This window comes from Schistocerca serialis, chromosome 1 (genome assembly GCF_023864345.2).
Source record: "Schistocerca serialis cubense isolate TAMUIC-IGC-003099 chromosome 1, iqSchSeri2.2, whole genome shotgun sequence".
Taxonomy (NCBI): domain Eukaryota; kingdom Metazoa; phylum Arthropoda; class Insecta; order Orthoptera; family Acrididae; genus Schistocerca; species Schistocerca serialis.
In genome coordinates, this window is record NC_064638.1 from 959,170,200 (window position 1) to 959,242,288 (window position 72,089).

Consider the following 72,089-nt stretch of genomic DNA (forward strand, 5'->3'; position numbering starts at 1 on the left):
TTTCTGGGTCTCATGAACAAATAAAGCGAGTTGGGTCTCACACGATCGCTGTTTCCGGAATCCATGTTGATTCCTACATAGTAGATTCTGGGTTTCCAGAAATGACATGATACGCGAGCAAAAAACATGTTCTAAAATTCTACAAGAGATCGACGTAAGAGATATAGGTCTATAGTTTTGCGCATCTGCTCGACTACCCTTCTTGAAGACTGGGACTATCTGTGCTCTTTTCCAATCATTTGGAACCCTCCGTTCCTCTAGAGACTTGCGGTATACGGCTGTTAGAAGGGGGGCAAGTTCTTTCGCGTACTCTGTGTAGAATCGAATTGGTATCCCGTCAGGTCCAGTGGACTTTCCTCTATTGAGTGATTCCAGTTGCTTTTCTATTCCTTGGACACTTATTTCGATGTCAGCCATTTTTTCGTTTGTGCGAGGATTTAGAGAAGGAACTGCAGTGCGGTCTCCCTCTGTGAAACAGCTTTGGAAAAAGGTGTTTAGTATTTCAGCTTTACGCGTGTCATCCTCTGTTTCAATGCCATCATCATCCCGTAGTGTCTGGATATGCTGTTTCGAGCCACTTACTGATTTAACGTAAGACCAGAACTTCCTAGGATTTTCTGTCAAGTCGGTACATAGAACCTACTATGTTTCCTTCTCTCCCTTTTCCTACTCTCGAATTCCAGTCACCCATGACTATTAAATTTTCGTCTCCCTTCACAACCTGCATAATTTCTTTTATCTCATCATACATTTCATCAATTTCTTCATCATCTGCAGAGCTGGTTGGCATATAAACTTGTACTACTGTAGTAGGCATGGGCTTCGTGTCTATCTTGGCCACAATAATGCGTTCACTATGCTGTTTGTAGCAGCTTACCCGCACTCCTAGTTTTTATATTCATTATTAAACCTACTCCTACATTACCCCTATTTGATTTTGTATTTATAACCCTGTATTCACCTGATCGAAAGTCTTGTTCCTCCTGCTACCGAACTTCACTAATTACCACTATATCTAACTTTAACCTATCCATTTCCCTTTTCAAATTTTCTAACCTACTTGCCCGATTAAGGGATCTGACATTCCACGCTCCGATCCGTAGAACCCTAGTTCTTTTTCTCCTGATAATGACGTCCTCTTCAGTAGTCCCCGCCTGGAGATTCGAATGGGGGACTATTTTACCTCCGGAATATTTTACCCAAGACGACGCCATTATCATCTAACCATACAGTAAAGCTGCATGCCCTCGGGAAAAATTACGGCTGTAGTTTCCCCTTGCTTTCAGCTGTTCGCAGTACCAGCACAGCAAGGCCATTTTGGTTAGTGTTTCAAGGTCAGATTAGTGAATCATCCAGGCTGTTGCCCCTTTAACTACTGAAAAGGCTGCTGCCCCTCTTCAGGAATCACACTTTTGTCTGGCCTCTCAACAGATACCCCTGCGTTGTGGTTGCACCTACGGTACGGCTATCTGTATCGCTGAGGCACGCAAACCTCCCCACCAACGGCAAGATCCATGGTTCATGGGGGGTGGGGGGGAGGGGGCGTAGTAGCGTAGTGAAATGCTTCTGGCTGTGGCTACGACTTGACGCTCATTTTTCAATGCGGCTTGCAGGCGACAGTCTTTCCTTGTGATTGCGTTGCATGGTACCAACTATGCTTTGGCGCCTGTCTCATCGGAAGCACTAAATTTCTTCCCCCCAAGCCTCCACGTTGTCCTCTGCTGGGTCGTGGCACGTGATAACGTCTGCGGATGCAGATGACGAGAAAGGGATTGTGTCTGCAGCTGATGTCAGCTCCCTGCCGGCACACAGGTATCCACCTTGTGCGTTACCAGGAACACCAGCCAAAAAATCGGTTGCATACCAACATTCAGAGGTCCAGATGCTGTAGTTTTGTGAACAGAAAGAGGATATTACGGGTGCAGTGTGTTGACCATGTGGGGGTGACACGTTCATAGACATCAGTTATGGCTGCAGGATTGACAGGGACATTGGTGTCAGTGCTGATGGCAGGAGGGGCACAACAGCAATGGATGTGGCGACATCACAGTGGAGGTGCCAACCATGGCCGACGGGGAGGACGAGATGACTGCTTGTGTACACTCCATCAGTGAGGTGGATCTGTGGGCAAACGTTATGCAGCAGAATCACTGACATACTTGGAAGCACACCAGAGCTGGTTCTGGTGACGCAGATGCAGCCCAGCAGAACCGTGTACAACACAACAAGGATGCTCAATGGCTTTTGTAATGAGCTTTTCTCTCAAAGCTACTTCCTGCAGAGAACTTTAAAAAAGATTTCATCTCGAAGCTGAAATTTTTTTGTCGAGGAAGAACGAAAATTTTCCACGGTGGGTGCAGAAGATGCAACAGGGTATGGTGTCTATGACTGTTTAATAATTCTGCTGGCGACTTTCCATCACTTGGCAAGGAGTGTAGGAGGGCAGAATAGTCTTTAGCACTTGCTCCCATATGTGGAAGGAACAGAGTTTCTCCTTGTGACTTCTGAACAATCGATCCAACAGTTCGGCTTCACGGTTAAACTATGGGTGGAATCGTGCAGGAGTCACATGCAGGATGTCGATGGTGACACAAAAGCATTGAAAATCTCTGACGTGAATTGTGGTCCACTGTCAAAGACAGGAAAACCTTCAAGACAAAATATAAAAGGCAATGCAGATACCACACTCGCAGTTGTGGTGGATGTCATGGAGACAGCAAACGAAAAATTGCTGTACTCGCCTACCGCCAAAAACCATTGTGTGCTCCAGAATGGACTTGCAAAATCAGTATGGATGTGTTACCGTAATCCTGACAGACGTGGCCACTTAAAAGACCTTTGCTGTGGAGCAGATTGGTATTACACATAAACAATGTAATGAGAAGTCATTTGCTCAATCTGAGCGTCCATGCCCTGCCAAGCACAATGACATCTGGAGAGTTGCTATGTGCCAACTATGCCGCAATGTCCTTGGTCCAATGAAGACAAAACGTTCTGCTGCAGGGAGAGAAGAATTACAAAACGCACATTGTCGTTCTCCGTATAACAGGAGAACGTCTGACCATGTGGAGAGTGCGTTACAATGTGAAAAATAGCGATGAGCCACTGGGTGGGGAATGTCTTTCAAACTGTGTGTCCACAGATCGCGAAGGTACTGCAAAACAACCTGCAGAGCTGAGTCAGAAGCAGTCGCTGCGGCAATACGCCGAAAACCGAGAGGAAACTTTTGAAGACCTCGAATTTCCTGTATATCGCTATGAAAACTTGGTTCCTCAGAAGAATCAAGCACTGTGTCAGTACCGACCAGTAATTAAGACAACTCAGCATTAATTGCTGAAATGTGTCCTGATATTTTTGGAATCACACAAAAGGAACGTTTTTCTGGATTAGCCGTTTCAGCAGTGCAGTAATAACATCCAAGTAATTTATACGGGACGGGACTTTTGCTGTTAACTGTTTCAGGACGCACTGAAGAATAGCAGGAGCCGAAACTCTTCTGAACGGAAGCCTTTGAAACTGAAACAAACCTAGGTGAGTGTCTATCACAAATATTGATTGGACTCCTCGTCCAGCAGAAACCGTAAGTATGCCTCACATACACTGATCAGCCAAAATATTACAGCCACTGTCCACTGTGACGTTGGATACCGCCTGGTGATGGTGCGGGCACGTGACGCTGTAACAAAAGTACGGAAGCGAAGCACACACGGCCGATGGATCACTCTAGCGAAGGTATGTGTTGAAAATGGGGAAATATAGTGAGATAAGCGACTTTGGCAAAGGGCAGATTATTATTACGCAGAGCCTGTCATCGAGTATCTCGAAACAGGCGTAGCTGGTCGAATGTTCACATGCTAACAAGTGTTTCAGAGCACACTGTTCATCATGCATCGTTGAACATGGAGCTTCACAGCAGTTTACCCCCATGGTTGATATGTTGAACCATCAACATTGACAACTACGAATGTAGTGGGCACGGGACCATCGGGATTCGATTGTCAACCAATGGAAACGTGTCGGCTCTTCGGATGAATCATATTTTTGCTACACTAGTCCGATGGCCGTCTCCACAAACACCATCAAGATGAACGGCGGCTCGAAACATGCAGGCTGGTGGGAGTAGTATTATGCTATGGATGACATTCTCCTGCTCTTGCATGGGATCTGTGGTAGTACTCGAAGACACACTGACAGTTGCCAACCACCTGTATCCCTTCATGCTTGATGACTTCCCCGACAGCGATGTCATCTTTCAGCAGTATAATTGTTTTTGCCTCGGAGCCAAACAGCGCTACAGTGGTTTGGAGACCATTAATGTGAATTCACGTTATCTTGGTGACCAAATTCGCCTGATGTAAAACCTATGGAATCCACCTGGAACGCTATGGCGCGCCATCACCACACACGCAAATAAGCGGCTCGTTATTTACGCTAATTACGTGACGTGTGCGTAGACATCTAATTCCACATACCTCCACAAACCTACCAACGACATGTTGTATCCCTCATACGCAGTATAAGTGATGTATTTAATGCCAAAAGTGGACAAACAAGCTATTAAGCAGGTGGTCATATTGTTTGGCTCATCAGTGTAAATCAGTCTGCGAAAAGAATTTCCGTGTCTCAGAGTATCCATTAATTCCTCTGTTCGAGAGAGAGGAAACGAATCCATGACGATTTGTGTGTTTTCTGTTGCCTTAAAGTCAGCCACAAATGTAAACCTCCTGATGGCTTTTGGAGAATTACCAAAGGCGACGTCCATTTACTTGCAGAAATAGGTTGGACAACCCCAGTGTCTTTCCATCTTTGCAGTTTCTGAGGAACTTGCTCACATATTGAACGGGGGACAGGCCATATGCGATAAAATCGCGGCTGTGCATTGTCTTTAACAGTATCATGTGCTTCAAAAGCATTAGCCCTTCCCAAACCTAGTTCAAACTACACACGCTAGAAACACTAGTGTGAGCCACTGAAACACTGATTTGTAACACATCGTCTTGTATGCATAGGCTGAATTAATTAAAGAATTTTGAACAAAATAAAATTTAAATTGTTCCTAGAATGAGCACACGAAACGATACACGTTTCATAGCTCCACGGAAAGTTCCTGGAAAACTGCACTAGAATTTCGTGTCCGTTGCATGCAGACAGAAGAGAAGCAGACTGCTGTAGCTGTGGGCTACCGATCCTGACATGTATGTCTTTATTAATAAGACAAAAAGATGCACCAGCGTCTAACTGCAATTTGACTGTCCTTTGAGCCACTCTTAATTCAACAAAAATTTGTTTTTTTGCCTGCGTATAGCAGCAGAAGAGTTCCGCGAAGCGGAAGCGCAAGCCGTTTCTTGCGCCGGCTTAAATAGCTACACCGATACAGGACGCACTTATTGATATCTCTGCTGCGGCCTTGCACTCATACGGCGTCTGCTGTTGCTCGAGTCTGGGTTACCCTTTAGACACATTGTTTGAAAATGACCTTGCTTTCAACACTGGAAACATTCTGTATCAGACAAGAAAACTCTTTTTGGTGATGATTCGAAAAGCACTTAGGACAAGATTTCTTCACAGTATGCTGTATTACATGTCGCGTACCATGAGACAAAGTTTTCACCTCTACGTTTATCGTTTGTCAGAGACCCATTTTAAATCACTTTAACATTAGCATTAACTTTAGTCGAAGTGTCGTGTCCACTTTAAGCAACAGCAATACACGGAGCTTCAAAATTTACATCGGTTGTGTCCGAAGTAGTTTGAGATTCTACAAGAGGCAGAACTATTTTAAGATCAGGATTCAGAAATTTGAGAATAACAACCTGAATATATTTGTATGAAACATTCTACATGAAACGACGGAGTGAAAAATCTCATTCTGGAAATATTCTACATGATTGCATTACGTAATGAATCCCTGTAACTGAGTCCACAAGAGCAATTAAACCGACATTTTCTTGTTAGCCCTCTGATTTCGTCAATCCACTGTTTGAAAGTTTGTGATGGCTGCTGCTTGAGTCACAAAAATTTAAACCTTGCTGCTGCGACATCTGCCAGGCTGTCATATGTTCAGTCATCAGCCAAACAGTAGCCTCTGATTGAGAGTCAAGACAGAGTTTTAAACACAGACAGTAGATGTCAGCTCACGATCGTCGGAAGAAGTAACTGTACTTAGAACAACTGTCTAGACTCTTTCTTTAAGTACATTAGATTCGATTCGATTAGTACTTGTTCCATAGATCATGAATACGACACTTCGTAATGATGTGGAACGTGTCAGATTAATAAAAGGTGTCTATACAAGATATTACATTTGGCAAAATATTACATGACACTCATTATTATTATTATTATTATTATTATTATTATTATTATTATTTTGAGATTGGGAAATTACCCACTTACTATATCCAAAAATTCATCTAATGAGTAGAAGGAGTTGCCATTAAGAAATTCTTTTAATTTCCTTTTAAATGCTATATGGCTATCTGGCAGACTTTTGATGCTATTAGGTAAGTGGCCAAAGACTTTTGTGGCAGCATAATTTACCCCCTTCTGAGCCAAAGTTAGATTTAACCTTGAGTAGTGAAGATCATCCTTTCTCCTAGCGTTGTAGCCATGTACACTGCTATTACTTTTGAATTCGTTCGGATTGTTAATAACAAATTTCATAAGTGAATTTTTTTGTGAAATTCGATCGCTGTCTTTCCATAAATGTTTTCGAAAATATATGAAAGAAAAAATCCTTTGTGTACCATAACGATAATGTTGTATGCACTGAAGATGGCCTCCAACTGCGTCCGATGGTCTGACCATCCCTCTTCTACACTACTGAATGGGCAAAATGCGAGTGCAGCAAACGGTAGTAGTGTTGCTTGCTGGGAGAGGAAGATGGTCATTTGTGGAACACAGCAGCAGGCGCTCAATCTGTTGCACCTGAAATTGAACAACTTTATTTAGAGACATTTTCTATGGCGGCTCTGGCATAGTTAAACACTTGATATAGACAAAATGCAAGTCTCTCACTCTGAGTAGATTTAACAACTACTTTCACTTTGTGTTCCGCCTAATTCATTAATGACACAGTTGTCTTACCGGAGAGCAATGCTGTCATCTTAACTGATGGTCATGGACTGGGTACTGTGCTCGGCCGTAAGCAGAAGAGCGTACAGTAGCGAAACGTTTCTGGGTATGGCCAGGCCATTTTCGTGTGGCTGCGTTGTGAGGTCCTAACTCTGACTTGACACGTCGCTCTTCGGACGAAAGCACAAGTAGTGGGCCTCACATCAACGCCTCTATGATCGGCTTCAGTTTTTGACATTGCTGTCACCTTGCAGTCATTCGCACCTTACAGGGCGGTGAGTGCGAAGGATTTTGTTTAGCTTGTAACTGGCCGTTTTCATTGTGTAATTCTTTGGGCATAGTGGATCACAGGGACGTTCAGTTTAATCTGAAGGTAATCTTGACAACAGTGTGAACGTCCTGACTTGCCTGCTTTAAGGGAACTGCCGTGGGTCATATTTAACATCTGTCACGAGTGCGTTTCTTAATGTTTCTGGCCACGACGTACCTTGCACGAAGGTTGTGCTGGCCATATGTTGCCCTTGTCCGTGTTGGTGTCATTTGGCACGAGACTGAGTAGATGTAGATGGGCTATGATAGGCTGTAAGAACTAAGGTAACTCTCACTGTCTATTGTGTGCGCTTTTGCGTGAACTTGGTGTCATTCTCCTTTTAGGTGTATATTTCTTTATTGATTGCTTGGGCAGTAGTAAAATACTCAAGATGTTGGTAGAAACTTGCACTGCTAGCACGGGTGATTCAGTTGCCACTATGGTGGAAAAGATAGATAGGTTACAAGCAGTGCTTGAACAAAAGGCTGGAACATAACAGGAACCAGGCAGAGGTGCTTCTAGCGGAGAAGCAACAAGTACTAGGACAATTGAGGAAGTTAAGGCTATACTGAGTGTACCCATTTTTTTCTGGCAAGAGAAAAGAGGACATAACGGCATTGCTCAAATACGTCTCAGCTGCAGCCGAGTTGGGTTGATGGCCTGGCGAAATTTGCCTTCATGTGACCAATCTGCGGTTGACTGGAGAGGCTAAGGCATATGTTACTTTCCACGAGACCTTGCAGCGTGCTCAAACTTTCATACAGCTACTCGAGGCGTAATGACAATGTTATTGTAAACAAAACAGAACTCGCCTTTTCATGAATAAGTTGAGTACGTTGACACAGAAGCACGAGTCAGTTGAATGCTTTTCGGGTAGGATCCGAAAGATCTATGTCATACGTACGAGCTAGCATACAACGAGGAAGTCAGTATAGTGCTACACTGTGAAACCGACAATAGGGCTGTCGACATATTTTTCAGCGGCATTCCCACTGAAATGTCACGTAAGGTTAGTATAGTGAATTCATCTGATTTGGTGCAGCTAAATCGACTGGCATACAGTTTGAAGATATAGATGTAGCTACTAGTGGGCGTGGAGACCGCCGAGTGTTTTCTGGAGAAAAAAATTTCGCAGGTGTCAGCTTGAGGATCCCGTTCAATAACATTGTTTTCAGCCGTAAAGCTACAAGTGTGGATGGGTAGTTCACAAAGCATGGGAGCGCAGGAGTAGGAAATGAGAAAATCAGTAGCAACAAAAGCGTTCGTTAAATGCAAACAGTAATGCATCAGCTGTCGGAAAGAGTTCCCCATACAGTATTGTTGTACTCACGACTGTATGTAGTGATGAAATGCTGCTTGTGGAGTTTTGTTGGTGGCAAGGAAATTAGATTTTTGTAGATACAGGGACACATGTATCGGTCGTCGCACTAGCATACTTACAGTAGTTGAGCTTGAAGAGTGTTGTTTCCTACTGGGTGATACCGCCACTGACGGGGCAATGTCACAAGGTGCACTGAACATGAAGGTGTTGCCACTTGCTTCGCATACAACACGGTAAAGATGGACTTCCAAAATAATGTACTGTTAGGTACAGGGAAATTAGTTTGGTCTCTTTGATACAGACTTACCACAGGAGATGTTATAATTATGTGAACAGAGCTGCACGAAGACAATGGACATTTCGATACAATGCACTATTTCATACACAGAAGCGTAGTGTGCATAACTTACGTGAACAGTGAATGTATAGTTCTGGTTATCCTAGAAAATTCCGTTGTGGTTGGTGAGGGTCTAGAGAAGTTCTTGGTTATCGTTAACATTAGATAGTTCGGATGATGAGGATTCAGATGAGTCATTTACTGACCACAACCATATGCATAACATAAATGATCCTGCATTACACAATAAAGCGTGTCATCTGCAGGGCAGTGACCAGAAAGCTATGGCAGCACTACTATTACAATTTGAGTATCTGTTTAGTGCATAGGGTTCATTACTCGTGAGCCCATTTACCCAACACCATATAGTGACAGGGAATAATATTCCAGTTTATAGTAAACCATGTAGTACAGCAAACCAGCTGCAACCTCTCATGGAAGAGATCATTGAATGACAGCTGGTAGAAGGCCTCATAGCACCTAGTGATAGTCCCTGATTCTCGTCCCGAAGAAATAGGTGGTTGGTACCAAGAAATATCGCTTTTGTTGTGACTATAGATACTTGAACGCTCAAACCACCCCAGCATATGTATGATACAATCACGGAAACGCTTGATAACTTCGACAGATTCAAGTACTTGTCCACAGTGGAGTTGTGGAGTGGCTACTATCAGATGAATATAAGGCCAGAGGACAGACCTAAAACAGCTTTCACAGTCCCATGTGTGCATTTTCAGTATCACAGGATACCATTTGCGCTTAAGAATGCACCTGAAACAGTCCAAAGATTGCTGCATTTGGTTTTGCATGGCATAAAACCTAGAAAACGCATGGTGTATCTCGATGAGTTTGTAGATTTTTCAGACAGTATGAATGAACATGTTAAACAGTTGTAGGAAGTATTCAGTAGACTGAGGGCAGCATGTCTCATGCTGAGTATTGAAAAATGTAGCTGGCCAGAGTGGCCAAGCGGTTCTAGGCACTACAGTCTGGAACTGCGTGACCACTATGGTCGCAGGTTCGGATCCTGCCTCGGGCATCGATGTGTGTGATGTCCTTTGGTTAGTTAGGTTTAAGTAGTTCTAAGTTCTAGGGACTGATGACCTCAGCAGTTCATAGTGCTCAGCGCCATTTGAACCAGTTTTTGAAAAGTGTAATTTTGCACAGACTCAGGTCAAGTACTTGGGCTACTTTATTAGTGAAGAGAGTGTATGAACCGATCGTTGTGTGGTATCAGCAGTTTCTGAATTTTCAGCACCTCAACCAGCGAAACAGTTACCATCTTTTCTGGGCCTCTACAATCATTACCAGAAATTTGCTAAAACTTTGCACAAATTGCTTATCAATTAAACCATTTGTTGAAAAAAGTATTTATTTTGTATGGTCACCAATATGTGAGTGTGCATTCCAGGCACTGAATAAAGCATTAACCAAAGACCAGGTGCTGGTGTTTCCTACTTTTGCCAAGTCATTTATTATTTACTGTGATGCAAACGATAGTGCTCTTGGTTACATTCTCAGTCAGAATATAAATGGTAAAGAGAATCCTGTAGTGTATGCAGTGGAATGCAATTACTCAACTACAGACAAGGAAATGTTGACAGTGATTTATTGGTTCCCTTACTTTCGATGATACCTCTATAGGCAGAAATTCGAAACTGTAAGACAGCACACTTCAGTGAAATGGGTATTGGATTTGAAGGATCCTTTTAGCAGGTAGACAAGGTGGGCTCTTAGCTGAGTTACTGGCAGAGAGCGCAGGCACATAGACTGTCAGGAATTTAAGTCACAGCCACAGTTCATAATGTTCAAGGGTTTACTAAGGAAGTCAATAAAACGTAGACCACACATAGTGGTTATGCTGTCATTGTGGAGAAAATTACTGAAACAAGCACAAGACCATCTGTTATCAGGCCATGTTAGTCAGAAATGGAAAAGTGATGCATAGAAGTGTAGACAACAATTTTTGGTAACAGACAAGAAAAAGTTACATCAACAATATGTACAATGAGCCGCTCTCAGTCATAAAAAATCGTCTTCAAAGATTGTCTGAGGCATGAAAACCCTTTCAAATAACAGGGCTTGATATTTTGGATCCATTTAACAGAAGCCCATTTTGTAATACACACATATTGGCGATTTTTTTTCTCAGTTTGTATCTATGATGGCAAATCCTGACCAGCTGGCTACTATGGTTGCTTAGCATTACTGAATAATTGGAATCTTAAGTTTTACATGCCAGAACTTTACTGATTGATCAGGGTATGAATTTCTTATCTGATTTGATGAAAAACCTGTGCCATATACTTCATATTCACAAGTTACAGACATGTCCCTTCCATCTGCAAGCAAACAGGTGAACGAAATGCGTTCATAGAACAATCTTGAAGAGACGTATCTCCAATTTGTGATAGGCACTTGCAATTCTAAGGTCTATACCAGTATTGATCTCTCACTGTACAAGAAAAATGCCTTCTGCCTTCAACATGTACAGTCTAAGCTAGATTCCAACGTTGAATCAGCAGAGGAGTTTGACGAAGAGTCAGATTATTAAAAAGACAAGAATGTATGGGACAGCTTGTAAGTCAGCTTTGACATTTTAAGAGTCAGCCAGTGGTTGTTGGTCATCAGTCTTTACACACCAGAAGAGAAATCGAAAAAAATTATAATGAAATACAACAGTCCATATCAAGTCCTTAAAATGATCTCCCTGGTCAGTAATAAGATCCGGTTACCATCTATAACTTCCACTGCGTATATCAGTAGAGTGAGCCCCTTTGATGGCGCAGTTGACACCTTTCCACAAATTCTGGTAACAGTGCACATCAGAGCAGAAAACCAAGGAGGGTTATGAGGAATGAAAAACCCAATACTTGTGCAGCACCTAAGGCAGTATACGGACTGAGGTCACAAAACTAATATTTCTTAATTACATATTGTTGCAGTGTACTTTCCATATTATACTAATTTTTTCATTTGTTGTGTACTACTACACTTATACTATGTGTTACGAGTAGGATGACATTTATGAAAGCCATTCACCCATTTAGATTACTGAGTTGGCAATCTTTCTTGAAGTAGGTATGGGAAGTTAGGAACGGGATTCGTAGGTTACAAGACAGATTCAGCGGATTCTGTGAGTAGGTGTGGAAAGAGACCATTTCCTCCAACAATAGTAATGAGTATTAAGAATTGCAAATGTCTTATAGAAGCTAAGAGCACAGCTGTTGCAGACAGCAGACATAGTGCTGCAGTCAACGATAGGGAGAAAAAGGGAATGGATCGCTGCAGGAGGGAGGTTGTTAAAAATCTTTTTTGAGTCAGCGGAGAAGGAAATGTGCGGGAACTGAACACAATGGTAGAGGAAGTATTGAGGCCACAGTCAACTTTACGAATTTGGAAAAAAAATGTGTTGAACAATATTGAAGTAATACGGGAGATTGCTAGGGAACTCACGGAGTTTGTATGTAAAACAGCGGCAATATCGAGTAGCAACCTGTAATGATTGAGGAACGATTAAGTGCGTTGGATGAAAGGATGACCGTCGCTAGACTATTTGATTACCGGCAGACACCATTAACAATGCAAGAGTTTACGTAGCAGTAATGCAAGAAGCGGTATTACCGCAAAAATCTTGACTGCTTGGTACTCCGCAGCTTTCAGATGCCACTGATAAAACGTAATAAACCCGGCAAACGGTTTTGGCAAATAAACATTTCTAGTATAGCACATGGTGTATAGAATATGTCCTTTAATAAGACACATCATTCATTATGTGAACAGTTAAGTTCAATATTGATGCCACCACAGCATTTTTTGGAAGGCCTGCGCTGAGCACAGAAGGATTTCCCAGCATAGCTTCAGCATGAAGCTGAATTAACACAAGACAATCTAGCATTCTTCTGCAATGTACAACTGTTGGAATAAAGATGGGTAAAGCAAGACTGCTTACATAAATCCGATATCTGGTAGGAGGTAGAAGCACACATTATCAGTTTTACACCATCCATCCATATCCAATGACATGGAAAACCATCAGTAAGTGGGTGCAACTAAAGATTAAGAAAGTGCTGGTGATCTTGAGCTAAGGGATGCACTTACTCTTATGACACCAGATGAACTTGCGAGGGAGTAGAACAGGGGCATTACCCATTTGTCCGACCAGAACAATTCAAACAGACGCTTAGCCATGTGAAGTTCAGTTGCTAAGAGCTGAACTTAATGCAGTACAGTGACACAGGAAAGTGCTGGAACCTCAATCACATTTTCAAAAAGGCAGTTTGTACTGGGTTTACTCAGTCTTTACATCGCAGGCGGTAATCATCAACTGCTACAAACATGGGAAACCTTGGAGCATGGAAAGAATGGAACTTCAGATCAATGGAATGACGTGTGATATAGTCCGGTAGCCCAGAACTGTTACTGGCGGCATTACCATGAACAGGATATTGAGACCAATGTTGTGCTGACCAGAGAAGCTTTTAATATCCTACTTACCCAAAATCTAAGCTTACTTAATGACGCTTTGAATCCAGAAGTCCTACACTCAATATATGACCTAAGTTTGGCTCAGAAAAGGGGCGTGTTACTACAGAACAAATGTTCGAACATATAAAACATTTCCGACAAAAATAGCTTAGACGATCATCGCTATAATTTCTTTTTACCACTGGCATAGCCGTGTTTCTTATAGCAATATGCATATTCTACTTACACTTTGAGGTGTAACGTTACCAATCCTCCGGACACACTTTTGTCTTAACGACATAACTAAGAAGTAAGAACTGAAACTAACTGTACCAGTACCTGTAGTTAAATTATAGATAATAGAGTTACACAGATCTCGACCGTATTAGAGAGTTAAACCTATGTTTAAATGGGAACAAGTGACGAACTCACTCTTGTGAGATATTAACCAGAATTGCACGGCATAAATTAATGTCAATCTAATCTATGTAAATTGCAGTTGTTCTGGGTAAAGCAAAGAAAAATTCGAGACAAATTCCTTGGAGAAAGGAGTGTTGTTGCATGGCTATTGCAATTCCCAGGTGCGCTTGTAAATTTTTAAACTTATTACTCGACGTAGGCGGCAATCTAGCCCAGCTCATACCGTGTGTCACAACCGGTATCTGGGCCACGCAAAGACTACAGTGTTGCAGAAGGCAGGGCGCCCACTGAGCCGAACTGTTATCAGGAAGAGCAAATGGTCCAGTATCACAGCACCTAATGCGGAATTTTGCTCGCCTCTACTGGGCGATAACAAGCAGCCTCCGAGCTCAGCCGCGCCACGGCGTCCTAGCGCCGACATAAAGTATGAAAGCTAGAGGAACTAACAATAACTGAGAAACTACAATGGGGACAAATCCACTGTCACCTCCGGATATTGAGAGCAAGTGACCAGATCGGCGGCCATGATGATGTTATGTCCAGCTTAAATATGACCATTTCCGATGCCTCAGTCTCAGTGTCTGGTCACCCCGCCTGCATCTCTGATTCCGACAGAGATGACAGTCTCGCTAGTCGTGGACAAGCTTGGAGGCGTTACCCTAGTGTAGGCCCATACTAAGTGACTGCAAACTACCGCCGACAAACCTGTTGGGCGAGACACATGACTACCGCCTCCCTGGCTATACATAATGTGGTGTCACCGCCAGACACCACACTTGCTAGGTGGTAGGTTTAAATCGGCCGCGGTCCATTAGTACATGTCGGACCCGCGTGTCGCCACTGTGTGATCGCAGACCGAGCGCCACCACAATGCAGGTCTCGAGATCCGGACGAGCACTCGCCCCAGTTGTACGACGACTTTGCTAGCGACTACACTGACGAAGCCTTTCTCTCATTTGCCGAGAGACAGTTAGACTAGCCTTCAGCTAAGTCAATGGCTACGACCTAGCAAGGCGCCATTAACCATTTTAAGATAGAGTCTCACTTGTATCATCAAGGAATGCTGTATACAAATCATGGATTAAAAGTTAAGTATTATAGCAGCTACGTACTTTTCTTGCTACCATTCATTACGTATCCTGTTTCAGACCTCTATCTAGCCTACGTGAGATTACGCGTGCCTTTCGGCTACTTCAGTGTGGCGTAGCTGTCTTGTTACGCCACAACACATAATGTAGCACCTCCCTGGTTGTATGCTGTGTTACTGACTTGGGCTGGGCTTCCACCGTCATGACACGCGCATCAGAGATAAGCTACTGGCAGCCGCTAAAGCACACATCGATCTTCGAGAGCAGTAGGTCAGGCAGCACTAGCCGCTGGTGAGCCGCGCTAGGTTTGGCCCTACAGACTCCGGTCTAGACCACCTGTACGACACAGCCGCTTCATCCTGACCTGCATAACGGATATAACTGATGAAGCGCTGTTTCCACATTCCTTGTCGCACGTGAGTGTGAAAATCAGTGCGCTTTCCGACGAGCTGGAGAAGAGAATCCATATTGTAAATTACAAGCAGTAAATATGATTCCAGGCAATGCTGTTTCACTGACGCCTTACAGTTCATGACAGCCACCCACACCTGTTCCTGAACTCAGCGTCCTGAGCCAGTGGCGTCACCTCATCTTCTCAGCTTCCACGCCTACTACAAGTTATGGCCCAGGGGTGACTGCTGCAGTAATCATAAATATTAAGAAAAAGATTACATAACAGTATCCTGAAAATGATGAAACAGAAATACGGAACATCTGTCCCAACTCAAAACAGAGAGCTAAGCTATAGGAGATTCTAATAACCGGAGATTGTGTATACTGAGACATTGCATTCTACATCTACATAATTACTCTGCAATTCACTACTCAGTTCCTGGTATAGGCTTCATCGAACCATCTTCAAGCTATTTCTCTGCCGTTCCACTTTCTAACTGTGCGCGGGAAAACGAACATTTAAATCTGACCGTGTGAGCTCTGAATGCTCTTTTTTTATTGTGCTGATCATTCCTCCCTGTGTAGGTGGCCGCCAACGAAATATTTTCGCATTCTGACGAGAAAGTTGGTGATTAAAATTTGATGAGAAGATCCTGCCGCAGCGAAAAATGCCTCTGTTTTAATGATTCGCGCCTCAATTCAAGTATCATATCCCTGGCAGCCTCTCCCCTATTTACCAATAGCTCAGAACGAACTGACATTCATTGAATATTTTGGAAGTCCTCCGAGGATCCTGTCTGATGTGAATCCCACACCACACCACATAGCAATATTCCAGAAGAGGGCAGACAAGTGTAGTGTAAGCAATCTCTTTAGTTGTACTGTTGTACTTACTAAGTATTCCGCCAATAAATCGCTGTCTTTGCTTCGCTCTCCCCACAAAAGTATCTAAGTGATCATTCCAACTGAAATTATTCCTAATAGCAATCTCTAAGTATTTGTTGAATTTACAGCCTTTAGATATGTGTGATTTATCGTGAAACTGAAACTTAGCGGATTCCTTTTAGTACTAATGTGGATGACTTCACACTTGTCATTATTTAGAGTCAATCGTATCATACAGATAACTTGTCTAAATCGTTTTGCAATTTGTTTTCATCGTCTGATGACTTTATAAGACGGTAAATACCAGATCATCTCTAAACCATTTGAGAGGGCTACTCACTGTGTCTCCTAAATCGTCATTGTAGATCAGGAACAGAGGACTTATAACACTTCCTTGGGGAACGCCAGATATTACTTCTGCTTCTGTCAATGACTTTCCGTTAGTTACTACGAACTGTAACCATTCTGCCAACATCACAGATCCTGTCCCACAACTGAGACGATACTCAACAGGTACGCAGTTCAATTAGAAGTCACTTGTGAGGAAAGATTTCAAAAGCAATAAGGGATCAGCTTGACATCCCCTGTCAATAGCACTAATTATTTCGTGAGAATAAAGAAGTAGTTGTGTTCCGTAGGAACGATACTTTCTGAGTCTGTGTAGGTTGTACGTCAATAAACCGTTTTGTTCGAGATAAAAAGAACTTGTTAATATTGTCCAGCTCAGCTGTGCTCATTTCACGCCAGTCATGCATGCTTATATTTCAGGAACACGTATTTGAGAATAAGATTCTCGAGATTAGGTCCTATGATGTTTGTCAGGTAACTTCCAGAGATCAACACGAAACGCTTCATGCATCATATACTGCACGACCTTGGACAGTTGATTGCCATTACTATTTATGAGTAATAATCAAGAAGTAAAGGAAATTTTCGAGATATTACGGGTATGTACATGGTTTTTCTAAATTTGGGTCTGTATCTACTCAGTATGGCAAAGGATAAAATTGTGGTCTTCAGTCTCAAAACTCTCCATGCAAGTCTGTCCTGTGAAGTAAATCCCTGCAAGTTCTCGGACATGCATAAAACGGTTTCTCATATTTGCCGCAAAAAATTCAGCGCACTAATGAGTAGCATGGTGTTCACTAATGCAACGCATGTTCTGTAGAACAAACAACCAATGACGACTAGACAACGACGTGCCCTAGATGCCCACGTACGGCTCTAGTTCCAGCTACTGCATTGTGTCGCAAGTGTGGAAGTTCAAAAATAGCTTGCCACGAGACAAATTACTATTCCGCTTTGGGATTCCTGTGCCCCAGTGCCATTTATACTAACGTGGATCAAAAGAACGCAACAGAAGTATCTCCTACTAGAGCCCAGCGTCTCTTTTCCATGAGGGAATGAAAGATGAGTAAAAAAAAATGTTTGTATATATAAGGGAGAAAAATGAATCATGAAAGGTTTTGGTGATTTATTTCGTGGTTCCTTCAGCAAAACACGCACTGTTCGGAGCATAAATACCCATGTCTATGAATCAATTTTAAATAACATCTTCCATGATTGTACTGGGATGCCACCAAGCATAATTCTTCTCAGGAAGATATCGGATAGTATTTCCATAGTACTTCAGTGGCTCATGGACTACGTTGTTAAGGCTTTCATACTAGTTGTTGAGAATCTGTAAGGAGAAGGCGTTTCGCACAAATAACGACATCGTATTTTCTTAGCATTCACGGACGAGATCACTACAGGGATTAAAATATCATGTGAAAGGGAAATGTATCTCTTGGCAAGAACAAGTATCGATCCTGCAGCAGTTGTACACTATAAAACTACTCCAAATTACTAAGAAAATATCATAAATCAGTAATTCAGACAACTGGCTTAAGGTTATATGGAATGTAGTGAAACGAGAGACAGGGCAAACAACCACAGAACAAGATAATATCACTACTGATGTGAGTGGAAGGGCTATAAATCATGAGTCACAGGCAGAAAATGTATTTAATACTCACTTCTTAAATATAGTAGAAAGCATCGATAAAACAGTTCAAGAGAAAAATTACAGCAGTATGTTAAAATGTAACTCTCATAAAATTCAGTCTTATGAATGTATCACCAACTTAAATTAAGAAAGTTGTACATTATCTCAAAAATAAAAGCTCATCTGATTTTGATGGTGTTTCCAATAGAGTACTAGAGATTTGTTCCCATATAATAAGCCTGTTCTTATCTGAAACATTTTTTCAGACAGACATAAATATTCTGTTCGTAAACCCCTCTTTAAGAAAGGTGGTAAGAGTGGTAAGAGAGAGATCAGTAACTACCGATTTGTTTAACTGCTGATATCATTTTCCAAAGGTTTTGAAAAGTTGATGTATTCTAGAATAGTATTACCCAAGCAACAATAATATCCTCGGAAAATCACAGGCTGGATTTCAGAAGGGTTGTTATACTTAGCACGCCATTTATATTTTCATTCAACATATTTTACAAGCATTAAATAATAAAATAGCTGTATTTTCTGCGACCTATCTATGGCATTTGACTGTGTGACTCACAGCATTCTCCTAAAGAAATTGTAGTTTTGTGGGATTAATGGTATAACCAGCCGATAGATAATGTCATATCTAACCAAAAGAATGCAGAAAGCAGTACTTAGTAATTCAGTCAATATAGTCCGGGAACATAATTGTGCCTGGGAACTAATTGTGTACGGGGTTCCCCAAGGCACAATCATAGGTCCACTATTGTTCCTCATGTATGTGAACGATCTTTCGTCTAATATAGAAGAAGCAGAAATAGTTCTTTTTCTAGATGATGCTGGTATTATAATCAGTCCAGGCATATATGCATAGTAAGAAAAATGGTAAAGAAAGTTTTAATAGTGTCATCGACTGGTTTTCTTTGAATGGTCTCACATTGTTTTAAAAAGACACGACATATACTGTTCTGCACATCTCGGAATACTACAACAATCATAAATGTAACGCATGGTGGGGAAACAATAAATAGGGTGGAAACGTTAAAATTCTAAGCTTTACTTATTTATGAGAATTTAAATTGGAGAAAGTACATTTTGGAACTCCTAAAATAACATAGTTCAGCCACATTTGAACTTAGAATCACTGAAAATCTTGGGCATGGACATATCAGTAAATTGATATGTTTTACATATTTCCATTCTATAATGTAATATGGAATAATGTTCTGGGGTAACTAATTTTTAAGAAAGAAAGTCTTCATTACGCAAAGACGTGCTGTAAGAATAAGATGTGGTGCTGACCCACGATCCTCTTGTAAACATCTATTTAAGGATTTGGACATTCTGACTACTGCTCCACAGTATATTTATTCCCTCACGAAATTTGTTAAAATCAACTGTAGTTCAAAAGGATCAAAGATGTATATAATTACAATACCAGAAGGAAAAATGACATTCATTACTCCACATTAAAGTTGTCTCTAGCACAAAAAGGGGCGCAAAATTCTGCATCAAAAATTTTTAATCACTTACTCAATAATAAAAATGTCTGACAGCCGACAAAGTTAAATTTGAAAACGAACTGAAAAAGTATCTCCTTCACAACTCATGCAATTCCAAAGAATAATTTCTGTTACTGTAATGTGTAAAAGGTTGTAGGCAGGAATTACTATCTTCTAGCTGTGTATCCTTTTCCTTCTTGGGGAAAAAACTTTGAAATGTTCAGAATGGAACTATTTATACAAATTAATCTGCGATGTGAATGTAAATTGACGCGTTCCACATCATTACGATCTATCGTGCAAAATGATCCATGGAACATGTAACTAACTCTGCAGAAAGGAGGACACAAGTAACTTGCTTTTTAAACCAATTATGAAGATGATGCAAGATTTTCATTTCAAAATTCAGTGTATTCCGGACTACAGTAATGTAATGCCAGATGCTTTTTTCCGTGTACCCTGAGATCCAGTAAAACTGAAATTCTTTACAACCGGTAGCAAAGATGTTGACGTTTAACGCACTAGCAATAACAGAGCCGGTTTAAATCCCAATTGTATTATAATATATGTAACACATATGTGTATAAAATATGTAGTGTAATTAGTAGCGAAAACTGAAATGGGCAAAAATACATTATACAAAAGCGGACGAGTCATCTGCAGGTTACCCGTAAATTTGTGGCTATAAGCTGCCACTATCTTGAGTACCAAATATTTTTTAGTTAGTACAAGTCTATTCGAAATGTAAATACACTACTTCAGTACATTACGTGTTACAGTTTGACTGAACTCATATTTGCAGTCAGTTAAGAGTAATCTCAAACATACCTAAAATTGTACAACTTGCTGGTCCAAACTTATCAATGGAAGTGCTCTACACATCACTTCTGAAATGAAACCAAAGAGAAAAGTCCGGAGGATTGAGGTCATGCGACCTTGGAGGGCAAGATAGTCCACAGGTAGTGCTCGACCTATCACTCTTGGACCGTATCGGTGATTTAGATGTCTTGGCAGCAAAACGTGACATTGTCGTACCTAGCATGTATTGCATCCCCGAATGTTGTGCAAGGTATGGTAGGTCATGGGTGAAACTTGAGCCCAGTTGGAAAGGGATTTTATCGAAAAGCTTACACTTAAAATACACAAATACTAACCAGGACAATAGTTCACACTAAAATCAATGGCGTCTCGTAACCACACATTCGCATGTATCTCTCAAATGGTTCGTTTGCGGACCTATGCTTGTGATACACTCTGTATAAACACTGCTTGACGAAAAAAGTGAACGACGCTGAAGGCGAGGAGCAATCGAAATGAAGCTTCGTGGTTTGAGAGGATATGCAATGTAATTTCAGTGATTACAAAGTCGGGTCAAATTTATAAGGAGCTTGGTAGTACGAGCCCACTTATTACTACGACGTTTCCTCGCCCTCTCCGCTCCGCTCCTCTCCATTCCTTGATCTAGATGCATCAACTGATTCTGTTGGGCAGGGTGACATAAAGCCGTGTATCCTTTCCTGAGGCAAGTGACCCACAAATATTGTTACTGATCCTTCATATCCTGTTTACTTGCACTGGGATGATGTCCGGGCTGGTCCCCCACATAGTGTATTTGGAACAGATCTGGGGATCTTTCTGGCAACAGGACTACCTCAGCATCATACATACATTTCATAGAGACACGTTTCATGCGAGGATGAACGTTATTTTGTTAAAAAATGACAACTTAATACTCTCACATGAGAGGTAACCCACTGTGCCATCAGTGTATTCTCAATCACTACCACCCGTGACTTGAACTCATTCCCGGCGGCTCCCCACACCATGATGCCAGGAGTAACACCTCTGTGCCTCTCCAGGTCCTCTCCTGGTCCTCTCCAGGGACCTCTGCTCAGATCGCCGCCATACTCTTTGGCGATGATTATTTGGGTTAGTGCAGAGCTCTGGTTCATTGATGAACGCAGTTCGACGCCATTCATCAGCAGTGCATGCTTCTTGGCAGCTGCATCACTCCAAATGCAGCCATTGGTGTTGCTGTGTCAAAGGTACTCCGTGCATGGGACAATAGTCCTCTAGTCCGGCTGGTAATAGGCCCAACCAATGGTATGGGATGACACACAATGTTGGAGGGACTCGATTTCTTTAGATCTTCTCGAATCGCAGGCGCAGAGGTGAATGGGTTACGTTGTGCTTTGTGCTCTATAAGGGCATCCTCTCTCGTGGTTCTCAGTTCTTTTTGGACCCAAACCTTCATGACGTATATGCACGTCCTATTGTTCCGATGCAGTCCAACATCGGGCCACTGTCACATCCGAATGCCCCACAAATCTGGCTATTGCACGATTCAGCTAGCTTGCCAAAAGGAGATATATAATGAGGCCACTTTAAAAGTCTTTCAGGTGCTAATAAGGCTGTCTCATACTAGTGCGAATCACCTCCGTGTTCTTCAGTGGTCTTTCAGTACCTATCGCTGTTCACGCTCTTTATACGAGTATACCCTACCAGCTCTGGTAACAACACTAAACACGAACAACACTAATGTAGTACGGTGGGCCGTTCTACGTATCGCGGACAATTGCAGTTCATTTACATATCTGCCGATGGTGTGACAACCGACCATGTCTTTTTGGTGCTTCACTTTTTTGCAGGCAGTGTATAATAAAAAAAAACCTTTATTATAACGTAAACAAATAACAAACGTCATGTGGTTCACTGCTTCATGCGAATATTTTCATTTGACGCCATTCCAGTGACGCGCAGATTATTAAAATTGGTGTATTTTTCAGGGCCACCAGCGCGCCAGCCGATCGGGACAGGCGAAATGATTTCAACTGCACACGGTGACGCAGGCATCCACAGCACTTGCATCGCGTTGTCAATATGTCATTTACAATACCACGTAACTGCCACGGTTGAAGTCATATGACGTTGCCACCCAACATTCGATAAATATACATTTTTCTTTTCATAGTTCGTGATAGATATGCTATAGTTGTAGAGCTGTTTGCAAAAAATTTTAAAATTTGAATAGTTATGCACAATTTCATGAAGAAAGCAATAGTGTTCAGGAAAACTGTTATTCTGTTAAAAATTATTATGATCATAGTTCTGAATAGCTTCCCAAGAAGGCTACAGAAAATACTAACGACATTTCTATGTGCAGAGGTAATTGCAGTAATGATGGACCCATTTTCACTACTGGTGAAGGTGACAACCGACGTTCGGGAAATATACATTTTTTTTCAGACTGACTGATAGATATGCTATACAGTAGGAGAGTGTGTGTATTGACTGTGTCTATACAGTTCGATTCAGTGTTCTTTCCAACGTGCACGCGTGTCCGAAGGAAGAGACACCGATGACCATTGACAGCATTATTAAATTATGAAATGTATTCGTAGACTGCTAATAGGATTGTACGCTGGCTTTACGATTTACTAGAAACATACGAATATTTGAGCTGGACCAGGACTTGAATCTGTGTTTCCCACTTCACGCGAGAGGTCGCCTTAACTAGGTTAACTGTTCGTGCACGACTCAACAGCCAGACCCAAATTTCCATACGTCCTAGTGTTATGTCCCACAGTTCTCGTATACAAATCGTACGATTCCCGCATAAGGAGATACACTGTTTTTGCTCGTTAGATTGTCTTGCTTTGGCATGAAATACAGTAGAGCAGTGTGTACCTTATAGTTTCTGTGTAGTTTGATGCAATGCTTCTTTGGAATTTGTAACGATAACGCTAGCCGCAGTTTTGGACACAAGAAAAATTACCGCAGACTGGATGGATGTGTGTACAAGATGTCAGTGATTAGATCCTTGATTATGAACGTCTCCTTATTGTGTTATGACGTGACAGTAAGACATGAGTATCAGACAGTAACCATGCCGAGATCTATTCTAACCTGACGTTTGATTTCTCATCCACAGAAACACACTTAACATTACACAACGTAGTAATTTTTCGTAATCGTCCGCAAGACTCTGTTACACTTCAGATCTTCATTTTCAGACTGTAGGAAAGTAATGGATAGGTATTATCTTAAGGATTTGCAAGAGCGCAATGTAGAGTTGCACCTTGCTCGAAAGGTCGGTCATCAACAAGTAAACACTTTTGGTTCTTTAAAAAATATTTATATAACAAAATTAAGACATAATAAATAATAGAGATAAATTCGACAGTTTGTAGAGAGATACGATCAGAACGCACAAGGTGACATTAACATGCCCCGAAATGTGGCTCCGATATAGGGGACGTTCTAATTCTTCATTGATCCCGACAGGCAGCATGATAAGATAATGACGGCGACCTGCAACATAAATACAAAATAATTGTTGATATACGTTAACGGTATAGTCTTAAACATTTACTTCTTGCAACTTTTCAGTGCGGAATAGATACTAGTTTGTGTGCATTTAAGAAGATACGTATTAGTAATCCCTTTAGTTCGACCTCTTAAGCAAATAATTAATGCACTGTAACATTCATTAACTTTGAATATACGTATTCAGTTGAGATTCACACAGACTATTAAACAAGAACAGAACATAGACTCACAAATATTGCTTTGTTTTAAAATAATAAATGTGAAGTGGTGTGCATCATAAAGGAACAGATCTGGATCAGCAGGCATATCACCAAGTCTGCGGCAATTTTTAATCATTAAGGAATTAGTACCTGTATTCATGCTTTTGACAGTTTCGTCCAGGAGAAACTGGTGCTCGTAGTGGATTAAAACAGTATTACAATGTCTCATTCCATTTGACTGTTTGCTCTTGAGTAGTATCATTCCACACCGAGTGAAAGAAAATTCCTTTTTCTGTATCTCGTCACAAGTTGTGTTTTATGCAGAGCATTCTCTTATCCGGAAGTCTATGCTAATAACAGACAGTAGCAGTAAGATCTAAAAAGAATCAATAGTATTCTCCGGAAAATGTGCCCTTTATAAATGTCCATTCCATACCCGACTCCAATCGAAGTACACAGACTCAACTGCTTTAACAAGTATCATTAACCTTCACTTCTTTATTGATTATGCTTCACCATTTAGTTCTAAGTGAAGCTGAGTTTCAGCCCTATACGCATAAGTATACTACACTTACAAAATTGCTATCCCCAGGAAACGTCGCGCGAACACTGCATGTAGCTATGATAATGGCATCATTTCACAGGTACACCATATCCACCTGAAGCCATCCGATGATGGTTAGGTTGGCAGCAGAGATACCAACTGCGGGAATGTTGATTGGTAAGTGTCACTCAGTGTTCCCAATAGTTTCAGATATTTTCTGTGGGATTAATGACTAGTGCTGGCGGGACTCTCGAGGTTTGATAGAGCGCCTAAATGTTGATCAAACAAGCAACGTATGTTTTCTCCAGTGTAGACACAGGAGTGGTCGTCTTAGGAGGTGGGAATATACACAGCATACTCACCATGAGGAAGTGGAAGAAAAGTCAATACTTGGCCCCTGTGAATGATGAAATAAACATCGTGTTTGAAAGTTACGATAACTCGAATGAACAGACCAGCGTCATGTACAGAAAAAAAGAAACGATAACTTTTCAGAGCCACTTACACCCTGAACTACCCTGCCTACACAGTACGGGTTTAACGCTTTACTCAACAACAACGCTTCAACAACTTCCATCTCTAGTCAGCTACTGTTGATCTCCTCTTTTTCTTTTTGGCGCACTGAAGACGTGTAGTTTTATATGCTGCCATGAGGAATGGCTTGTAGAGAGGTACCCGACTCCAAATAAACATCGCATACAGTTCCCTTCGCAATGTTCGCTTGGAAAGTGGTTATGATAGACCTGCATTCACTGACACCAAAAATTCCTGTCAGCTTTGAGAGCGGCTGTTACTGAGAAGGTGTGACACTCATTTCCGGACCTTGTCGGGTAGGATATTTTTTCGACCACTACTCTGACGCTGTACACAGCCCGCGTTCATAGGCCGACCAATCAGGCAACATCAATTTCGATATCATCACGGGCACATCCAAATAAGATATCTGCTTTCTACTGAAAAGCCACGCCTCCACATCCACCTATCTTACTGAAATGAATACATGCAACCGTTCGGTTCATAAATCCCTTCACTCCCATTACTTAGGTTGGCGGTGGAGGGCCACATGAACTCCTGATACAAGTTCCTCTTCACCTGCAGCACTCCAAATCTACCAGAGTGCTCCTTTGAGACGGTGACTACTATTTTGTCCGGTGAGCTTATATTTTCCATTTAACTTACTGATTATGTTACGGTCCTTCTACAGCAGAAGCAAACAAATCAGTGCCACTCGCCATCAGAAACAGCATCAGCTTCGTGTTAACGTGCTGAAAAGTTTTCTGGAAGTCAATAAATTACAGATAAAATAATGCTTTATCGTTGATACGTACATCTTCGTTTGAATGGGTGAATTTATCTAAATTAATTACGACATTCTATCTACTGAAACAAGATTTAATATTAGCGTTGAAATATATTATTACGGAAAATCTGAAAACGCCTAATTTTATAAATGTACTTATTATAAATAACTGATTTTAAAAACCGCATCAGCGGAGGGGATTTCATGCCAGGCACGTTAAGTAGTTATTGCACCAAGTTGCGCGGACGAGCTTTTAAATCATAGATATATCAAGTCTATCAGCCATTTCCGCGTAGTAGATTTGGCGAGAGAATATATATATATACATATATATATATATATATATATATTCTCTTGCCAAATCTATATATATATATGACATCCAGTCATCACGAGGCAGAGAAAATCCCTGACCCCGCCGGGAATCGAACCCGGGATCTCGTGCGCGGAAAGCGAGAACGCTACCGCACGACCACGAGCTGCGGACAGAGAATATATCCCTGACAGTTTATTCTACAAGTATTTGAGTGATCTGCTGCGAACAGAGCAAGCGTTGGCACTACTCGAACATTCAAGCAATACAACATGAAGCGGTACAACGCACTTACTATGTCCTAAGTGTGCAGCTCATTGGGTTACACCAATTGTGGGCGAACCACTTGAGTCGGCGTGCAAGCCGCTACGAAATACTTATCATCCAATCACGAAGAAAAAAAAAAAAATCGGTGAAAAATTTAATTCTTTCACACCGTACTGTCTGATGTCTTCGCTCGATGAAAGACTGAATTCCATTTTGTTGTTAGTCATACACTCCTGGAAATGGAAAAAAGAACACATTGACCCCGGTGTGTCAGACCCACCATACTTGCTCCGGACACTGCGAGAGGGCTGTACAAGCAATGATCACACGCACGGCACAGCGGACACACCAGGAACCGCGGTGTTGGCCGTCGAATGGCGCTAGCTGCGCAGCATTTGTGCACCGCTGCCGTCAGTGTCAGCCAGTTTGCCGTGGCATACGGAGCTCCATCGCAGTCTTTAATACTGGTAGCATGCCGCGACAGCGTGGACGTGAACCGTATGTGCAGTTGACGGACTTTGAGCGAGGGCGTATAGTGGGCATGCGGGAGGCCGGGTGGACGTACCGCCGAATTGCTCAACACGTGGGGCTTGAGGTCTCCACAGTACATCGATGTTGTCGCCAGTGGTCGGCGGAAGGTGCACGTGCCCGTCGACCTGGGACCGGACCGCAGCGACGCACGGATGCACGCCAAGACCGTAGGATCCTACGCAGTGCCGTAGGGGACCGCACCGCCACTTCCCAGCAAATTAGGGACACTGTTGCTCCTGGGGTATCGGCGAGGACCATTCGCAACCGTCTCCATGAAGCTGGGCTACGGTCCCGCACACCGTTAGGCCGTCTTCCGCTCACGCCCCAACATCGTGCAGCCCGCCTCCAGTGGTGTCGCGACAGGCGTGAATGGAGGGACGAATGGAGACGTGTCGTCTTCAGCGATGAGAGTCGCTTCTGCCTTGGTGCCAATGATGGTCGTATGCGTGTTTGGTGCCGTGCAGGTGAGCGCCACAATCAGGACTGCATACGACCGAGGCACACAGGGCCAACACCCGGCATCATGGTGTGGGGACCGATCTCCTACACTGGCCGTACACCACTGGTGATCGTCGAAGGGACACTGAATCGTGCACGGTACATCCAAACCGTCATCAAACCCATCGTTCTACCATTCCTAGACCGGCAAGGGAACTTGCTGTTCCAACAGGACAATGCACGTCCGCATGTATCCCGTGCCACCCAACGTGCTCTAGAAAGTGTAAGTCAACTACGCTGGCCAGCAAGATCTCCGGATCTGTCCCCCATTGAGCATGTTTGGGACTGGATGAAGCGTCGTCTCACGCGGTCTGCACGTCCAGCACGAACGCTGGTCCAACTGAGGCGCCAGGTGGAAATGGCATGGCAAGCCGTTCCACAGGACTACATCCAGCATCTCTACGATCGTCTCCATGGGAGAATAGCAGCCTGCATTGCTGCGAAAGGTGGATATACACTGTACTAGTGCCGACATTGTGCATGCTCTGTTGCCTGTGTCTATGTGCCTGTGGTTCTGTCAGTGTGATCATGTGATGTATCTGACCCCAGGAATGTGTCAATAAAGTTTCCCCTTCCTGGGGCAATGAATTCACGGTGTTCTTATTTCAATTTCCAGGAGTGTATTTACTGTGGTGCTTGAAACAAGGTAAATCATTGCACGCACCTTTAAGAGTTTCCAGTGGTAAAAACGAATTGCGCAGGCCTTGCATTTTAAGTCATACATTCCTCAATATGAAATACAGCTAACATATAGAAATTGTATTAAAAGTTGAGAGCAGAATGATATCTATCTCCGCTCTTGAGATATTGACTTGTACGTGTTAAGAGAGTCCCACGCAGTGCGCCCAGTTCCGCCAGTTCACAGCGTGAATCAGGTGCTCATAGCACTTAACATTATTCATAAATGGCTCAACGTAATGAAAGGAGATTTTTTTTCAAATGATACAACGAAAACAGGAGCTTATTTTCCCGTATGATTAACACTCAAAACTTTTTTATCTATCGAGACATAAAAGCAACTACATCTCTTTCGATGCAACGATATACTCTTCCTTTTAACAGCATTTACTGTCTCGCCGAAGAAGAATACTGTGGCAATGCACACGTTAATATTAACGATATTCTATGTGGGCCACTTAGCTTTAGTTGAAACCCGTTTTTTGTTACGTCCTAAGATATAATCACTAAGTAACTAGATGTTTTAATTATTTAAGTTTCCATCAAGACCGATTTTAAATTTACAACCTTTAGAATACTTCCTAGCTACATGTAATGATACCAGCTTGCCAACTAGTCTATCCACCAACGCATCTCATTATTTCAGCTTCTTTTATCCTGTAATAAGCCGCCTCTCACTATCACCAGTATTCGGACGTCCTGCAGAACAATGCGGCATGCAATATAAACAGACCGACTGATAAAAAGCTAATTAGTAGTTACGTAAAGCCATAATTAGCTTTAATGTGTCTACTTGAACTGTAATGATGCTAGACTCGCCATTTCATTTCCAAAATACCGAATATACTGCTGTATCCGCAAAAAGTTCGTCTAGCGAATTGCAATTTTTTTTGAAGGCCAGGTAGTAGAGACCAGCTCGACTGATGTGCTACTCAAGTAAGCCACTGGACAGTATCGTTGACATTACATAAAAACACTATGGACAGACGTAGTCTGCGACACTGATCATGGCCGAAGCACATAGAACAACTAACACTGCAACACAGTGTGGCCAAGAGCGAAGTAACATTTTGTATCTCAGAGCACTTGAATGTTACTGAAAATCTCACACGTTGCCAATTTAACCAGACCTAGCAACCTGGGCTCGGTGCAGAGCGAGGTAGGAAAAGCTGACAGGACAAGCAATAAGAAAAACCACTCATCCTCCACCCCACTGGGGCTACATCAGAAGTGTAGCTACGAGGATATAACTGAGGTTAGGGGAGCAAAGCATTCAGTCGTGTGGCCACTCTCTCTGCACCGTGAACTGGGAGACTGACAGGTTTTTGAGTTTCCAAGAAATTACGGCAAATCCTTGGTGGTAAAGATCTACTGGTTGTCCGACTGCTTAACTCGTCAAGTTCCCGTACAATGTTCGTCGTAGCTGTGGTGGGGTGGCTGCGGCATTTGGGAAATTTCACCAAAGGATGGAGCTGGTGTGCGGCCACCTTCCACCCTCTGAGGGACTTCAGTTGACGGACTGCATGCTGCCAAAGATCTTTCTGGGGGCGGCGCGACCTCGCGGTGTTCTAGTCACCTAGGCGTCATCGGCCACCATCCTGGTCGAAACCTGGATGGGGGACCGGGGGATTTTTGTTCGGCATCAGATGACTAATGTCGCCTATCGCACACAAGCGCACAACATGTGGAGCACAAGTATGTGCAGTGGTACGTAGCTGGCCAAATTCCGGAGGACCTATGTGGGTCGCACTCGTTCTTCACTGCTGGTGACCCGCACGGCGCCATGGTAGCTGCCGGCTGCGATCCACGATATTGGATGTCACAGGCACCACGTGGGCCTCAGCGCATTCGGCAATCAGTTGCGTTTACACGCACATACACTGAGTTGACAAAAGTCATGGGATTGTGACATAAACTTATACAGATGGCGGTAGTATCGCGTACACAAAGTATAAAAGGGCAGTGCATTGGCGGTGCTGTCATTTGTATGCAGATGATTCATGTGTAAAAGTTTTCGGCATGATTATGGCAGAATGATAGCTGGAGCACAACGAATGGGATATTTCATTTCGGAAATCATTACGGAATTCAATATTCACAGATTTACATTGTCAAGAGGTCCGAGAAGACCCAATTTCAGGCATTCTATCTCATCACGGACAATGCAGTCCCGATGACCTTCACTTAACCACCGACAGCAATGGCGTTTACTTAGTGTTGTCAGTGCTAATACACAAGAAACATTGGGTGGAATAACGGCAGAAATCAATGTGGGACGTACGACGAACGTATCTGCTAGGACACTGCGGCGAAATTTGGCATTAGTGGGATGTGGCAGCAAACGACTGATGTGAGCGTCTTTACTAACAGCACGACATCGCTTGCAGAGCCTCTCATGGGCTCGTGACCATATCGGCTGGACCCTAGACGAATGGAAAATTGTGGCCTGATCAGATGAATTCCGATTTCAGTGGGTATGAGTTCACGCTAGGGTTAGAGTGTGGCGCAGACCACACTAACCCCTAGCCCAAGTTGTCAACAGCCTAATGGGCTAGCTGGTAGTGACTCCTTAATGGTGTGGGCTGTGTTTACATGGAAGGTGCTGGGTCATCTGATCGAACTGAACCGATCACTGACTGGAAATTGTTATGTTCGGCTACTTGGAGACCATGTGCAGCCTTTCATGGACTTCATGTTCCCAAACAACGACGGATGACGATGAACGACGCCACCAGGCCACTATTGTTCACCATTATATTGTAGAACGTCTGGAAAGTTCGAGCGAATGAACTGACCGCCCAAATCACCCGACATGAATTCTATCGAACATTTATGGGACGTAATCGAGAGGTCTATTTGTGCACAAAATCCTGCCCGGCAACACTTTCGCTATTATGGACGGCTATAGAGGCAGTATGGTTCAGTATTTCTACAAGGGAACTACGATGACTTTTTGAGTCTATAGAACGATGAATTACCGCACCACGCCGGGCAAACAGAAGTCCAACATAGTATCAGGAGGCATCCACTGACTTTTGTCACCTCAGTGTAGTGCGGCCCTGAGGCCAGCCTGAGTGCTGAATAAGGATCAAATGGCTCTGAGCACTATGGGACTTAACATCTGAGGTCATCAGTCCCCTAGAAGTTAGAACTACTTAAACCTAACTAACCAAAGGACATCACACACACCCATGCCCGAGGCAGGATTCGAACCTGCCACCGTAGCGGCCGCGCGGTTCCTGACAGAAGCGCCTAGAACCGCTCGGTCACACCGGACGGCGCTGAATAAGGCTGCTTGAATAAATACCCGTCAATATTACGACTATTTGACACCCGTGCATGGACCGTATGTTCTCACTAATCATTTCTGTCACCCATCCTGACGCATAGCGGCCTGGAACAGAGCGGGTTGTTACAATACTTTTGAATTATGTACATGACCAAGACAGATAATTGTAGATAGTTTCACACGTAATTTTTCCCCGTTTTGATCGTCCCGCGTTTGGTTGCATGATATCTGGAGTGCTGCATTAGGCTGCTTGAACAAATACCTGTCAATATTACCACTATTTGATTGGATACCTCCGCATGGATCTTCCGTTTTCACTCATCATTTGTCTCACCAATCCTGACCCGTAGCGGCCAGGAATAGGCCGGGTCGTTACAATAGTCATGTGTTACCAGCGTGCCCAAGACATATAATTAAAAATAGTTTCACACGTAACTAGTTCCCCATTCGATCGGCCTACATATTGTTGCATGATATTTGGTGTAAACAGAAAGAGCTCTGAAACTTTCTGGCAGATTAAAACTGTGTGCCGGACCGATACTCGAACTCGGGACCTTTGCCTTTAGCGGGCAAGCGCTCTACGATCTTTCTTTTATTTTTTTTAGTTGGTCTCATTTTGTTCGATATTGTTCGTTGAATTTGTTCGAGGCGGACATCCGATGACACCCATTTACGTTCTTCGTTGATCCATTTACTCCGTTTTTTCGTTACAAAAGGTAGCTACCCCTCTGACCGAACACGCTGAGCTACCGTGCCGGCAGTGCAGTGGCTGAGCTTGGTCACAGATCGTGCCATCTGAGCTACCCAAGCACGACTCACACCCCTTCCTCACAACTTCAATTCTGCCAGTACCTCGTCGCCTACCTTCCAAACTTCACAGAAGCTCTCCTGCAAACCTTGCAGAACTAGCATTCCTGAAAGAAAGGATATTGCGGAGACATAGCTTAGCCACAGCCTGGGGGATGTTTCCAGAATGAGATTTTCACTATGCAGCGGTCCGGCACACAGTTTTAATCTGCCAGGAAGTTTCGTATCAGCGCACACTCCGCTGCAGAGTGAAAATCTCATTCTTGAGAAAGAGCTCTCGTGCACAGAAGACGCGAATGGAACGGGGAAAAACCCTAATAACTGGCACAATGGAAAGTACCCTCTGTTATGCACTTCACAATGGTTTGCACAGGACACAACGTTGTTGAACAGCATTGATCAAAATTCTGGACACAAACTGAAAACCGCATCCACTTAGCGTGGCAATATCAAACGAGCTGGTGGCGTCCGCTTCGATGCATCGCCACGTTCGCAACGATTCTCTCACACAGGTCGACGCCTGCCTTATAGGTCTGCTCCAAGCAGTCACGTAACGCCATTTTCTAAACATCCCTGTGGTAACACCTCAATATTGTCGTTGCTCTTAAGAAGACTATGATTTTCTTCAGCAGTTGTTTGAGTATGGCACTTGAAAGCTGGCAGGAGCGCGATAAGCTGCGAGGGATCATCTCTCGTCGAACGTACTCTAGCAAGCTACAGTTGCAGAATAGACTGAAGCAAAGTGATTTGAGAAGTGCAACTGTAAAGAATAATTTCTGATTAAGGCCTCTTACCTCCACCACACCGATTCCAATGGCGATGCCGCCGATAAGGTCGCTTAGGGCGGAAATGAGTTCTTCGAGTCTCTGCTTGCACCCCATGGTGAACAGGTACTGGGAACTTGCCGTACAAGCCGAGCCTTCACTGCAGCATGTGGCTGGCAGTTGGCCGAGGTAGTCGGCAGGACCATTCACTCCGCAACACTCAAACTGAAATCAGAAACAAAATCACAACTGTTGTTCATACTTCTGCTGCAGTTCTCTCTCGTATTCTTACACGTGGCCAAAGGACTGCGCTCAGAGAGCTAGGAAAATTTAAACGTCCTTACACACACACACACACACAAACACACACACACACAACAAAATGATATGAAATGGCACATAAAATTCTATCGCAAATATATGAAACATGTGGAAAGCAGTATTTGTTAGAGCTGACTCCAAAAATGAAATTGCACACATCTACCGAAACACAAGATAACGATATGGTTTACGACTCAGGCACTAAAGGAGCTCAACAATTGAAGCGTTACACGTGACACGCTTGATTTTGTGGTCAATGGAGAGATTTAATTTCAGTAAAGACATACAAATGTATGCCATGCTACCATGTATGTATTGTTGGTAGTATAGAGGTATACTTTTTACTAGTGCAAACACGTGCCATGACTGTATGTGGATCATTGTTACAGCATTCTTCATACACATCATTGTTATTGCAGTTGTGTATCAGGAATTTGACGAATGACAATAAATTTTGAAAAATGGAGAAACCGCAGGACAGTTGCTTAACCCACAGTCTTTTACTGGATACACGACCGGTTTCGTAACAGATACAGTTCCATCATCTGGTGGAAACTGCAACATTAAAAATATTCTGTACACGCGAGATGGAGGGGATATTTCAGAATTACAACATGTTAGAAGAGAGAACAGGACGTTACTTATAAATAAAATCACTTAGTCATCTGAGGTCATCCTCGCCCCAATTTTATCATGAAACCAAAGGTTCGATGAAAAGAAATTATCTTTCCTGAAGCCTTTACGGGTGTCCTTCCTCGAAGTGTATGGTATTTAGTGCGATAAAAGCCAATCTTGTAAGAGCAGATACATTGGCCAGACAGGCAGGAATTTTTATACGATGTTTGAAGAACATAAAGACCTGTCAAATTGCAGGTCAGCTCTGACTATGCAGTTTATTGACAATCGACATAAGCTGCAGCAGGTTAGTGACAAATGTCTTACACTACAGAGAAAGGTCGGATTCTGAATGTTCTGGAAGAACTTGAAATCTTAAGAAGTCGATATTCCCATTCTCTCGATACATTTAACGAACGAACAGACCTGTGTCTCGAAAATATTTTAGGTAATTATTACATTATCCGGGCAGATTAAGGTGTCCGTATAACGTAATATTTTTCCTTGCTTTTGTTAAATGTACACGTTTTACTCTTTCTTAACGTCGTGATGGTTCTGTCTCCTTTCCGCCGTTACCTCCCGCTTTCCACTTTCAACAATTCACCAGTCTCATGTATGTTTCGTACCAAGCTTGCGACGTTTGTGGCTTCAGTTCTCACAGCTCGTATTTACTACTACATAGTTTTTCTGTTTGTGTTCCCGGTCGCGCTGCACGGAGGAACGGCTGTTAAGGAATTTTTATAAGTAATTCCTGGCAATATGTGATTTCTCTCCCCCCCCCCCCCCCCCCCACCCCTTACATGTTACTTTATTTTGGTAACTTTTGGTGCCCACTCGTGATTCTGTTTCCTTTGCAGATTGTTTTAGGTATCTTTTACTCGTTTGACACGAAACCTTTGGATCCATAACAACATTGGGATGAGGATGACCTCAGTTGATAAAGTGATTTTATTTCTAAGTAACATTCTGTTCTCTCTCTCCTATGTGGCCGTAATTTTGAAATTTTAGCCGCATAGTTTCTTATCTGATACTTCAGACTTGAGGTCCCCTTCTTTTAGCGTGTAACAGAATTTTTTAGTATTGCAGTTTGCACCAGATGAAGGAACTGTATCTGTTCCTAAACCTGTCGTGTACCCGATAAAAGATTGTGGATTAAGCAACTGTCCTGAGGTTTCTTCATTTTTCAAAATGGTTTTGTGCAGTTGCGGCTGCCCCATAGGAAGAGCTCTTAATTGCAAAAAAGAAAATTACCTCAAACCCACGTATTCGATGCGTAATGCGTAAAGGGAGATTGCATAAAGAACTTGGACTATGACTGTTTCGGTCGTTCGATTAGCGGTGAAACATAGCTTTTACGTATACGCTACGTAGACGATACATAACAGGCTTATATTAAGATAATGTAAATAAAGTATGTTGCTAATGTATATACTATTCAGCTACACACATTGCCTTCTCATAGATATATGTATCTGGAAATTCGGCGCATAGATTAGAGCGTTCTGTAGTTGTGTTACTAAACTGTTGTATTAATTAACAAGAAACCGAATGTGGTTCTCTCGTGCTCTGCACAGGAGGCAGCGATGTTTCCTCAGCTGTTAGTACTCACAATCATTGTCTTTTCTTCTGAAACCTTATTCTACGTCATTATATCATGATACCTTACAGACCTAAGAGATTTTATGGTTTATATCCTCTGTCTTGTAGTCTTATCGATATTCTAAAATCAGCAGTTTGATCTAGTGACAACCAAGGTCGAAATTCCCACAATATATGTTCAAGGATCAACCATACAGTGCCATGAATTTAAACTCTGTTTCATCTACCCTTCTTATTAAAGTCTAAAGAGATACAGCATAATTACGTACGTAACATATTGTGTTCTTTGAATCGTCCTTATAAGGAAGTTGTGATTCGACAAATGAGCATACACTGAACAGTCGTCTACAAATTATGCTAGTACTGATATAATTATATCAAAGCCCAACGTACAGTAATTCTCTTGGTGTATTTTATTTAATGTCTCTGCACGGGTAGTCAAGCGTTTTTCAACGTATGCTACTGATACTTATCGTTTTTGGCAGAAAAAAAAGATAAACCAGGAGGTCTTGCATGTCACAAATATGAGCAATAATGTTTCTATGGAGGTAATTCTTTAAATCTTTATGTCAGCAAAAAATCAACATATGTCTTTGTATTACCTCTTTGTTTCGGCTCTGCAGTGATGAGCACATAACCTTGCTTCATTATCTCCAACTGTATTCAGAAACCAATCAGTTCAGTATAACGTTCTGTACATCACTAAGCAATTCTAGTCGTACTGTAATGTACAGTAAATGTGTCGGTTACGTTCTTAATGTTCTATATTGACTGAGTAGACATGTAGCATAAGGAATGCGCCCACACGATCAAAATCATGGGTTATCTTGTCTGAAAGTCATATCCACGTATATTTTTCTCAAATAGTCATTATCTCTGACAAATTAACTTGAAAAATAGAAACTGAAAGATAGTATAGAAAGCAGTAAACTAATCAATTACAAACACAAGTTTTGCATCACCCCCGTTCCCAGAACTCCTGAAGATAGACGTTGACAGTAGATACTGTATCACAAACACAGTCCTTTTGACTGTTCAGAGCTGTCACTAAACCAGTCCAAAGATGTAAACAAACATGCATGAGCAGCGCCTATTAGACGGAGAGAGTCCGACAGCCGATCAGTTCCAGTCATTCCAGGAGGTACATGGCTCGTGTTGTCTGTAGTTCATGCCTAAACGGTCAATACCGCGGTTCGATCGTGTCCGCACTGTTGCTTTGTGCCAGGAATGGCTCTCAACAAGGGAAGTGTCCAGGCGTCTCGGAGTGAACCGAAGCGATGTTGTTCGGACAGGGAGGAGATACAGAGAGATAGGAACTGTCGATGACATGCCTCGCTCAGGCCGCCCAAAGGCTACTACTGCAGTGGATGACCATTACCTACGGATTGTGTCTAGGAGGAACCCTGACAGCAATGCCACCCTGTTGAATAATGCTCTTCGTGCAGCCACAGGACGTCGTGTTACGGCTCAGACTGTGCGCAATAGGTTGCATGATGCGCAACTTCACTCCCGACGTCCATGGTGAGGTCCATCTTTGCAACCACGACACCATGCAGCGCGGTATAGAAGGGCCCAACAACACGCCGAATGGACCGCTCACGATTGGCATCACGTCCTCTTCACCGATGAGTGTCGCATATGCCTTCATCCAGACAATCGTCGGAAACATATTTAGAGGCAACCCGTTCTGTCTGAACGCCTTAGACACACTGTACAGCGAGTGCAGCAAGGTGGAGGTTCCCTGCTGTTTTTGGGTGTAATTGTCTGGGGCCGACGTACGCCTCTGGCGGTCATGGAAGGCGCCGTAACGGCTGTACAATACGTGAATGCCAACCTCTGACCGATAGTGCAACCATATCGGCAGCATACTGGCGAGGCATTCGTCTTCATAGACGACAATTCACGCCCCCATCGTGCACATCTTGCGAATGACTTCCTTCAGGATAACGACATCGCTCGACTAGAGTGGCCAGCATGTTCTCCAGACAGTAAACCTATCTAATATGCCTGGTATAGATTGAAAAGGGCTGTTTATGGGCGACATGACCCACCAACCACTCTGAGGGATCCACGCCGAATCGCCGGTGAGGAGTGGGATAATCTGAACCAACAGTGCCTTGATGAACTTGTGGATAGTATGCCACGACGAATACAGGCATGCATCAATGCGAGAGGACGTGCTACTGGGTACCGGTGTGCACAGCAATCTGGACCACCATCTCTGGAGGTCTCGCTGCATGGTGGTACAACATGCAATGTGTGGTTTTCATGAGCAATAAAAAGTTCGGAAATGATGTTTATTTTGATCTCTATTCCAATTTTCTGTACATGTTCCGGAACTCTCGGAACCGAGGTGATGCAAAACTTTTTGCGATGTGTATGACTCTCTAGCAATGGCTGCAGACCTGGCTATCGGGAGACTTGGAGCGTCTGGAGAAAACTTTAAACAGGCTGGCTGATGGAGTTGGGTTATCCAAGCAAACTCTTCTGAAGTAGGAGTTAATGTGGTAAAGAAACAACTATCTATGTGCCTGTGACGATAAGGAAACAGCACCACATCTCTTAACCTACTGTTGTGCAATGATTGTCGCTCCTACATCACACATAATGAACTCCATTCTTCTCATCCAAAGACTACACAAAAACCAACGAACATAATTTCAAGCACTATCACTGAGCCCGATAGAAACAAAAAGCTTTCAAGTAAACTGTTTAGCTTGTGCTTAGCTTAAAAAAATGTACAGGAAGTGATTCAAGGGGGTGTAAGATTGATTTGGCGGTTTGTAGCCTTAAGTACTTACCGTTTTTTGAAGCTCATCGATTGGCTGGTCTGCACCACCTGGGATGTAGTTATTGACTGCCTCCTCTATTTTCGTTCCAATACCATCGAAGTCGTCACGGAACACAAATGCAGTTATACCGATTGCAACTTCGATCAGTACGATGATTATTACGAGAGCCGTGTACTGAAACATAACATGGTCCACACGTCAGCAGAATATAGATTATAAGCTACTCAATACTACACAGATTATGTAAAAATACATTTGAGTGCACGCTCTCTTCTCTCTAGCTTGTTTTTCAACCAAGTGTTACAAGTAAAATGGAGGTTGTTTGGAGCTGGTTACACGACGCGCAAATCGTGATGAATGGCGTACCAGGTATTCTCAATAGAATTAGGTTCCACAAAAGCACGGCCATCTCCGTGGACAGTTCCTTGAATCGTTCTGGTACACTAGGGAGCGTCGCGTTGATGCGTTGACGTAACGAAGATACCTGTCGCTACTAGCGTTTTGTAGACGAACGAACGGTTGTACGTAGTAAGACAGTAAGTTTCTGCATTGGTCCCGGGTAGAACTGATTCAGTGTAGCTTTCTCCCACAGAAAATACATTCTCCATCTGCCTGAATGGTGCGCTGCTGGCAAGGGAATGCGTCAGAATATGGTCACTGACGTAGCTGTATCGTGCCATAGGCATGTACCAAAGTGTACCATGTCTCATCAGCCAAGGCGACCTTTTACCGTGCTTCTCACGCCCAATGATAGTGATCCTGCTCATATACGAATTTCTGTGCCCTGTGACTTATGGTGAGCAACGGCACACGTGGGTCAGTGGCAGCTGTATCCCGCAGTGTGAGTCTGGATGGAGATTTGTTGTACAGTTCTGAACTGGCAAGTACCTGACTGCTCTGTGCTGTCTTCCTGCTGACTACCAGAGCCGAGATGCCCACGGCGCAGGTTTGACTAGGCAGACAGGGGATGCCCAGTGCCTGCTCGACGTGGAGGATGGAGTGCCTCGAGCACCAGGGCTGGTCACGATTAAATGCGTCGACAACACTGTGCCGTGCTTGTGTGGAACCTAATCCTTTCGAGCATATCTGGTACGCCATTCATCAGTGCCCGTTCTGCGTCCGACGGTCAGTGCAGCATCTCATGGCGTCCCAAACACGTGACAAACCCAACTATTTCATTCATGTTGTTGACAGGAGTGCTACGCCAGCTATCTCTAGTTGAATTGCTCACAAGAGTAGATTTGGAATCGTTAACTTTCTACTCCACTTTAAATGTCCTCATACCACTTACTTCCTTATTAGCTGGTTTCTGAAAAACTTCCTTCCCGTCTGTGTACAACGGATCTTACAATACGCTCGATACGTTATATTTTCTCTACATAACGGCGTAATACGTTTTAAAGATTTACAGACCTAATAAGCAAGACTGTCATTGTACCTCACAATATATAACAATTAACAAGTTATTTAAAATCCTAGCTGATTAAGGAGAATCTGAAATGAAAATAAAATAATAATTCATACCATTACGATTTAAATCGCAGCTTGTGTACGATCTGGTCATCAGACTATAGCAAATTGAGCTCTAAGATACGAAATGATAGCACCATCCGAGCAGTTCATTTTTCAGTGAATTCATTCAGTTTCCAGATATGCGCCCGTACCAGAAGTAGATGACAGTTTGTAACTGAAGTTAATTGATACAATACGTGTTCGAATTTCATTTTTATTTCCACTGAAGATTTAAAGGTCAGAGAATCTGAGATATGTATTCTTTTCAGTACATTTATTTTCTACAATAAATCCAATAATTTTAAAAGCTGATTGTTAGGACGGCTTTTGTTACATTTGTTCTAGACTTCGTTCCATTTAATACATTAATTCGTCAGTAGGAAACCCTCAAAGCCAGAAAGTCCAAACATCCGAAGTCCTCCACAAAGCATATCAATAGTTACTGCTATCTAGGTATTATTGATTATTTCCGATTTCTTTATTTGACGCTATGTATATGAGATTGGCTGAGTAAATATGGGTTGGAACTCTTTGTACTTTCGCTGTATGGGATTTATCTTCATTTTAAGGTCTATTTGGTCACTGATGGTAGGGAAGTGTACTAGCATAGTCCTGTTAGTGTAACGAGTCAGTAAAGGAACATTTATGTTTAAGTTATTGTTTTTCGTAGAATTAAACGGTCTTGTGATAATTGGTTACTTACTGTTTTCATCATACAGCTATTCTCCTTGATGGCACCACAGCAGCCGAAAAAGCCGACTATCAGGACAATTGCACCCAGCGTCGTGATGACGATGGCGGGGACATTGAACTTTCCGTCGACAAAGTATGTTGCCTCTCCAAACTGGATCACCGATATGATTCCGGGAACCAGAAGCGCAATTCCACAGAGCTGCAAGTAGAGATATTCAACACATAAGACATGTAATATAACATTTTACTAAGCTACATTTATAAAAGATGGACCGTGCTACGAACAAATAGTGCAGCAGATGTTTTCTGTTCAGTTTCAGAATCTTTTACCAACATTGCGATCGGCTGCCACGACGTTGTGTATAACATAGTGCAAACAGCGAGCGAAGATACAAAAGAAGACTGCGCAAAGACAACTCTATGACACCTCTATAATCTATCTGCGTAGTGAAAAGGGTACTGTGCAGTCTGAAAAGTGTGACGATCGAGTCATAAGACTCTCGCCGTTTCCGTATTAATCATTGCGTGGCTGTTTCAATACAATGAATTTAAAGTCAGCGATAATTATTAGAATCCAGCAACACACTCGTTTATATTTTTGGTCCAGCACCCACCATCATATGTGTCTAGGAGGGTACAGAAAGTACTGCACTAGTAGTCTGTCATTAGCCATCCTTCGGATACAAATCGCCTTCAGGCAGGGGAAGAACGACAGATCTATCTAGGAGATGTATTCGTAATTTTACCCTCGTCGTTTCACGAGATACGCTGTCCAGTCACATTAATGTGACCACCTGTCAAGAGATTGAATAACCACCTTTCGTAGCACGGACCACTGCGAGGCGTGCTGGAAGAGAGTCATTGCGGTTCTGGAAGGTGCCGACAGGGACGTGGAGCCATGTCTATTCCAGTGCAGTGCACAGCTGTCCTAGGTTTCTCGGTTGAGGATCCAAGGCGCGAACAGCCCGTTCAAGGTGGTTCCACAAACTCTCGATTAGGTTTAAATACGGAGAGTTCCGTGGCCAGGGAAGTACGGTAAATTCACACTGGTGCTTTTAGAATCACGAACGTACTCTGCGATCTGTGTAACACGTGGTGTTGGCCTGACGGTAATTGCCATCGCGCAGAGGAGAAGCAAACTGCATGTCGAGATGGACATGCTTACTCGTGTTGATCCACTGTGCCTTGCAGAATGAAGAGATCACCCTGGGAATGCCACAAGAAGATTCCTCAGTCCATAACGCTACCATCCCAGGCCTGGACCCTTCCTTCGATTGTTGTAGGCTTGTTTGTTTTCAGATGTTTCGCTGAAGAGACCCATACGCAGCAACGTTTGCTGAACGGTTATTGAGGAGCCACTGTTCGTACCCCCTTGGTTCATCTGGGTAGTCAGTTGCTCAACAGTTGCACTTCTGTTCACCTGTACGCATCTCTACAGCCGTCATTCACCCCTGACATCTACATCCTGTGGAGTACCACAATTGCGTTGGCACCGGTTTTGGATGGCGGTGTTTCTCCACATACGGTGTACTTTAACCACAACAGCACACGAACCGTTTGTAAAAGTCTTTCATGAAATGCTTCCACCGTTGGCCCCAAGACAATAACCATGCCCATTTGAACGTCAGATAAATCACACAGTTTCCACACCACAACAACTGCACTGTTTCTGTGTCCCCCCACCCTCCCTCCTATACATTTTCTACATCCTCCACAGCTGATGCTGCCACCTTTTGTATGTGACTGATTGTTGCTCTCTGACCTCGAACATAGGCGATGGTTATATTGATGTTACTGGACCGTGTATGTGTGGCATGTAAAAATATATTCCTAGGTCACACTCTGAATGTCGGTTCTTACAAGGGAACCTCCCCATCGCAACCCCCTCAGATTTAGTTATAAGTTGGCACAGTGGATAGGCCTTGAAAAACTGAACACAAATCAATCGAGAAAACAGGAAGAAGTTGTGTGGAGCTATGAAAAAAATAAGCAAAAATATACAAACTGAGTAGTCCATGCGCAAGATATGCAACATCAAGGACAGTGTTAGCTCAAGACCGCCGTGGTCCCGTGGTTAGCATGAGGAGCTGTGGAACAAGAGGTCCTTGGTTCAAGTCTTCCCTCGAGAGAAAAGTTTACTTTTTTTATCTTCGCAAAGTTATGATCTGTCCATTCGTTCATTGACGTCTCTGTTCACTGTAATAAGTGTTGTATCTGTGGTTTCCGACCTCACCGCAAACCCGTGCGATTAGTAGACGAAAGGACGCGCCTCTCCAATGGGAACCGAAAACATTTGATCGCAAGGTCATAGGTCAACCGATTCCTCCACAGGAAAACACGTCTGTATATTCTATACGACACTGGTGACGGCATGTGCGTCACATGACAGGAATATGTCGTCGACCCACCTAACTTGTACACTTGGCGAATGGGTAAAAAGATTCTTCTACCTTGCCCGATTTAGGTTTTCTTGTGGATGTGATAATCACTCCCAAAAAAGTGATGAAAACATAAGGGTTTGTCAGATAATAATTGTCTGAAAATAAAGAATTAAACTTTTCACTCCAGGGAAGATTTGAACTAAGGACTTCTAATTCCGCAGCTGCTCAAGCTAACCACGGGACCACGGCGCTCCTGAGCCTACATCCTCCTTGATGTTGCCTATCTTGCGCATGGACTACTCAGTTTGTATATTTTGCTTATTTTTTTCATAGTTCCACACAACTTCTCCCTGTTTTCTCGATTGATTTGTGTTCAGTTTTTCAAGGCCTATCCACTGTGCCAACTTATAACTAAATCTGAGGGGGTGCGATGGGGAGGTTCCCTTGTTAGAAGATTTAAGAACTTTTTTGTGATAACTGTGATAGTCTTGTTCTGACCAACAAATCCGCAATGAATCCTACAGCCCTTCCTTGAATCTACTCTGTCATACTGGTAACAATGGCTATGTAGGAGCAACACATAATTTCCACGTTATTTAACGAAGCTCAAATGTCAATTTAAGTCACAAGAGGAATAAGCACACAGTACAGTCAACTGTATATGCCAAAATAACATACAGTTTATGTTGTTAATTATTAATGATTGTGAAAATATTTCTGCATGACTGTCAGAAATTTTTGGTCCCTTGATACGTTAAGCCCCTGTCACACGGAGCTAGATTCACTGCAAGATTGCTAGATGGCGTGCTTGACTGCCAGATAGCATGTGAGTGTGATGGCTACCTCACACGCTGAACCTCTCATCATGGTGTATAATTTGACGCAGAAACTCGCAGGCTGGCATGACTCCGTGAATGGTAAGGAGCGCAAGCCAGCCCAACGGCAGTCTTTCTCAAAAGACTGTAAAGAAACTACGCAGTAAAAAATTTTGATCCTCACACACCTCATAGCTTCATGAAAACTGCCTATCATTTCGTTAATGTTCATAGTTATTGTGGTATTTGAGGATTAAGTAAATTAATGCGAGAGTTTCGGAGTTTGCATTGAGAAATTGTATTTGGTGCATGTAAGGTAAAAGATTGTTGTGTATGAAATGTAGCTAACATATAGAATTATTCTTCAAACCTGTAATGGTATTGCTGTCTATCGCCAGTCTTGAGAAAATAGTTTGTACGTAAAGAACTTCATCCTGAACTTGTCCGCTATCGAGAAAGCCTGAATGAAATATTCACAAAATTCCTTGTATCTCATAAACGGTTTCAGATCTTAAAATAAGATTTTGGAAAACGCCAGTACGCAAAGAGGAGACTATTCCATCATAGGTTAATGTGCGAAACTTCTATATCCATCGCGATATTCAAGCGACTACTGATGTTTTCAGTGAGATAATGTAATATTTAAGTGCCATCGATAGTTGGGCAACGAGAATTTCCGTTGGTTTGAAATGTTATAAGTGAAGAAAGTGCAGTTTATATTCACACCGAGAATGGACATTTTCATAAACTGTTAACTTGTCTTTCCATCATGCCTTTCATGACAAGTCTTTCACTTATCTTTCATGGCTCTGTCGCAACGTCAACTGTATTAGATTGTTTGTGAGATGAGTGTTTGTAAACTCTGGCGTGTTTTCACGAAAGATGGGGATTTTAAGGTAGCTAAAAAGGGAACTTACATATTACGAAAAGCTCGTCACTGATAATGTTCCTCTGAAGAAAAATAAAGGGAATGAGAAGCCTGGCGAAAATAAATCGCTGCTTCTGTTGAAATTTTAACGGCGTAATTTTTAATAATGAATTATGAGAACTGAAAGTGCCTGAAGAATTTTACTTCTGAGAAATACGAAAACATTTAAATTTGCAGAATCCTGTCGACTACCCATTAAGGTGTAAACAAATTACCAATGTATTGATGTTTATTAGGTAATTGAGATATAGGAATAAAATCCTTTTATCAGTTTCAATTCACATACGATTCACTTTCTACAGATTGATGATACATATCAATATCCTTCCGAGTTTAAAGGATTCTTAAATATGTTAACTACATTTCATATACAGCAGCATATGACCTAACATCCACCAAACGCAATTTCATAGCGACATCTATTTCTCACTGCAGACTTTAAAAATTTCTTGCAGTGGTTTGCCAAATATCGAAATACCACTATTACCATGACCATTAACGAAGTGATAGGAAATTATCATGAATTTGACGAATGAAGCTATAAGATGTGCGAGAATCAAATTTTTTACGTGTAGTTTCTTCACAATCGTTTGAGAAAGATTGTAGATCGGCCAGCGGGTGTGTGGCACTCTGTTTTCTCTCAAGGGTTAAGTGGCATTGTCTGAGAGTTCCCACACTGTCTGCTGTGACATCAGACGCCAAACAGGATCCCTGACTGGCCAGTGCATGCAGTATTCAGCGAACCTCACAAGGAAAGTAGTAAGCGAGCTACCACAGACAACATTCTCAGTTCCCTTCAGAGCAGCCAGTTAGCAGACGACAGAGCCCCCAAGTGAACTGCCACGGGAGCTACGAAGTAAGCTTGCAGCAAATCTTACTGCATGTGAGACAGAGTTTACAACAGCATTCCAGTCACTGTGGCGAAGGCAGAGATCTTGTCCAAGAATCCATAATGCCATTCGCCACAGCTGGGACTTTGATACGAAACGCAACTCTATCGAATGTTAGTCCAGTGTCTTTGTGCCACCCCTCTAGTTCCTGTCCATACAAAGGAGAAAGTATGTCATATCACTCTAATGCACCGTTGTTTCTCATAGTTGATAATTACTGGTGACTTTCCTCGATTATGAATTTTTACCTTGTGTTCATCCAACAATGTTTATCTTGTGATATTCTTAGTTGTTGGTGTATATATGTCTGTATCACATAGTCATCGCTATTAGATTACCAGTTAAAAGCAATGAAGCTGATGAATGATTGCCTCAGGATAAAACTATCTACATCGTAACCTTCTGAAGAAACGAAGTCATTGTATCAGTCGATGCATGAAACCTTTTTTGTATGTTCGCTTATAGAGAGTACCGATCACATAAACTCCTGCAGAAAGTAGTGCAACTGCTCCTAGAAATGACCACATTTCACTGAAACTAGCATAGCTTTGAAAATGTGTTCGCGTTTCATAACTAAAAAATCATCAATTAACATAAATATGTAGATTTCTTAGACCTTAACTTAGTGTGCAGTCGTTTTCATATCATTGAGTCATTGGCGAAAAAAAAAAGTAATCCATTGGATATTTAACCGTACTGCTTTTGGTCTCAGACGCAGAACAACCATATTTTTGTAAAGAAAAAAGGTTAAAGCGGCGCTTGAAAATGCCCTTAGGCTGGAACAATGCATTAGTGCATAAATAAACTGATGCATCGTACTTGAGGGCAGGATGGAGACGAGGCAACTGTGGTCCTGACGTCAAAGAAAATCATCTTAGAAAAGAAAAAGAGACGAATCTGCTTGTGCCTTGTGGAACAACTTTAGGACAATAGCACACAACCATCTTTGTTAAATTGTTGATGAGACATCGTTATTTACAGGCATACACTGTTAGCAAACTGTTCTATCACTGGAAAATCATGTGCAGGGTATCCTCTATTAAGTCTATAGCTTATAGAAGCTGCCTGTAATCTTCGCCAACGTGAAATGTAGTATTCTGCTGTTACAGAATCGATTATTCTTTACTGCAGTCATCAACATAAACTCCACAAATCTTTCACCCTCTGTGTCAATAGCCTGCAAAGAGACTACTGCTTCATTGTTCGCCTTAGGTGTGTTTGGCGGATAGTGTTGGACGAACACAGAGTCTATATTCGCTGTCCTAACAAACAGATAAGCCGACTGCTGAACCAAGAAAACGGACAGCTCCGACAGCTACCATCACAAAAATATCTACGATTACAAATAATTCTGAAGTGGAGATACATAGTCAGTTCCGAATTAAGGAACTGGCCGAAAAAAATTCGCATATACGTATGGAATCTCTGCGATAATGAAGTCCTACTGAACAGTTATAAAGAGGAGTAGCTCGGTTTCCACAGCCATACCAGTATGGTACACAAATATGACATGGCTGTGGTTTTACAACCCGTTATATAACCGGTCTCCTCAGAGGGCCTGAACTATATACTATGCCCTAGACAGGTGCTACTCGTGTAGAGGCAGGGCGGGCAGTACGCCAGTAAGTACAGTACTAACGGAGACCTAAAACATTCATTCGTTTCGTGTTATATCCACTTTGATAAGCTAGGAATCTCAATACTACTGCTATAGTTACCCTGTGCCGTGCGATTCATAGTCTTTTGCAGGAGACACATGCAGACTGAGGTGCAATAAGGCTGCGATACACAGTTACCAGCAGTACTTACAAAAACAAGGAAGTTGAAGAAGAAGAGGAGGTATTTCACGGTGCTCGCCGCACAATTCATGATGGCGTTTCGTCGTCTGCTTGTGTTGTGACTGGTAGAGTACCTCGGGGCTACTGACAGCTGCCTGTCGGCGCAGTCCTTCTTATCCTGAAAGCGGCACCTGTTAGGTAACGCCCATACTTATCAGACGCTCAGACGTCGCGATAAGCGATCGCCAGTGCGTGAGTCAGCCTGCGGTAATGTGTGGCTTATTCGTGTGATCGCCACATTCTGGGTGTGCGTCGGGAATCGGTGACTCAGTAGTCTCGGAATTTCGTCTTCTCAGGACGACTGGAACGAAAGTCAGCTCATGACGCTGCGATGTAACATCTTCCCTAGTGACGTCAAACAACATGAAGTCTAGTGGCTATTCAGTCTCTTTCATAATATTTCTGTCTTAGTTATGAAGAGTGTTATCAAAAAAAGTTTATGTACACTGCTGGCCACCGTAAATGCAACACCCTGAAGGAAGCATCCGAATCAAGTAAAATTTACACCATGGGTTTGCAGCGATGAGATATGCAACTGATTAGAATTTCAGCGCAGACGCACATCACGCGCGCCTGTGGCGCCACCTCATAGCGCCATTTAAGGCTTGGCGATTTCGACGAGTGTACGTTCGGCACGTGTGTTTACCTTGTGGTTGTTTCACAAGACGATCAGTTATGCCTCGTAGACAACAGCGAACATCTTTTGATCAAGTATCCGAGTTCGACAGAGGAAGGATAGTGGCTTACCGAGATTGTGGATTATCATACAGAGAAATCGCTAGTCGTGTTGGACGAAACCAAACAACTGTAATGCGGATATGTGACCGTTGGATGCAGGAGGGTACGACGGACCGACGTGGTCGATCGCATTCACCTCGGTGCACCACTGCACGTGCTGAAAGGCAAATTGTGCGCATGGCAGTGACGGATCGCTCAGTGACATCCCGAACCATAGCACAGCACATTGCGTCTGTAACGCATCATCCAGTGTCTGCGCGTACCATTAGACGCTGTTTACAGCAGAGTGGTCTGTCCGCAAGACGTCCATTGCTTCGTCTACCATTGACACAGAACCACAGACGTCTCTGTCGCCAATGGTGTGATGACAGACGGATGTGGACGGCAGAATGGAATGACGTTGTCTTTACTGACGAGGCACGCTTCTGTCTGCAGCACCACGATGGTCGGATTCGAGTGTGGAGACACCGTGGAGAGAGGATGCTGGACAGCTGCATTATGCACCGCCACACTGGTCTTGCACCTGGTATTATGGTATGGGGCGGTATTGGATATTACTCTCGCACGCCTCTAGTACGCATTGCCGGTACTTTAAATAGCCGGCGCTACATATCCGAGGTGCTGGAGCCAGTTGTCCTTCCTTACCTTCAGGGCTCGGCCACAGCCATATTTCAACAGGATAATGCGCGACCACACGTGGCACGCATTGTCCAAAGGTTCTTCGTCAATAACCAGATTGAATTGCTTCCCTGGCCGGCTCGCTCTCCGGATCTTTCGCCGATAGAAAACATGTGGTCCATGGTTGCTCAACGAGTGACCCAGATTACATCCCCAGCTGCCACACCAGATGATCTTAGGCAACGTGTGGAAGCTGCTTGGGCTGCTGTACCCCAGGAACACATCCATCGTCTCTTTGACTCAATGCTGAGACGTGTGGCAGCGGTGATCTCCAACAATGGCGGCTACTCTGGCTACTGATTCTGGCAGGAACCACATCTCACAGACGTCTGTAAACGTAATCATTTGATACTTGGTCAACATGTTATCTACAAAATAAATCTTGTTGTGCTACCTCTTGTCTTTCTTGGTGTTGCATTTACGGTGGCCAGCAGTGTACATGATAAAACAGTAAAATAACGGTTCATGAATACTCCATAGCTGCTTCCGACTTAAAACGTCTTTCTAATAAAAAATGTAACATTTTTCTTCGAAAGGAATATATTTTTTATAAGTAAGCTACAGTGAATGCAGTTCTTGCTCGAGATATATTATAATACCCACGAATGTGATCTTCTCACTGTCTCAATTGCTCGGGTAGGTTATCTGTAACCAGACTCATATTCTGCCTGTACAAACATGCCGAAACAAATGCTATCTTAGTCACAAAAAACATCTTTAAGAAAGTTAAGAAGAGTCCAAGTTGAGCTAATGGACTTCCAACAGTAAACAGTCCAAAATATACTTACACTGATCAGCCAGAACATTATGACCACCTACCTAATAGCTGGTATGTCCACCTTTGGCACGGGTGACAGCGGCGACACCTCATGGTATGTAGGCAATGAGGCCTTGGTATGTCGCTCGAGGCAGTTGGCATCACATTTGCACTTCCAAGTCACCTAATTCCGTGAATTCCTAGGAGGGGCCGATGAGCTCTGACGCCACGTTAAATCACATCCCACATGTGTTCGATCAGGTTTAGACCTGGCGAGTTACGGGGCCAGCACATCAGTTGGAACTCGCCACTGTGTTCCTCGAACCACGTCATCACACTCCTGGCCTTGTGACGTGCCACATTATCTTGTTTAAAGTGCCACTGCCATCGGGAAACATGATCGTCATGAACAGGTCTGCAACCAGCGTACGATACACCTTGGCCGCCACCGTGTCTTGCACGAACTCCACTGGACCTATGGATGGCCACGTGAAAGTTGTCCAGAGCATAATGAAGCCGCCGCAAGCTTGTCTCCGCCCCGCAGTACAGGTGTCAAGGTGCTGTTCCCTGGAAGACGACGGATTCGTTCCCTCCCTTCAGCATCATGAAGAAGGTATCGGGATTCATCAGACTATGCAACGCTCCGCTACTGCGCCAACGTCCAGTGTCGATGGTCACGTGCCAATTGCAGACACAGTTGCCGATATCGTGGTGTTAACATTGGCACATGCATGGTTCGTCGGCTGCGGAGGCCCATCGTTAGGGTTTAGAAATTCTTGTACTCTGCCCAACACTGAAGTCTGATGTTAGTTCCGCCACAGTTCCCCGCCTGTCCCGTTTTACCAGTTTGTCCAGCCTACGACATCCGACATCTGTAATGAGGGGTGACCGCCCAGCCCCCGACGTCTGGACGTGGTTTTACCTTGCTTTTGCCACGTTTTGAAGACACTCACCACAGCACTCCTCGAACACCCGACAAGTCGTGCAGATTCCGAAATGGTCGTGCCGAGTCTTTGGGCCATCTCAATCTACCCTCTGTCAAACTGAGATAGATTGCGCGCCTTTCCTTTTCTCTACAAGGACCGCACGTTCACTGGTAGTACATGTACCGTGAGTGCGTCTTAGTCGCAGTTATTTATCGTCACGTGACGCTGCTATCGCCTGGACGGGTTTATATCAGTGGTAGTTCGGTGGTCATAATGTTCTGGCTGATCAGTGTATCAGTCGAGCCAGTGGCCGATTCTCCGGCAAGGTCCCGACAGTCACAGAGGGCGGGCCTATTAGTTATAGGGAGCTCCAACGTTAGGCGGGTTATGGAGCCCCTCAGGAAAATAGCGGGTAGGTCGGGGAAGAATGCCAGTGTGCACTCGGTGTGCTTGCCGGGGGGTCTCGTCCGTAATGTGGAGGAGGCCCTTCCGGCAGCTATTGAACGCACTGGGTGTGACCGGCTGCAGATAGTAGCACATGTCGGAACGAATGACGCCTGCCGCTTGGGTTCTGAGGCCATCCTTGGTTCCTTCCGGCGGCTGGCTGATATGGTGAAGACAACCAGCATCGCACGCGGAGTGCAAGCTGAGCTTAATATCTGCAGCATAGTGTCCAGAGTCGATCGCGGTCCTCTGGTTTGGAGCCGTGTGGAGGGTCTAAACCAGAGGCTCAGACGACTCTGCGACTATAATGGTTGCAAATTCATCGACCTCCGTTATTGGGTGGAGAACTGTAGGGCCCCCCTAGACAGGTCAGGCGTGCACTACACACCGGAAGCAGCTACTAGGGTAGCAGAGTACGTGTGGCGTGCACACGGGGGTTTTTTAGGTTAGAGGGACCCCCCCCCCCCCCTTGGGCGAAACGATAAAATACCTGACGGCTTACCAGAGAGGACATTATCATCGTTGATAAAGAACGTCCGTCCTCAGAGACCAAAAACAGGAAAAGTTAACGTAATATTGGTAAACTGCAGGAGTATCCAGGGCAAGGTTCCTGAATTAGTATCTCTTATTGAAGGAAATAGTGCGCATATAGTATTAGGAACGAAAAGTTGGTTAAAACCGGAAGTGAACAGTAACGAAATCCTAGACACAGAATGGAATATATACCGCAAGGATAGGATAAACGCCAATGGTGGAGGAGTATTTATAGCAGTAAAGAATTCAATAATATCCAGTGAAGTTATTAGCGAATGCGAATGTGAAATAATCTGGGTTAAGTTAAGTATCAAAGGTGGGTCAGATATGATAGTCGGATGCTTCTATAGACCACCTGCATCAGCAACCGTAGTAGTTGAGCGCCTCAGAGAGAACCTGCAGAACGTCGTGAAGAAGTTTCGTGATCATACTATTGTAATAGGGGGAGACTTCAATCTACCAGGTATAGAATGGGATAGTCACACAATCAGAACTGGAGCCAGGGACAGAGACTCTTGTGACATTATCCTGACTGCCTTGTCCGAGAATTACTTCGAGCAGATAGTTAGAGAACCAACTCGTGAAGCTAACGTTTTAGACCTCATAGCAACAAATAGACCGGAACTTTTCGACTCCGTGAATGTAGAAGAGGGTATCAGTGATCATAAGTCAGTGGTTGCATCAATGACTACAAGTGTAATAAGAAATGCCAAGAAAGGAAGGAAAATATATTTGCTTAACAAGAGTGATAGGGCACAAATCGCAGAATATCTGAGTGACCACCATCAAACGTTCATTTCTGAGCAAGAGGATGTGGAACAAAAATGGAAAAAATTCAGAAACATCGTCCAGTACGCCTTAGATAAGTTCGTACCGACTAAGGTCCAAAGCGAGGGGAAAGATCCACCGTGGTATAACAATCATGTACGAAAGGTACTACGGAAACAAAGAAAGCTTCATCATAGGTTTAAGAGTAGTCGAATCATAGCTGATAAGGAAAAGCTGAACGAAGCGAAAAAGAGCGTAAAGAGAGCAATGAGAGAAGCATTCAACGAATTCGAACATAAAACATTGGCAAACAATCTAAACAAGAACCCTAAAAAGTTTTGGTCATATGTAAAATCGGTAAGCGGATCTAAATCCCCTATTCAGACACTCGTTGACCACGATGGCACCGAAACAGAGGACGATCGAAGAAAGGCAGAAATACTGAATTCAGTGTTCCGAAACTGATTCACTGCGGAAAATCGTAACACGGTCCCTGACTTCAGCCGTCGCACGGACGCCAAAATGGAAAATATTGAAATAAACGATATCGGAATTGAAAAACAACTGCTATCACTTAGTAGCGGAAAAGCATCCGGACCAGACGAGATACCCTTAAGATTCTACAGTGATTATGCTAAAGAACTTGCCCCCTTTCTATCAGCAATTTATCGTAGATCGCTGGAAGAACGTAAAGTACCTAGCGACTGGAAGAAAGCGCAGGTCGTTCCCATTTTCAAGAAGGGTCATAAATCAGATGCGAATAATTATAGGCCTATTTCGCTTACGTCAATCTGTTGTAGAATAATGGAACATGTTTTGTGTTCTCGTATTATGACGTTCTTAGATAATACAAATCTCCTTCATCATAACCAACATGGATTCCGCAAACAGAGATCATGTGAAACACAGCTCGCCCTATTTGCCCAAGAAATTCACAGTGCCGTAGACACTGGCGAGCAGATTGATGCCGTATTCCTGGACTTCAGGAAGGCATTTGATACGGTTCCGCACTTACGTTTAGTGAAAAAAATACGAGCTTACGGAATATCGGACCAGGTTTGTGATTGGATTCAGGATTTCCTAGAAGAAAGAACACAACATGTCATTCTTAACGGTTCAAAATCTGCAGATGTGGAGGTAATTTCGGGAGTACCGCAGGGAAGCGTGATAGGACCTTTATTGTTTACAATATACATAAATGACTTAGTTGACAACATCGGTAGCTCCGTGAGGCTATTTGCAGATGACACGGTTGTCTACAAGAAAGTAGCAACATCAGAAGACTCGTACGTACTCCAGGAGGACCTGCAGAGGATTAATGCATGGTGCGACAGCTGGCAGCTTTCCCTAAACGTAGATAAATGTAATATAATGCGCATACATAGGGGCAGAAATCCATTCCAGTACGATTATGCCATAGGTGGTAAATCATTGGAAGCGGTAACGACCGTAAAATACTTAGGAGTTACTATCCGGAGCGATCTGAAGTGGAATGATCACATAAAACAAATAGTGGGAAAAGCAGGCGCCAGGTTGAGATTCATAGGAAGAATTCTAAGAAAATGTGACTCATCGACGAAAGAAGTGGCTTACAAAACGCTTGTTCGTCCGATTCTTGAGTATTGCTCATCAGTATGGGACCCTTACCAGGTTGGATTGATAGAGGAAATAGACATGATCCAGCGAAAAGCAGCGAGATTCGTCATGGGGACATAGCGCGAGAGCGTTACGGAGATGCTGAACAAGCTCCAGTGGCGGACACTTCAAGAAAGGCGTTACGCAATACGGAGAGGTTTATTATCGAAATTACAAGAGAGCACATTCCGGGAAGAGATGGGCAACATATTACTACCGCCCACATATATCTCGCGTAATGATCACAACGAAAAGATCCGAGAAATTAGAGCAAATACGGAGACTTACAAGCAGTCGTTCTTCCCACGCACAATTCGTGAATGGAACAGGGAAGGGGGGATCAGATAGTGGTACAATAAGTGCCCTCCGCCACACACCGTAAGGTGGCTCGCGGAGTAAAGATGTAGATGTAGATGTAGACTAGGTTCCTAAATAAAGAAAAAATCCTGCGCTCATCCTCTCTCATTGACCAGCGTAATACTGCTATTGAAAATTGTCTAGCCATATAGGTATCACACTGTAATTGAAAAATTGTGAAAGAACTGCTAAACGAATAAGATGTGAAAGTCGTGCATAGTGAATAAGAATGAAATGCACGCCTTTCATTATTTGTTTTGTCACGCTCCCCTCGTGCTCCTATTAGTGGATAGAGAGACTGCAGTCTGCTGTCTCACCAAAATCGTCGTCAACGGATTTCTCTTTCCCCTTTCGTCTTAGGCCACCCACGCAGGACACCCAACTAATGGCTGTTGTCCCGTAGAGTCGTTCTGCCGAGCGCCGGCGCCAGCACGAGTAACAATGTCCAGTGCGGTGGGGTAGTGTCTCCCGTGACTGATGCACCCTCCCGGAGCCTATCTCAGCACTCAGGCTATACGCCAACATTTACGGAATTTATAAATTATGAATCGAATAATAAAACTAACAAGAGCTGCTCATACTCTGTCTAGGCAAGAGACTCCATCTACATTTAAAATAGGTGGGTAGAAAAGGCGATTCTAGTGCAGTGATCTTCCGCAACTACTTCTGATAATTAAAATTTTATATCTCAGTTAGAAATGCCAGTAACAAGACAAATCGTATAAACAGAGATTGCTCTCAATGCAACAACCCAAATGGCAATTTAGTTGGACCGTTACTTATGTATGAATTGAAAACTCTCATGCCTTGCTTCGCAAAACGTTTTTAAAGTGATACAGATTTAGTGCGTAATTCCACAAGTCTGCACATTCAAACTGCTCTTTCTGCAATTAATGCATGTATGGCCGTGAGTACGTCATACATTCATCGTATCAGAATCAGTTTCTACTATATTAGCAGGTCCTTTGCGCCTCCATTTCATGCGATCCATTGCTTCTTCATGCTGGTGTATCTGCTGCCGTCCATCACATAATTCATTATCTGAAATCCTTACCTCCCTCGCCTCCTCTTTCGTTCCGCACACCATTCTAAGATTTTTATTGTAAGACCCTCCTTCATTCTTAATAAATGCCCATTCCAGGCCCGTTTTCTTCTTTTGTCTACATCTAGTAATTTTACTTGGTCGTCTGCTCTTCTCAATCCGGTTTTGTTTCCTTCTTTTTACTACATTCAATAATTGTATTTGATCTCCTGCTCTTCTCAGTACTTAATTTTACACTCTAACCGTCCAACTTAGTCTTCCTTTCCTCCTCTATGTTCACATTTCAAAAGCATCCAGCCTTGCTCTGTCTTTCTTCCTCAGTGTCCACGTTTCAGCACGCTACAAGAGGACACTCCATACAAAACACTTTGTTAGTCTTTTCCCTAAATCTTCGTACATAATGCTGCAGAGAATTCTCACTTTCATATGAAATGCCACTTTCACCTTTGCTATTCTGGTTTTAATCTCTGTGCTGCTCTTTCAATCCCTTTCTCTCCTGCTTCCGAGGTATTTAAAGCTTTACACATGTTCTAATACTTCTCCATTCATTATTATTTTTACGTTTTTATTTGCTCCCAGAGCCATTACTTTTGTTTCCTTTGTATTTATTTTTAATCCATAAATTTTCCTTTTGCTTCAACGGCAACAACTATATACTGTAGTTGCTTTTGACCTGTTGCTAAGAGGACCATGTCGTCTACAAACCTCAGACACCGGAGTCTTCTTCCTTCTATTTTTACCTCCTTGTCATCTAGATGACAGTGGTCAATCATATTTTCTAAGTATAGATTGAAAAGATTAGGAGACAGACGACAACCTTGTCTTACGATTTTTCCTCGTTTTTCTACTTATTACCTCCTCCTCCTCTACTTCCACCGATGCTTTTTGGTTTAAATACAATGAGTTTATACGTCGGCTGTTTTACTGCCTACTCTCTTTTCCCTCATTATAGCTGCAAGCTTATCCAAAGCCACATATTATATGTCAGACAATATAGTGATAAACATATACCTACTCCATCAGTTGCCAATATACATTTTTTATTGCTGCACACTGCTTCCCAGTAGATACTGGGAGCTGATGAAGCTTGCACAGGATAGAGTAGCATGGAGAGCTGCATCAAACCAGTCTCAGGACTGAAGACCACAACAACAACAACAACAATGCATTTCAGTCCTTCAGGTCCATGTTCAGGTTACAGTTATAACAAAACACACTTATACAATGGTTTTTCATCGTTTCTTTCTGCGAGTGTTTACAGATCCAGTCCAAGGGAATCTGTCTGCAAACAACCATGGAGACAAAGCCATCGAACGTCGACTGATACACTGATCAGCCAGAACATTATGACCACCGAACTACCACTGATATAAACCCGTCCAGGCGATAGCAGCGTCACGTGACGATAAATAACTGCGACTAAGACGCACTCACGGTACATGTACTACCAGTGAACGTGCGGTCCTTGTAGAGAAAAGGAAAGGCGCGCAATCTATCTCAGTTTGACAGAGGGTAGATTGAGATGGCCCAAAGACTCGGCACGACCATTTCGGAATCTGCACGACTTGTCGGGTGTTCGAGGAGTGCTGTGGTGAGTGTCTTCAAAACGTGGCAAAAGCAAGGTAAAACCACGTCCAGACGTCGGGGGCTGGGCGGTCACCCCTCATTACAGATGTCGGATGTCGTAGGCTGGACAAACTGGTAAAACGGGACAGGCGGGGAACTGTGGCGGAACTAACATCAGACTTCAGTGTTGGGCAGAGTACAAGAATTTCTAAACCCTAACGATGGGCCTCCGCAGCCGACGAACCATGCATGTGCCAATGTTAACACCACGATATCGGCAACTGTGTCTGCAATTGGCACGTGACCATCGACACTGGACGTTGGCGCAGTAGCGGAGCGTTGCATAGTCTGATGAATCCCGATACCTTCTTCATGATGCTGAAGGGAGGGAACGAATCCGTCGTCTTCCAGGGAACAGCACCTTGACACCTGTACTGCGGGGCGGAAACGATGTCATCACCACTAGGAAGCACCCCGTACCTGTTGGAAAGGGGTAAGGCAGCTGCCACGCGGCCAGATCCCACCTTCGCCTTTCGGCCAGGCACGCGCGAGCCCACCACTGTCCGCCATTCACCCTGGAGTGATGGCTGACCGGTAAGATGCTCACTGCCGGAAGACGCAGCGACATCAGGGGTTCCATGTGATTCCAAGGCCACCGAAGTAGGCATAGGTCTCACCACAGTTGCCCCAACGCCACTACGAGCCGACGCCTGCGCCTCGATCTCGATGAGCCTAACAGACAAAGCCTCCACCTGCCCCCGAAGAGTGGCCAATTCTCCTTGCGTCCGCTCACAACAACCACAGTCCCTACACATGACTATGTTTACCCTACCCTATACGGTGACAAATTCCCAAGATAATCTTCTGATGAGCTACTCTGATAATCAAGAAACACTCACTGAAATACGAGACGCGAAAACTACGCTAGGTTTTCCCAGAAAAACTATTTAAAAGCTAAGCGCAGCAAATAAGTACAAAAACGCTTTATACAAACAGTACTCGCTGCTGCTGGTGCTCTCGCTCTGGCTGTCACAAGACAACTGCTGATTCAAGTGACTAGTGGCTAACGGCCGCGAAACAAACAAAAGACGGTTTTAGGGCGCTTTCTGTTCTAAACGATCAAGAAAACACTAAGAAATCTAACACGAAAACTACGTAAAGTTTTATCAAGAACTGTTAGTTACTATGCAGAGCAGATAAACACAAATAGAATCCCTTCCTTAGTGGAAGGTCGTAAACAAAATGCAAAATAAACGCTTTATACAAACAGTACTCGCTGCTGCTGGTGCTCTCGCTCTGGCTGTCACAAGACAGCAGTCTTCCTGGAGAGGCCACGATGGCTTCCATTTTCCCTCGTTATCCTTGCTGTAGGGAGCATCTGGGACCAGTTTGAATGTTATGGAGTGGCCAAAGTTGTTCTCCTTCCTAGTCTCCTAGTCTCACAAGTTGTGGTACAAACGCTGAAGCTTAACTTCTCACTCACTTTTAACGCTGTAAAAGTAGCCTCCCTAACGAAACTCTCACCGTCTTCTGACGAATCACGAGCTATATTCCGGTTTTCAGGCGGCTAGCCATAAAGGCACCGTGTTTCACGGCAATCCCGTGGCCTTTGATTGGCCGCGTTAGGAGGGCGCCAATTCTCGCGATCCAACGCTCTCAGCTATCCTTTCGAGACGTGGTACCTCGTTCAGTTCTGTCCTGTTCCTGCTCGCTGGTGGAGGCTTAAAGTGGCGATGCTGATATCTGTGAGCATGTGTGTACTCAGTGAATGCCATCTTATTTGGTTATAATGTACTTAGAGCACAAGGGATCCATTAGTGAGAGAGTACTAATTTCCTTACGTTTCTCACACATTTTGTTACGAGCGCGAGGTGGGATATGGGCCATGTCAGTTTAAAGATTCTTGTCCTCAGAGTTGCAGTTTCACCTTCAGCATCTCTTCTTTAGTCTTTTTATTGTGATACAAACGTAGATTTAAGTTTCTAGACTGTAACTTCGCGAAATGGACTCGCGGGCCTTTGTGCTAGAACACAAGACCACGTGGCGAGCGGTTGGTGTTGCGTAGTGCTAACTCCATAGCAACTTCTTAGCCTTGCAGTGATTTTATTTTCTTCGCTTAAACGAGTGTTGCTATGACGGATATTCATGTGAGTTACCTGGTTTTTCGGTTCTAGGCGCTCCAGTCCGGAGCCGCGCTGCTGCTACGGTCGCAGGTTCGAATCCTGCCTCGGGCATGGATGTGTGTGATGTCCCTAGGTTAGTTAGGTTTAATTAGTTCTAAGTTATAGGGGAATAATGACCACAGCAGTTGAGTCCCATAGTGCTCAGAGCCATTTGAACCATTTTACCTGGTTTTCGGTGGGGAGGCCACTTTGGCACTTCCTTATTCCGGTGTTCATGCCTTACGCTGTTTATTCTACGGTGGAGTGGCCAGTGCATGATGGCAGTTCCACTCTCTTCCACCAATGGGAGCGTATTCTTTTAGTCACAACGATCAGAACCCTCATTCATCTTTCGGCCACTCCTCTTTCTTCGCCATTGTGGGGAAGGCAGACTGCTGAATTAATCTTTCCTTCCTCCCGCAAAATTGTGTTCAATAGTATTTGTATGAGCGGAAATAACATTATTTTCTTTGTGTTTACACAAGTTCTCGTTTACGCCCTTTTTGTAATAAAGATGTCAAACTAATGTCTATCTCCATTCATCAATTCAATGAAACTCCTCTCCCACATAAAGAGAAGCTTGCAACCCCCAATTAACCCTTATGGTCAGAAAATTAATTAATCAATAAATGCTTTGCTTAGTCGGTCTCCGTAAGGTCGTGCGAATCTCACGCTTTTCTTTGTTGGGGCCGAGTTTGTTCTCGCAGACCCATTGCGACCACTGCACTCGCAGAACCGCTGATAATTAAATCAGTCTCCCCATCCGAATAAAGGAAAAGTTATCGCTCACTGCGAGTTATGAACAAAATTCCACTTGATGTGGTGAAAGTTGATTACCTTATCTAAGTAGGTGATAGAGAGTTTGAATTAAATAACTATCGCCTATTCACTAAATTTATTTGTTGAGGAATCTTTCCCCAATTTCCATAGAAAAGTATTTAAGACAAACAAGGCACCCCTTTCAATAATTTTTCGCTACCGACAAGTCTCGTTTCAAATAATGAAAGGAGAAGCTCTCTTCGTAGTTCCGATGCAAGCTATTTTCTAAGAGAAGGCCAAATTCCTCTTCCAAGTTAGCGCCAGACTTTGGGTGACACAGACAAGCGGTTTCTCCCTCATTCTTTACCGTTCGTCTCCCTCTGGTCTTAACTGGTAATTTTCCATTCGAGTTTTTTCAGGAGGGGCGGTTAGGATTTCTCCTTCTTTGTACTCTATTGGACAGACACGAGAAATTAAGGTGGAGGGAGATAAACAACAAACTGCTAATCATCCAACTGGCGCAGCAGTTGTTCTTGCTACTCCATCGGCCAGCGAATGACCATTAGCGTTTCTTAGACGAAGCCGAAGCGGAGCTTAGAATGTAAGTAACAGTAGGCATTCGGCTTCTAGTTTTAGAAGAGGGAGGACTTAACCGTCAGGCGCGGGGGCCGCAAGTGCACGACTTCGTTGTGAGGAGCTTTCTGATGATTTAGGATAGTTCAGATCCAGATGGGCGGCCATACTGACTTCAGACGTCACGTAGACTACTTGTTGCTAAGCGTTGCTCTGCCACTTGCATGATAGGTTTAATTATGTTTGGCTCACTCTGATACGCGAACTTTTCATTGGATAAATTTCTGTAATGGCATTAAGTTTCTAATTCTCAGTTCCCAAACGGGTTACAGATTAGTTTCGCGAATGTTGATGCTTTTCTCGCATGAAATGCTCCTACAATAGTTTAATGCGGTGTTTTGACTTCTCATTTAATGCATTATTATCTATCTGGTATTCATAATATGACAATATCCGCAGTTTTGCTGGTATTATATGATTATACGAGGTTAGAGGTCCGACTATTGGAGAGGGATACATTTGCGTTTTATTTGCTTCTCCCGCCGTTTTCATGGTTCACAAACGAGAGAACTCTACAAGCAACCTCAGCCATCCTCTAATGGTCCATCATTCGATCAGTGTCGTGCATCGGTCAATGTTAATTAACCTGTTTTGATACTGCAGGTCCTGAAAACAATAATAAATAAATAATTGTCATATGAATTTAAGATTTCCTTCCTATAATCATTACATTTCCTTTCATAATCAATTAGTAGACCGTACAATTTACAATAGTTGCAGTTTTAGTTATATTTTAGTGTTAAGTCATTTTCCTGAGAAGGTCAAACCGAAATTCATATAACCATCTCCACACCAACCTTCCTCTATGATACAACCTAACACATACAATAAAAACAAACTATGCTCATTGGATTATAGTTAATAGTACCCAAGGAAAATGGCTGCCACCACAGATTAACCATTATAGCATGGTTTTGTTATTCCACTTTCTTGTCTGCTTGTTTGGTACAAATTTTGCTATGCATTTTAAATTAACTTTCCAATGAGCCAGAGACTTGAAATTTTGAATGTAGCTTAGGACTGCAAACGAGGCAATATTAAGTTACTTCCTTGTCTGTCTGTCCGGGAGCGGTGGGGTTGGACGTGACAAAGGCGCAACCAGCATGTTGCGCGAGTAACATTGGAATGTGTTTAGGGGTTATACTTGCCGACGGTTTGGCCGAGCAACAGGGAGAGAGAGAGAGAGAGAAATGGATAGTGACATGGGTAGGAGGAGGAAGCGAAAGGCAGAGGTCCTGAGTTCAAGTGTCAGTCCGGCACACAGTTTAAATCTGCCAGTAAGTTTCATATCAGCGCACATTCCGCTCCAGAGTGAAAATTTCATTCTGGAAACATGTTTATAATCCGTTGAAAACTTCCACGCACAAGACATAATTGTGCATGAATAGTTCACCTCCTTGCTACTATCTATTGCATTCACCCAACATTTTTCGTTTAAAATCTTACAGGTGTTTTCATAGGATTTTCATGGTTATTAAAAATTCACAGACAGAAATTTTCAGGAGTACCTATACGGGGTTGGAAATCTACACTATGTGATCAAAAGTATCCGGACACTCCCAAAAACATACTCTTTTCATATTTAGGTGCATTGTGCTGCCACCTACTGACAGGTACTACGTAACAGCTACTTCAGTTGTCATTAGACATCTTGAGAGAGCAGAATGGGGCGCTCCGTGGAACTCACGGGCTTCGAACGTGGTCTGGTGAATGGGTGTCACTTGTGTCATACGTCTGAAATCGAGATTCCCACACTCCTAACCATCCCTAGCTCCACTGTTTCCGATGTGGTAGCGAAGTGAAAACGTGAAGAGACACGTGCAGCGCACAAGCGTACAGGCCGACCCCGTCTGTTGATTGACAGAGACCGCCGACAGTTGAAGAAGGTAGTAATGTGTAAAAGGCAGAGATCTATCCAGACCATCCTTCAAGAATTCCAAACTACACCAAGATCCTCTGCAAGTGTTATTAGAGGCAGGCGGGAGGCGAGAAAAACTTGGATTTCATGGTCGAGCGGCTGTTCATGAGCCACACATCACGGCGGTAAAAGCCAAACGACGCCGCGCTTGATGTAAGGAGCGTAAACATAGGACGGTTAAACAGTGGAAAAACGTTGTATGGAGTGACGAATCATGGTGCACAATGTGGCGATCCGATGGCAGGGTGTGGGTATGGCGAATGCCCGATGAACGTCATCTGCCAGTATGTGTAACGTCAACAGTAAAATTCGGAGGCAGTGTTATTATGGTGTTGTCCTGTTTTTCATGGAGGGGACTTGCACCCCTTGTTGTTTTGCGTGGCACTATCACAGTACAGGCCTACATTGATGTTTTAAGCACCTTCTTCCTTCCCGTTGTTTAAGAGCAGTTCGAGTATGGCGATTCCATCTTTCAACATGATCGAGCAGTTGTTCATAATGCATGGCCTGTAGCGGAATGGTTACACAACAATAACATCCCTGCAATTGACTGCCCTGCGCAGAGTCCTGACCTGAATCCTATAGCACTTTCGGTATGTTTTGGAACGCCGACTTCGTGCCAGACCCCATCGACCGATATCGATACCTCTCGTCAGTGCAGCACTCCGTGAAGAATGGGGTGCCATTCTCCAAGAAACCTTCCAGCACCTGATTGATCGTATGCATGTGAGAATGGAAGCTGTCACCAAGGTTAAGGGTGGGCCAGCACCATATTGAATTCCAGCATTACCGATGGAGGGCGCCACGAACTTGTAAGTCATTTTCAGCCAGGTGTCCGGATACTTTTGATCACGTAGTGTATGTGATGTTAGGGAAAATTATTTTATACTTTTTAGTCCGATTTAAAAACGTGGTTTATTGAAATTTTTTTAATTTAAATAATTATTCCATACCTTTTAGTCTTGCGTGAGAAATTTTTAAGTTGATTTTAAACATGTTGACGAGATTGTACGAGAGACGTGTCTTAAATTTCAGGTTCAGTTCAGCGGCCTTTCATTTCATAGTACCTGAAATAGAGTAGTGTTATACTTACCTACTGATCAGATCTCAGTCCGTTTAATTTCCTAATGAATAAAATAAAGAAACAAGCAAAATTAATTTTATATAATTTTTTATGAAATTTTTATTTTAACACTAGCTTTATACCCATGGCTTTGGCCATAAATGCATATGTCACTGATGTTGCACACATCTACTTCTCACCCCTATCTCTGTCCATCTCCTCCTACCCCCGTCACCCCCTCCCTTCTCCCTCTATACATCTTCTTCTTTCTCTAGATCTTCGTCCACTTCTATTTGCCTATCACCTCTGTTTGGTCGTCCCGTGGTGGATGCCAGTCAGTTGAACAGTTAGAGGTGTGGACGCCAAAGGGCAACCGCAAAACTGAAATAGCTCCATGTTCGTGTTAATTACAAAAACTAGTCGGGATTCTTCATCTAAGGGAAGCTGCAAATAAGCGTCCCGGAGATCAGTCTTGGAAAAGAAGCGACCTACACAAAGCTCCTCAGGCCTTGGCAACGGAAAAGAGTCAGCCTCAGTCTGTGGATTTACCGTTACATTGAAATATACGCATTACAGTAATTTGTCTGATGGTTTCTTGATAATCACCAAAGGGCATGTCCACTGCCTGGCTGCTACACGGTAAATTACACCATTGTCCTGACAAGATAAGGGTTTCTAATAGCCTGAGGGACAGGCCCTGCTCGGCGTAACCGTGTATGCATATTGTCTTTCAAAGTAATGTGAGCCTCAGACTTGTTAGCTTTGTTTAGGTCATCTTGCAAAAGTCACTAAATTCAGCACAAAGTTCAGCTTTGAACTTCGTTGTGAAGGAGTTCACAGAGAGAACATTATCTTGGGTGTGCAAACCAAACACGCCAATAGAGCGAATACCAAAAATTTTTACCGAGCACAAAACCGGAATCAAAATGGTTTATTTAACTTTAGGATGTGAGGCAGGCAGGCTGCAAATACCTGGTACATGAATTGCATGAATGTCATGTCCATCGTAAGCAGAAAGATCTGTCTGTGACTTATGTAACTTGGGTCTATCTAACAGATCGTCTCTGCATTCTATCCAAAAAAGAGTCATAGACGCACCAATGTTCAACTGCATACGTATTTTCTTTTGGCAATCTTCAAAGTGACAAATAATTTGTTAGCATGACGCTGGATGGAAGTAGTTTGAGACTTTTTCACTATTTCACTTCGACCGAGCAATACGAGAATCAGTACTTGGCTTTGAAAATGTTTATATCCGTTGATTCATACACTGGAGAAGGTGCAGAATGTTTGTAGGACCTCCGTTTCTGCAGACAGACAGATTGAACGTATCCTTGCTTGCCACAGAGGCAGTACTAGGTTTCACGACAGGGGCACGCCTGCTGCTTACGGGCCGTGAAACACCGACGGTGGGATTTAATCCCGCTAGGCTGCTGCATACCACCCTGGTGTGGTTTATGACGCTGCCCTGGCCGAGACTTTGCGACCGAAGGGTGCAGCCTGTTTACCATTACTCTGAAGTTCACAAATGGAGCAGAGTCAACGTCCACCACTGCACTATCATGTGAGTCCCGATGCTCCGCTAATTCCAAAATCTTTCTCAAGCTAAGATCAGGATATTAAATAATCTGTTCGTGTATACGACGATCTGCCAAATTCTGAGTAATGGCGTCCCTAATCATGCCATTACTATAGTAACGCCTATACTCACACTTGAAAATGCAACGCCGTATAAGTCCTTCTCAGTATGTCACCAACTGTTTGTGTGTCTGACTGGGTTGCCTGTGTAAACGAATGAGTTTGTAACATGTAGCTGCCACGTCAGTTGTTAATCAGAGTAGTCGTTTAGCGCAGCAATTAGTTCATCGTAATCAATACTTTCAGGGCGGGCGATGGGTAAAAGTTTGCAGGCTATCACGTACACAGGAACACCACCTGGTGTAAGAAAATATGGTTGCCTGCCCCTACTTTCGTTGCGATGAACCTGTAAGTGCGAGCCGAGCTGTAGACGGTACTCGAACGATTCCTCCTGCTGAGTGTCAAATGCACTGAACGGCGATACGGTAACAGGCGCTGTTGGCTGCGGGTGTTGGGGGAAGAGCCACTGTGTTTGCTGGCGTTGCTACCAATCTGTTCATGGATTCCATAAAGCTGTTTCATCTGCCAAGCCTCCAATTGCATGATCTGAGTCAACGACAGTTCTTCTTGCAGGACACTGTCTGTAATAATAAAAAAAAATATTAAAAAAAACTGAACAAAAACAGAGAGCAAGCACTAAGCTATAGTGGAAGGAAGTGCTAGTTAAATTCATTATGCATTCCAGCAGCGAACGGATTTTTATGTCGTTTTTTACCTCTGCCACCCATTTGTTGTTTCTAGTTGTTACCCAGTCAAACATCTGTTTGGTCAGTCTGTGTGATGGCATTCTGTATAGCTGTCCATAGAATTGTAGTCTGCGTTTTCTAATCTTTCCTGTGATTGTCTCCGTATGTTTGTATAGTTCCTCTGTAGGTTTCTTGATTCATATTCCATTGTTGTTAGTTGCGCCAAATATTTCCGTAAGTATTTTCCGTTCTACTTTTTCTAGTTGTCTGATACGTTTATGCCCTAGCATTAGTGTGGTCTCTGCTGCATATAGTGCCTCGGGGAGCACCACCATGTCGTAGTGGCGTAATTTGGCTTTTTGTGAGATAGACTGCTTGTTGTAATGATTCCACACTACTTTGTATGCCTTGTCCAGTTTAGTTTTTCTTTCTTCGTTTGAGTCTCTGTTATGTCCACTCATTTGTAGTGTTTCACCGAGGTATTTGAAGTTTGCCGTTTTGTAAATCGTGCCATACTTTGTGTTCAGAGATGAGAGTTTCTTTGTGCTCATAAACTGTGTCTTTTCGTAAGAGATCTGTAGTCCAGTTTTGGAAGCGATTTCGTGTAGTTTTTCAAAAGTGTCTTTTGTTTCTTTTATATCTTTCGTGACAATAGCCAAATCGTCTGCAAAAGCCAGGCATTTAATCTGTAGATTTCCTAAGGTTATCCCCTGTTGTGATGTTTCCCATTCTTTTATTACCTTATCTAACACCAGATTGAAAAGGAGAGGTGGAAGGCCATCGCCTTGTCGGACATCTGTGCGAATTTCAAAGGGCTCTGATAGTTCCCCACAGAACTTTACTTTGGAGGTCATGTTGGTTAAAGTTTGCTCTATGATAGCCCGTGTTCTGTTGTCTACTTTGTGTTCTGCTAGAATTTTGAAGAGAGTTTTCCGGTCGATAGAGTCGTACGCCTTTTTCAAGTCGAGAAAGGTAATGATCAGGTTCTGTTTGTGTTGTAAAATCATTTTCAGGTTCCATATTTGTTCCGTACAAGACCGCCCTTTACGGAAACCTGCTTGGTATTCCCCAATCAAGTGGTCGGTCTGGCATTCTAGTCTGTTTAACTGTTAGGCAGAAGTTCTCAAAGAGCACACTTCAATCACAACCAAAACTCTATTTAGTATAAAAATACATATTTTGTAGTACTTGATTTTATGTAAACAAATATTTTAAATAATTTTGTTAATAACACATAATTTGTCACTCCTTTGTCATAATTATCAAATTTCACAAAATATGTCGCTCACTGTCATATTACGAGAACGTAGTTAGAAATAAATTCATTCGTAAATGTATCACGTAGTGATGACCTCACTACGTAGGCTGTCTCGCTATCTGAAAGGGGAATCTATCGCTTATGATGTGGGCGGCTGACCCAGTGTACACAACAGTCTTCCGAATTAGCGTTTACACAGTACGGTATCTCAAGTGTTGTGACTGATGATGTAAGGCTGAAAGTAAAGTCAAGTGTTCGCTCTTATTTGCAGCAATATGTTGCCGAATTTAGTGGCATCTTTATAGGCGATAGAAGTATTGTATCGCGTCAAAAATTTGGGAAATCAGTAAATGCATACCAGCGATCTCAAGTCCTGCAGTATTTAGCATGTAACAAATATAGAATGGCCGCTTCACATACAACTTTTAGACAAATTCTTTTAGGTGAAGCAGCTTCCACTTCACATACCCCACTTTCAAAATGCTCCAAATATTATGCAGATTTATGCTACAGTTTTCTTTCACGTGATGTTCCTTTGTATTAATTAGAAGTCCATCGCTCAGAAATCCTCTTGCGAAGTACGCAAATTTTGAAACATCAGAAGAATCAACATTAAGAAAACTGTATTTTCCTGCCTGTTAGGAATAAATACTAAGAAAGATCAGTAAACAGAGCGTGAAAATTAAAAGAAAATGGTGTAAGCATTTACGAGTCAGCAGGCTCTGGCGGTAGGAAAGTGAGACATGTCGTCTACATCTATAGTTAGTATACTCCGCAAGCCACACAACGGTGTGTGGCGGAGGGCACTTTACGTGCTATTGCCATTACCTCCCTTTCCTGTTCCAGTCGCGTATGGTTCGCGGGAAGAACGACTGCCGGAAAGCCTCCGTGCGCGCTCGAATCTCTCTAATTTTACATTCGTGATCTCCACGGGAGGTATAAGTAGGGGAAAGCAATATATTCGATACCTCATCCAGAAACGCACCCTCTCGACACCTGGACAACAAGCTACACCGCGATGCAGAGCGTCTCTCTTGCAGAGTCTGCCACTTGAGTTTGCTAAACATCTCCGTAACGCTATCACGCTTACCAAATAACCCTGTGACGAAACGCGCCGCTCTTCTTTGGATCTTCTCTATCTCCTCCGTCAACCCGACCTGGTGCGGATCCCACACTGTGTAACTAACCTGTTTCTACGGGTTATTACGTTAAGAGTGGGAATGGAAATGCTTATTGATTGTGAAATTAAAGTGAGAAGATTAGCGTCGCCACCGACTCTAACCATACAACTAATCAAAGGTCTGGCCGAGTCGGAAAATAAATTAATTTGATCACAGACCAAAAACTCATAAAAATACGTACGTCGTGATATCACTCATAGGGGATTCGATGTAATTAATAGTATTTCCCGTGCACTGTCCACGAGAATCAACCATTTAAAATAAAATAGTACATGCATGAACACTGTGCAGAAGATCAGCTCCCAGCAACACCCCTGACAATAAGACTTAATCTAAAGCACTTGTTTTAAAATAAAAGGGGAAACTAATCACTGGACCTGTGCGTAAGGAAACACGTTGCATGTGCTAACAGGAAAGCTACGAGGTGAGTGGCGTAGGTGCAAAAACGTAACCTCGGAATGCAAGAGAAAATTGTGTATAAGATCATTTATTCCAAAGATGTGAGGCATGTACACAATTCCTGATAACATTAATTCCTAAAACATTAAAGAAAAGCATCGAAACATACACCGTTATAATCTACGCCTAAAATTATTGGTGTGAATCATTCATACAAATGCTGTTGCCTGATAACTGATCGCAATAACTCGTGAAACGGTACACGTTTCGCAGTACACCCGCGTGCCCACGTGGTTTGTGGAGACGCAATTTCTAGGTATCGTGGCCAAGTTGCAACAATATCTCATCACTCAATCATGAACAGTTAACATTCTTTAAAACAAACATGAGACCGGACAGTTAGTGATAACGGTAGCCCAACAAACTTTGATGTTCAACCACGTGGTCGGCTCCCCACGGACGAAAGATACATAAAGCAAGACACATTTACGAGAAGGCAAAGCTATTAATATTTAGAAAAATGAAAGCTTATACAGGCACAGCTGAAGGCAAACAGACGTTCATACAGAAGCGAGTGCTCACTTCTTATCGACACCTTTGTGTGGCGCTCTTCCGGTGGATCCAAGTCTGCTATAGAAATTTACTAAAAGAAAAATCTGCCAAAGTTTTGCATTCCTTGCCGTGACAAGGCAAAGCAATCTTTCAGAGTTGAAAAGCGAGACCAAAAGCTAACAGCTCTCCCCTCGCCAAGTAACATCGCGCCACGCGGTCAGTCTAACTCACCCTTCTTCGACTGGAGCACAACTATGGACGCTTCCCGTACCGGCGGCAGACTGCCTCCCTTTTACTTCTATAGCCTCTTCCACGCTCCGCGTGGCCCGGAAACCCCAATGATGCTATTTTCGCCACCAACCTAACGCAGGTGGATTTCTCACAAGTAGCGAAAACCTCTTTGCCTACTTGACCACTACGAGAGTTGGCTATTCTGTACAATTGCTGCTGAATCTGTATCACTATCACAGACTTTCATTCAAACACACCACTATGAGAGTCATGAGAAAAGATAAACAAAGAAAAGAAAGAGAAATGGTAGTGAAAATGGGCTACCGGACTAATGAAAATGGCTACAGGACCCTTTCAACTGATGAACAATACTCAAGTATAGGTCGAACGAGTGTTTTGTAAGCCACCTCCTTTGTTGATGGACTACATTTCCTAAGGACTCTGCCAGCTGCGGTGGTCTAGCGGTTCTAGGCGCTCAGTCCGGAACCGCACGACTGCTACAGTCGCAGGTTCGAATCCTGCCTCGGGCATGGATGTGTGTTATGTCCTTAGGTTAGTTAGGTTTAAGTAGTTCTACGTTCTAGGGGAGTGATGACCGCAGATGTTAAGTCCCATAGTGCTCAGAGTCATTTGAACCATTTGAACCTAAGGACTCTCCCAATGAATCTCAACCTGGTACCCAACTTACCAACGATTAATTCTATATGATCATTCCACTTCAAATTGTTCCGCACGCATACTCCCAGATATTTTACAGAAGTAACTGCTATCTGTGTTTTTTCTGCTATCATATAATCATACAATAAAGGATCCTTCTTTCTATGTATTCGCAATACATTACATTTGTCTATGTTAAGGGTCAGTTGCCACTCCCCGCACCAAGTGCCTATCCGCTGCAGATCTTCTTGCATTTCGCTGCAATTTTCTAATGCTGCAACTTCTCTGTATACTACAGCATCATCGGCGAAAAGCCGCATGGATCTTCCGACACTATCTACTAGGTCATTTATATATATTGTGAAAAGCAATGGTCCCATAACACTCCCCTGTGGCTCGCCAGAGGTTACTTTAACGTCTGTAGACGTCTCTCCATTGAGAACAACATGCTGCGTTCTGTTTGCTAAAAATTCTTCAATCCAGCCACACAGCTGGTCTGATATTCCGTAGGCTGTTACTTTGTTTATCAGGCGACAGTGCGGAACTGTATCGAACGCCTTCCGGAAGTCAAGGAAAATAGCATCTACCTTGGAGTCTGTATCTAATATTTCCTGGGTCTCATGAACAAATAAAGGGAGTTGGGTCTCACACGATCCCTGTTTCCGGAATCCATGTTGATTCCTACATAGTAGATTCTGGGTTTCCAAAAACGACATGATACTCGAGCAAATACATGTTCTAAAATTGTACAACAGATCGACGTCAGAGATATAGGTCTATAGTTTTGCGCATCTGCTCGACGACCCTTCTTGAAGACTGGGACTACCTGTGCTCTTTTCCAATCATTTGGAACCTTCCGTTTGTGGGGCGGCGAGTAACTTTGTAAAAATATAATTAATTTGCTGTATAAATTCTTGCATGTTAAATCAGTTTCTGGCTTTTAGAATGTTGTTAATGCTGTCTTTCGCCGTTCTCAACACTGGCTCTCTATTTACTTCTTTAGCACCCAGAAAGTGATTTAACAAAACGTGGAGCCAGTAATTAGAGATCCTAGTGCCCACTTCATCTGAGAATACCATTATAGCTGCAGCTTATAGCTCTGAGGAATTAGGAGATTGTCCGGGATTTCTAATCAAAAACGGTTTTCCAAAATAGTTGACTATATTCTGAAATTCACTGATAAAAAACACAAGTATCCCTACAACCTAACTAACAGAGCAGTTCAGAGTCTAATGCGCTGATGCAACTATAAATGTCCGAATTAAATGTTAAAAAGAATGCTCGCCATAATTTGATGAGAGTATTTCATCAAACGCCACGCTAAATAATTGGTAGACTGTCTGTCCCGCGACGGCACGTGAAAATACGACAATACGCAAACTGAAGCTAGATAATGAAAATCATCCCAGAATTAACACTTCACTTGAAATGTTTTCATGGTTCCGCGTATCTCTAATAACTTAATACGGCACCCGAGGCTGTTTGTAGCAGTGATACCGATGCGACGCGACTCCCGACACAGATGGCGTGTCATTCAGCGTCTGGAGAGAACTGGGGCCTTGCTTCCTCGCGCAGCGTTCTTATATATAAAGCCGCGGTGCGGACGGCTAAGGGAACGCCTGATCAAATCGGCTCTCCCGACTAGCCGCTGGGCTAGTAACGCACCACTTCAAGTTACATAATAATTTATAGCTTCTTTTGCTGATGGCCGATGAAGCTCTTAATTTAAACGTGCATTCAGCACGCAGGTAAGTATTGATAATAAATTTTTGACGTGGCTAAGTTAAATATTTTGGGCGATAGAATTAATTAAATTACA

General features: G+C 43.2%; 1 protein-coding gene across 1 annotated transcript; it reads right to left on the minus strand.

Annotated features, from left to right (window-relative positions):
• Window positions 1-23,966: 23,966 nt before the first annotated feature.
• On the minus strand, window positions 23,967-47,772 carry LOC126458599 (23 kDa integral membrane protein-like). Its single transcript, XM_050095756.1, has 5 exons — window positions 47,660-47,772; window positions 40,847-41,035; window positions 38,641-38,805; window positions 33,335-33,529; window positions 23,967-24,095 (listed from the first exon to the last, which is right to left on the minus strand). The coding sequence occupies exons 1-5, from the start codon at window positions 47,717-47,719 to the stop codon at window positions 24,045-24,047; spliced, it is 660 nt and encodes a 219-aa protein (XP_049951713.1). The 5' UTR covers window positions 47,720-47,772; the 3' UTR covers window positions 23,967-24,044.
• Between the last annotated feature and the right edge of the window lie 24,317 nt (window positions 47,773-72,089).

What these genes read in the sequence shown, in the direction of transcription:
- LOC126458599 (XM_050095756.1), bottom strand. Translation starts at nt 47,719, where the DNA reads ATGAATTGTGCGGCGAGCACCGTGAAATACCTCCTCTTCTTCTTCAAC. An exon ending in TCGATGAGCTTCAAAAAACG is followed by an intron (nt 33,530 to 38,640) that starts GTAAGTACTTAA and finishes TTCTGATTTCAG; the next exon opens with TTTGAGTGTTGCGGAGTGAA. An exon ending in TTGGAATCGGTGTGGTGGAG is followed by an intron (nt 24,096 to 33,334) that starts GTAAGAGGCCTT and finishes TTTATGTTGCAG; the next exon opens with GTCGCCGTCATTATCTTATC.